General features: G+C 40.7%; 1 protein-coding gene across 3 annotated transcripts; it reads left to right on the top strand.

The window, feature by feature from the left end:
* Positions 1 to 18,253: 18,253 nt before the first annotated feature.
* Positions 18,254 to 43,702, top strand: ATP6V1C1 (ATPase H+ transporting V1 subunit C1). Of its 3 annotated transcripts, none has more exons than XM_086741123.1 (13): positions 18,254 to 18,342; positions 24,376 to 24,558; positions 28,173 to 28,240; positions 29,347 to 29,432; positions 30,429 to 30,523; positions 35,509 to 35,600; positions 36,705 to 36,803; positions 38,124 to 38,192; positions 39,574 to 39,666; positions 39,751 to 39,844; positions 40,387 to 40,484; positions 41,786 to 41,912; positions 43,093 to 43,702. In XM_086741123.1, the coding sequence occupies exons 2-13, from the start codon at positions 24,427 to 24,429 to the stop codon at positions 43,186 to 43,188; spliced, it is 1,149 nt and encodes a 382-aa protein (XP_086597249.1). In that variant the 5' UTR covers positions 18,254 to 18,342; positions 24,376 to 24,426; the 3' UTR covers positions 43,189 to 43,702. The 3 variants fall into 3 exon arrangements, with proteins under 3 accessions (XP_086597249.1, XP_086597251.1, XP_086597250.1); XM_086741125.1 differs by lacking the exon at positions 18,254 to 18,342 and adding an exon at positions 18,611 to 18,631; XM_086741124.1 differs by lacking the exon at positions 18,254 to 18,342 and adding an exon at positions 18,776 to 19,160.
* The last annotated feature ends 15,385 nt before the right edge of the window (positions 43,703 to 59,087 follow it).

Raw genomic sequence — 59,087 nt, forward strand, 5'->3', positions numbered from 1 at the left:
TCAGCAGAGTAATTTCACAGAAGCTTCAAATACATTAATTTTACTATCACCATTATTCAGATAGGATTTGGCCCAAATGGCCACACAGCAGTTAACTTGTCATAACAACTCCAGATATAATAGAAGCCCAAGTTCAAGGTGTACTTCAGATGTGTGGTGCTAATTGCAGATATAATGGTCTTATTTTGCAGCTTCATCTCTTGCAAGCCATCAGGTTACAAACAGATCATGGAGAAATAACTCATTTTGATAAGCCCAATAGCATATTACCTGTTTCCTGAAGTGGTTAATTTAATAAAACCTATTTCAGTGGTATTCACAACCAGTTCCAATGTGATCATGAGGATCATCTCAATCCCCTACGTTCTATGAAAGCATTGCTTTGTTTCACAATGGAGCAATCACAATTTCATACATATATGTGACCAATACTGAGGACTTAGTGGTTACAGATGATGTGCAAAGAATTAATTCAAAGAACCCCAGGACAGAAATCCTTCTTTGAATCATTTCCAGATTCGTACCCTGAATTTTAATTGTGATTAAAATGTAATTTGTAGCAAAGAGCATTTTACCACAACTAGGCTTTTCTTATGCATTGCAAGAAGGGAGATAAAGGAACTTCTGTGATGCTTTTAAGCCCAGATTCTTGCAGCCTGCATTTTTTTTGCTGCTGTTTAGACTGTGTAAATATGGGCAATATATGTGATGCTCTTATTTGTAATGCAGTTACCAAGCTGCTAGGAAGAAACCTAAACCTTGCAGTTGCCTCCCTCCTTAAAACAAATGCTTCCTTTGTCATCACCAGAGGTGCAGAGTAAGTACCCTCTAGTTAGAGCCTGTACTGAAGAAGATCACAGTGTAAAAAGCCCTGCTCTAGGAAAAGCTCTGCAAATGAAAAAATACAACAAGCCACAATTGGTTTTATACGTTTTAATACACATCTCCACAGGAAAAAATAAAGAAAGAAATATCTATATTCACAACATATTACAATAAATGCCCTTTAAAAAACATTGTGTAAGATATTGTAATAGCTCTGGTGTGATTCACTATTCATGCCTTAGGATTTTCTTTACAGAGAGAGGGACACCTCTTCCCACTGCCAGCCCTCGGCCAGCTGCTGCTGCCGGCACTTTGGGGCTCATCTTGGAAACAGTTCGCATCCAGGCTCTGGCAGGTCATTGATCAGTTGCTAAGACAATTGAGTAGAGACTTGAAGGCAGAACAAAGTGACAAAAACAGAGGAGGCAGATTGTAAAAATCTGACCAGCCATTGTGACATGTGCTGGAGGACAGCTTGAGTTTGCATATTACCTTCTTTGTTTGTCCTTCTCTAACAGATGATACTTCTATTGCACAGTAAATGAGCAACATTATTTGGTATTTTGTGTATGATTAAAACATTTAAAAAAAAAAAAAGAAGCCTAAGTCCTCTTCTGTTCTTCTTTCTTGCATCCAGTGACCTTAAAGTTTTCACCAAACTGTTGCACTAATATTCTTGTAGTCACATACTGGGAAGTGAGAAAAGTTGAAAATACTCGAATCATAGAATCACAATATCCTGAGTTGGGAGGGACCCATGAGGATCATTGATCATTGCCCACCGCACAGGGAAATCTAAAACTTAAACCTTCTATCTACGAGTGTTATCCAAACGCTTCTTGACCACCAACAGGCTTGGGGCCATGACCACTTCACTGGGGACCTTGTTCCAGTACAGATCTCTGAGAATATGACCCAAAAGCCATGCAAAAGAGACCTTTTGTTGACAGCGCTGCCATGGAGAGCACAAACCTTTGCTGTGGTTGTGCAAATGTGTTGCAAGGGCATGAGAGGATAATAATTAGTTGTGTAGGAAAAGTAGGTCTGTTGGACGGAGTTGAGGCCCCAGGCTCTGAACATGAGCCAGCACAGTGGAGCTGCTCAGGTAGAAGACTTTGCTTCAACGCTGGTGGAGGCACTGCCATGGTAACACCTGCAGTCATTGGATTTGGTCCAGAAGGTTTGGCTCCAGCACCCGTGGCCCATTAACGTTTAAGCAGTGCAATATATTAAAAATAAGAAGCAGTTCTGTGCGGGTCCTTTGTCCTACTGGTGACGAGGAGATTCTTTCCACAGTTTCATCCACTCTGGCACCTTTTATAGAAAGAGTGGTTTTTACAACATTCATTTCTCACAAGAAATGTTGCAGGAAGAGCCTGTGATCTTCTTTAGGATTCTGAAAAAAGAAGCTGTAACAGAGCAAGAACATCTGCCTTTTCATTAAGAGAATATTTTGCATGCAGATCAGCTTTATTTGCCTCTGGCTTATCGCAGTTACTCATCTAAAGCACCACTGCCCTGAACGTTCTCCATGCGTTTCAGTCCTCTACCCAATTCCACGGGGCATGCACAGTGCTCACCTCATGGGCATAGCCAAACAGAGAAGGGATATTCATAGGACTTCTTTTTAATAAAATTAAATGATGGAGCCACTTCCCTCTGCCTGAAGATATATTTTAAGTAAGCAAATACCCTGATGAAAATATTCTGAAAAAGGTCAGGGCAACAAATGACCCAGCAAAGTCACCATCTCTTTGGGCAGTAATCCTGCTGAGCAAAGAACCGTCTTCTCACTCTATGCATCGTAAATCCTGTCCTCAGTTCTTAAAGTGTTCACAAATAATTTTTCAAAACAGAACATAAAACCAGTTTCTGCACATCCGTGTTCCAGGCTACAAACAACGGCTTCTGCCAGGAGCAAGCCTTGCTTCTCCAGCATCACCATAAATTACCATAAGCTCCTATGCTCCGTGGACCATGCCTGATGCTGAAAAGAAAGTTTTATTACTGAAAATAATTTTCTGAATATTACTGAAATTATTTTTAAATGCCATCCCAAAATGCTTACATGGCATGGTCCTAAAACACGTATGGCTAGTACTTGCTGTATTTGCAAGCACAGAACCATTTTTGTATTCGTGTGCTTTTAGAAGTGAAAAGGACTTAGATCAGCACTTGTAGGGTCATAGCTGATCCTTTAAGGACGATGCAGTCCTTATAGAGCAACTGATCACAAACTGCTATGCATTTTTCCTCTGAAATTCAGGTCCCTTTAATGTTCCTCAAAGTGTCTTTAATGTTCAGTGATATGGAAATCACGGGTAGGCAGGCATGGAAACGTCACTGACGCTGCTCGTCTCACAGAAACCTTGTGATGCCTCTGACTACGGTGTGTTATAACACAAACAGTTTCAGTCTTTGCTTTTATCTCTCCGAGTAAGACACCAGCATGACAGAGGAAATGCTTCCAGGGCATCAGAGGACGTGACATCCGGAGCAGGACTGATGCTGTATAGGCTCCTGCAAGACCCAAATGGCCGGGGAGCTACGGGTCACTGAAGCTTCCTACAGCTTTCCATCTTAACTGGGTTCAAAGAAAGGCCAAACCAAACCCCAAGCCAAACAAACAAGCCCTATGTGCCCCTACAAGCTTATCAGCATGGCTGGAGCTTGTCTTTAATTTCTTGTTTGCTTGTTTGCATGAAGAAATCTGCAGCCACCAAACAGGCTTGGCATTGTGTGTGTGACTCCCTGCATCAACAACTAGGTCAACCGGCAGCATAAAGCACTACACATGCGAGAGGTTCCCGCAGCTCAGCCGGTGCCTGCCGATTATATTTTGGGAATTAGCTAGGTAGAAGAGAATGTCCTCCCAGGCATGTGCTACCCTGAAACCGTAGTCCGTTTGCACGAGTCATTTGAAACCTCTTCTCAGCCTCCGCTGAAAAGGGTGCTAAATCCATGGCAGCTAAAGCAAGATTGAAACAGTAGAGAGTTCAGGGTTTTTTTCTTCTCCTTCCCTCTTTTCAGCACTTATAACTACCCAGTAATTAGTCGCCTTTCCAGCACCCATTCACTATACAGGGCTTGCGCTGCGTTCAGAGTGTCAGCTTTCCAAAGCGATGTGGATAACTCTTGGGTAAGATAAAAGTGAGAGGATAAAGACCTAGGATATTTTTACTAGGCCTATTTTTATTTGCTGTGTGAACATAATTCCTACCACTGCCTTAGGCGAAGACAAATAAAACAGCAAAGATGACAGATACGCTTACGTCTAGGCAGGCAGAGCTCTCCATCCTGCCAAAGCGTGGGTTTGCCTGCTCCGTCTCGAGCAGAGCTGCCTCTGTTGTAGTGCCATCAATGTGGAAACACTGCTGCAAGAACATATTTTTGGCTGTCACTCAGAAACGTCTGCCAGCCCTCCGCAGAGCCTGGGAGACCTTTTACGCTGTGAGCTTGACTTTAAGGGGAAAGTCCTTACAGCGTATACGATTTCAACATCACTTTCCTAGCTCAAATGTTTGGATAATATGTAAATGAAAGAAAAAAACAACCAACAACTAAAACTGAGAGCTCTGCAGAGTCCCACCTGGGACATACTATTGCTCTAAAAGCTAAAGAATTACACCCAGCTTCCTTCCAAACTCGCCCATAAGATCACGTTCTCCTTGGATCAGAAAACCAGAGAGTTTGTGGCTGCGCAGCAAGTGCAGAGGTAACAAACAGAGGGACACTTCTGTCCTATCTTCTCCTTCTTTGATTGCTTAAAACCTTATCCCCCATATTATCCATAATTTGTAAAACTGCAGCCAAGTCGTCTCTCTACATCCCACTCTGCCCCTCCGTTCGCACTGTGCCCAGCCATCCCTACACACCCAACAACAGCACTTAACCCTATTTCAGGAACTATGGAGTCAGAGGGGCTTAAAGGAGGCTTTGGAAAAGGTCATCAACAATGTCCCAGAGAGGCTGCCTGCATGGGGCAAGCAGTGGAGGTTGCCAGGGGATGTGGTTGTCCTGCCCAGGATGGTATGACTGCACAGTTGCACCTCGGCACGTCTGCCCGACTCGTTGCAGGATGATGGGAAAAGATCTGAGCTGTGAGGAGTGAGCTGGGACTTCTGCAACGTGCTCTCTGTGTGGAGTAGAAGTAAGCTGGAACACATTTTAAAAAGCCCTCCGAGTTTGGAGCAGGGGTGGCCACACAAGAAGCTTGTGCGAAATTGAATTCACACTCTCACTTACTTGACAACAGTTTATTTCCAGGGTGGATAAGCCTGAAGATGGAAAAGTCTGCTTACACACAGAAACACGAGTAACAGCAATGTATCAGAGAGTGACGATATAGAAAAGGTGTCGTATGGATGTCCATTCTCTCCCATGATGCAAGGAGAAATGGACAGCTGAAGAAATAAAAATGTGACACGTTCAGAAGTGATGTGAAGGTAGGCTGTTTTTCATGAAGGGTAGTTCAGCTGCGGGACTCCCAGCTACAAGATGCTACTGGTGGCAAAAATGTAGGAGTCAGTACGGGCATGAATGCCAACAGGAGTGTTGAGAGTTGCAACAGTTTGAAATTCTGAAAGCAGTCAGGGTTTACCCCAATCCGCAGCTAATCAGGATTAGGATATTTCTTGCCCCTTCCTTTGCTGACTACTGTCAGGGAAAAGATATAGGGCGATGTGAGCCACGTGGCTAATCCAGCCAAACAGCCCGTGTGACATACACATGGATGTCACACTAGAAAGTGGTGTGACTTTGGAATAGTTATAGCCTTGGTGACAGCGGCATTCCTTTTAAGCAGCTTCTCACCCGCTTTTGTATTTTACTTCTCATATAAATTCATGACTAACTTGAAAGTGGCAATCCAAAAAATGTCAATTCTAGTGAACGAGCTACCCAGTGACTGGATGGAGGTGGAGGCTTCCAGGAGTGTTTGTTCACTGCCCTTTAAAAACAGATGTATGTCTTAGATTACAGGTATGTTACGGCCTTAGATATATGCTAATTCTCAGTCATAATTAGGCCTGCATACTTCCTTTCCACAAAGAGACACTTGTAAGAAATCTACTTAGATATATATGAACTCCACGTAAAAAAATGCCCACTCTGAGTATTAAGAATTCAAATTGAAAAAATAATCACATAAGCAGAAATATCCAGCAGTCTGTGCACATCGTCAACTCGGCAAAGGACATATCAAGCGTTAGATCTCACTCCAATACCCCAGTTTCCCTGCAAGCACCAGCTCTTATCAGATCACAAAGGCTGGATTAATCCATCGGGCCGGCAGCATGACACCAGCGCCAAGGGGATGTGTGAGCCTCCAAGGCAAAAGGTCTCCCTGCAAACGTAGCAAGCTAGCTGCAGTGCCGCAATGCTCGCTAAGGGACTGAGAGAGTCTGTGATATTACATGGGTTTTGTGTCCAACTGCCGCAGTGAAGGGATCTGCATGTTCATTAAAGGGAAAAAATCACGCGCTGTGTAGGAAAACTCAAAGGTGGAGATTGTTAGAGGTAACAGAAAGGAGTAAATATCTCTAAAATGCAATTACAAGATTTATTTTTAACTTACTTATTTTGAAGTTTTCAGAGCTGGCAATGCTGCAGTTTGTGCATTACCATCAGTATTACAGTTCTGAGTGATGAAGCACAGAAATACGCCCTACTCTTTCTGCCTGTCCAGCCCTTGCTCAGCCGTGTGTTCTTCACACAGACATGAGATCCACTTCACCATGGAGATGGAAACAATTTGCTTTTATAGAGTCATAGAATAATTTGGGTTGGAAGGGACCTTTAAAGGTCATCTAGTCCAACCCCCCTGCAAGGAACAGAAACATCTCCAACTAGATCAGGTTGCTCAGAGCCTCATCCAGCTTGGCCTTCAATGTTTCCTGGGATGGGGCATCCACCACCTCTCTGGGCAACCTTTGCCAGTGTTCCACCACCCTCAGTGTAAAAAAGTTTTTCCTTATATCTATTCTGAATCTACCTCCCTCTATTTAAAACCTATTACCCCTTGTCCTATCACAACAGGCCCTGCTTAAGAGTTTCTCCCCATCTTTCCTGTAGGCCCCTTTTAGGTACTGGAAGACCACTATAAGGACTCCCTGGAGCCTCCTCTTCTCCAGGCTGAACAGCCCCAACTCTCTCAGCCTGTCCTCACAGGAGAGGTGCTCCAGCCCTCTTATCATCTTCGTGGCCTCCTTTGGACTTGCTCCAACAGGTCCATGTCCTTCTTATGACAGGCACTCCAGAGCTGGATGCAGTACTCATCAAGGCCAGGCTGGATGAGGCTCTGAGCAACCTGACCTAGTCAGGGATGTCCCTGCTCCTTGCAGGGGGGTTGGACTAGATGACCTTTGAAGGTCCCGTCCAACCCTAACCATTCTATGATTCTATGATTCTATGATTCTACTCCAGGCGGGGTCTGACAATACCAGAGTACAGGGGCAGAATCACCTCCCTCGACCTGCTGGCCACGCTTCTCTTGATGCAGCCCAGGATGCGGTTGGCTTTCTGGGCTGCAAGCGTACATTGCTGGCTCACGTTGAGCTTCTCGTCCACCAGCACTCCCAAGTCCTTCTCCTCAGGGCTGCTCTCAATCCATTCTCCGCCCAGCCTCTATTTTTGCCTAGGATTTTCCTGACCCATGTGCAGGATCTTGCACTTGATCTTGTTGAACTTCACAAGGTTGGCATAGGCCCACCTCTCCAGCCTGTCAAGGTCCCTCTGGATGGCATCCCTCCCTTTCAGCATATCGATGGCACCACACAGCTTGGTGTCATCGGCGAACTTGCTGAGGGTGCACTCTATCCCACTGTCCATGTTGCCGACAAAGATGTTGAACAGGGCCGGGCCCAACACGGATCCCTGAGGGATGCCACTCGTGACCGGTCTCCACTTGGACATTGAGCCGTTGACCACCATGCTCCGAGTTCTGCCATCCAGCCAACTCCTTATCCACCAAGTGGTCCATCCATCAAACCCATGCCTCTCTAGTTCAGAGAGAAGGACGTTGTGTGGGATAGTGTCAAATGCTTTGCACAAGTCCAAGTAGATGATATCCGTTGCTCATCCCTTGTCCACCGATGCTGTCACCCCGTCATAGAAGGCCACCAAGTTAGTCAGGCACAATTTGCCCTTAGTGAAGCCATGTTGGCTGTCACCAATCACCTCCTTATTTACTATGTGCCTTATCATGGTTTCCAGGAGGATCTGCTCCATGACCTTGCCAAGCACAAGAGGTGAAACTGATCGGCCTGTGATTCCCTGAGTCTTCCTTATTTCCCTTTTAAAAAAATGGGTGTTATGTTTCCCCTTTTCTAATCAGTGGGAACCTCAACAGACTGCCATGACTTCTCAAATATGATGGATAGTGGCTTAGCAACTTCATCCACCAGTTCCCTCAGGACCCACAGATGCATGTCATCAGGTCCCATGGACTTGTGCACCTTCAGGTTCCTTCAGGTTTCCTTTATCAGCAACAAGCTAATATGGCAAAGCAAGCTGATATACTACATGTACCCTGGACACTAATCCTGGCTCCCTGGACACCTCCTGATGCTGATGCAGCTCTGAGCAGGGTACTCCAGAGCTAGATCACCCCAGAGAGGTATAGATATACCTATGTATATGACCAGTGGTGGCTGCCTATGGAGAAAAGGGAAGGTAGGAGAGCAGAGCCATCCTACACAGCTGTTTTCCTCAGCCCCTTCCCTGCTGTGAACCCCAAATTTCTGCTCTTATTCCTATCACTGGCTTGCTGCAAAAAATACATGCCTCCTCAGACCCTCCTCAGGCTGAGGGCTAGATTTCTATGGCTGTTAAGCATTCATATTCCCAAATGAAATTAATGGGAGCCACGGATGCTCCAGACATTGGGAAGCATGATGTTAATCCCTGCATGTCCTAGGGCATGCCTATAATGGAGAAACTGCCCTACTTCTTTAACTAGATCAATTTTAAAATCTGCGATTTTAATAGTGAGATTTTTGCAACTTAAGTAGTTCAGACAAAGCCTCATTTTCCCTGTCTCGACCGTATCTATAAAAATTACTGTTTCTATTAAACAGGCTCAATTCTGTGTAAAGCCCCTGGGTGAAAGGGACTGAGCCCCAAGTGTTCTTGCTGCATTTTTTATGACAGCGCTTTCCAACTTATCCATGGTGCTTGCAAAGAGCTGAAGGTCTACGGGGCTTCAGTTCCCTCCCTTGGGTTGCAGAATCTACAGGAGATTAAACCCAGGCTAAACTTTTGCTCCTGGTACCCTGGAAACCTGTGAACCTCTGGGCCAAAAGCTCCCAGGAGCTGCTGTTATTTAAAAGGAGGGGTGAAAGAAACTCAAGGGCCATCCCCAGATCAGGGCTACCACAGCACAGCAACCAGAACAGTCCCTCCCTTGTAGGACAGCATTGCCCTGGAGGGCCCATGGGGGAGAGGAGCAAATTGATGTCCAGTGTGTGAGGAAGAGGTTTGAATCTGCAAATGGAAAAAAAAAAAAACATGCTGAGAAGAAAAATAAATGGGAGGGAAGAAGTCAAGGGCAATTAACTTGCTCAAAGAAGAAATAAAGCACACAAAGATAGGATAAAGAAAGGAAAAAATAGTTATTTTCCTAATAATAGTTTGTTTTATAAGCAGTTGCTGTAGTTAGCGCAGGAACCTTGTCTCATTTGCAGAGGAAAAGAGGTGATCCACCAAACACTTTCATAAGCAATGTGTACTCTGCATCGCCAGAACCACTGTCTGCCAAAAAGTCTCCTGTTTCTAAGTACAAAGAACCAAAGCTTGCCATAGTTACTGTCCAGCTAGATGACATTCCACTCCATCATGGCCAAAGTGGTCACTTCTTTCCCATTTGCAGCTATGCCCTTCCCGAGCCTGTTCTTACTTGTAACACAGCTAGTAAGAGCATTTAGACAGTTGGTCTAAAATAAGACGATTCCACATCAAATGGTGCCATTTCTGTCCTTTTTGAAGCTCTCCTGTGCTCACTTTCTTCCTCTTCTTCACTGGGAAGCACGGCATCCTTTCATCCAGTCTTTGTGTGGTAGGAACCAGCAGTCCTATTAGTAGAGCTGCAATACAAATCCAAACCTAAACTTCTGCTGTTGATGGAAAAGGTGGCCTGGAGGAGGCAGCCATTCCCGCAGCAGCGCCATTCTCTCCCTGGGCTAGGGGCTGAAGGCCTGGGTTCCATCTTTGCACTAACAGTGCTTTAACAGCAGCAAGTCAGGTCTCTTCCCAGTGCTTCACTCTCCTCATCCATAAAACTCTCCTCATCCATCACATACGAGTGACACATACCACTTTGAGATTTATGAGTGAAAGGGGCACTGTTGCCGCTGTTATTTTTTGTTATTATTCACACTCTTACATCTCCTTTCTCACCTGCAATGTGTTAGGCATTACCTCACAAGAAACTCACAACTGCATCTACCAAATTTGGTTGTTTGCCATCTGAGTTGTGCTTTAGGCAAGAAAAGGTGCCTCCTTATCTTACAGCTGCCTCAAATTCACGTAACAAGCGTCAACAGTTCTCCTAGCTATCTCTCTTGTTCTCAGTGCATGCCTTATCTCACGAAGGTCGTGTTTCATATTGTATTTTCCAAATCCAGGGAATTCAGTGCAAGTTCATGTCTACCTTCATTGTTTAATTGAAACACGGTCAATCCAGTTACTATTTCACCAAAGCAGAATAAATGTGATTCAACGGAGTTTGACATGGAAGAATCTAGTACGTTATTTAACCTAAGTCTAGAAGCGCCCAGTAAAAAAGACCTTGAATATTTTCAGCTGCAGAATAAACGAAGTGTAAAATTATGCAAAGGATGGTGATGGAATGAACTGAAAGATGTTTACTATATACATACACACTATATATATGTGTGTGTATATATATATACAATGTATACATACACTATATATATATATTCTGCGTTCCAGCTGTGAGAAAGAATGAAATGTACTCCTTGTCTGAACTTTGGAATAGACTTTTGCAATAGACTCAGAGATAAAATATCAAAAATGCCACTGCTGGGTGATCACTCTTAAATAAGGAGTAAGCGCTACAATAAACTCCAGTGCCTCCTGTGAGGTCATTTCATTCCAGTAAAGGAATGAGCATCTTTCCAACGAGCAATGTTTTACCAGAAACAAACACCCTGTCTGGACTCCAAAACTCTGCTGTGAATACACAGTAGCTCACCTTTAAAACAATCGTTTTTACCTCCCCTTGGCTAATACACAGTGCTAAACAAGTAGTCTGGCTGTGTTTTGGGTCTTCTTTTCGTAGGAAAAATCAATATAGTGCTATACAGCAGTAAAAAAAACAGATCTGAGATGACATGGCTTGCAACCATTAGCAGGTTGGATGGTACGAACATCTGTTTATCCAGATCTTGCTGTTAAAATTCACCTCCTGCACATACACATATGGCAATTTTAATATGCTTAAATTGTATCCCCAGGGTGTAATCATCTTCTAGACATTCAGTGGAAGATTTGCAGATGAGTTAGTCGCAAGATTTAACTTTATATTTCTTCAAACACAGAAAAGCCCACAGCCTTCTCCTAGACTCAACCACCATTTTCAGAACCAGGCTTTGTTTCCATGTCTAAGACCTAACTACTGCCCATTTCAGAGTACATTTGTCACCTTAACCTTGTTCCTAAGTTAGAAGAACCTCAACAGCCATGCGAAAACCCCCAGAATTTGAATGTTATACTGATGAAGACCACACATGTACTTAAGAAAAGCCAGCAGACCAAGCAGCATTTTCATTTGAACATCTGCTTAAAATCCTGGGTTTTTTCAGCACTTTCATTAATGGGCAACATAACAACTGCTGCATTCACCTGCAGCTTCTGTAAGATTGGAAAAATAGAGCTTTCTTTTTCAATTTTTGTGAATAAACCCTCTGAACTCTCCTTCCCAGTGACAGCCAAGGCACAAAAAACATCCTGCGAGAAAGCAAATGTGAGATGGAGGACTCTTAGCTAAATCTTTGGAGACCATAACACTGCTAACAAACCTTTAAAAAGTTTGGATGCTTCCTGCTTTTACCAGGGCTGGAAATATCATTTCCAACACCCATAAAACATTAGACAATAGGAATTTTAATTTTCACTGAAGATCCAACTTGCTCCCTCACATCACCCTGAGATCAGCCTTTACAGAGTCTTTTCCTTCAGGTTGCTTCTTCTACTGAAGAGGACCAAGAAATCCTAAATAATACAAACATGAGCAAAAGAAGCCACAGGTCATCAAGCCAAATGAAGCTTTAGTTGTGCTTTGGACAGGGGCTTGGCTAGTTTTAACTGATTTTACTCATTCTTGCTGTGTTGTCTATTTTGAGCATTTCCAACATACTGCCTGGATTTTAGCACTTTTTTAGTCCATTTGCCCATTAGTTAAAAAACAAACAAACAAACAAAAACTGTGAGAAGAGGAGGAAGACTTTCCACTGTCACTTGGGGAATATACTTAAATATCTAAATTTCTCAGTAGGTAAATCACTGCCCTTTTGGCAAATTAAAAATAAACAGGCGGTGATATGAGGTGTCACACAGTCCCTGTGGTTGCCTTGGAGGTATGTTAGGCAAAATGAGACTTCAGCTCCCGGGATCCTCGAGTGAAATATTAGCTTTGCTGCACGCTGTGAAGAGCCAGACATACCATCTTTTATCAACTGTGAGAAATGCGGGCAGAACTAGGAAGCACAAGATGAGCTGTACTAACATTGCCCTCTATCAGAAATTTTAAGTAAAGATAAAATCTTTGTGATTTGTGAGTTTTGTATTTGGCAGATATTTTTGTTGGAGTTAGCATAAGAAACACATAATACCATATAAACCATAAACACAAACATAATTTTATTTATGCAAGGACATGATTCCGTGGAAGTGCTGCATGAATCAGCTGTACAGCTCAGCGCTCTTCTGAGTCTCTCGCTCTCACAGCAGCTCCCTCCTTCCAAGCACTGGCACATTTACAGCCACTGAGTAGATCAGCTTAAACAACCGATTCAACTGAAAAAAATAAGGGAAGGGGGTGGAAAAAGCTTATTTTCCAGCCACATGAGTCCGCTGTGTGGCCACAGACTGCTTGTGCTGGTGCAGCACCAGGCAGAAGGGGAGGTGATGCGAGGTAGGGACCAGCAGGCAAGGACACAGAAGGGAGACGATGACTTTGTAAGCTGGCTCTGATGTCAAATAGTGTCTTATTAAACTATGCCCTAGAACCTTTTCTAATATCATACTGTAATGGGAAACATTTGGCCAGGATTATAACCAAAGGATTTGAATGAGAAGAAACTGAGAATTTAAGATAATACAGTAAGTTATTCAAATTGGGGGGTTTTAAGAGATTTTTTTTTTGAAGGAAATTCTCTAGGTCAGTTATATAGGAGTGAGACATGGCTTTTGTTTTTCCTGTCAAAACCACTGCTTTATTATCTCTACTCCAGCCAGCAACTTCTGTGTTTAAAGGTACTATCTACAGAGGCACAAGGGATGCCCTGATTAGTTAAATGAGTGCTGGCAGAGCCAGGTGCCAAGTTGTAACTACTTTATTGTCACTCGTATCTTCACAATCTTTCATAAAATGTAAATTACCAATCCATTATTAATATTACTGCTGTGATTACACATTGCTTCCATTTTACAGAATAGACAGACATATAATTAATTTAAATACTATTCTATGATACTGAAACAACCTAAACTAACTTTTAATTCAGTGAAGATTCACAACTCCAGTGGAGCGATATCTGGCATCACTGGTGTCCACCGAGCTTATTCCTGGCTGCTCACACAGCTCCCAAAGCATCCAACCGTTCTGCTGACAGACCCCCTCTAGGCTCCGAGATTTCTGCCGCTGGACAAATTTGTAACTATCTGAAATACTGTGCACTCTGCAAGTTCTGCTGGCATAGCCAGGCCAGGTGAGCTCTGCCGTGGACGCAGGTGTGCTGGCCAAAGAGGACATGGCCTGACTTTGCGTTATTTGAGAGTGGGACTAACACAAAGCCTAATGCAGCAGCATGTGGATGGAAATGCTGTGCAGCTACGGGGCTGAACGTGTCCCCGGGCATTGCTGACCATACAGGGCTACAGCCTTCCCAGCCCCTTCTGATCAATCCAAGCCTGGAGCTAGAGGCCAACAAGAAGCCCATGTCAGCTTATCTCTACAACAGAGCTCTAAATCAGAGGCTCCGAAACACAGGTACATGACAACACCAAGCTTCCTGGTGCTCCCTTCCATAAATCAGGCGCTCTTCCAAATATCTCGTCTCCGAGTCCTGCCTCACTAGGTTACTCCAGGACTCTCTGCCCTGCACTGAGCAGGCGAGGTAGCGGTCACCACTGTCCGGGTGGAGTGAGAGCTCGGGATCGCAAATGCTTTTCATAACTACCCTCTGCTTGATTTGGAACAAGGCTTTGGACACGGATTTCAATTCTGTCAGAGTACAGCCTGCCCCAAAGCTTTTTAGGCACGCTGGTTTAAGTCTTTCTGCACCTGTCCTGATGCTGCCCACATTGTACCGAATAATTAAATGCTAATATGCATAAATACATATAAATGGAGACTTCAACTTCAATTGGAGCAATATAGGAATTTTAAAATTTTCGGAAAACTCAAATTCATTATCTTCCTCAAGTCCTTGATCTGAAGCTGAAAGCTAGGGAGGCAGTTTAAAACAGAGAAGCAGCTAGGGAAGAGACATTCTGTCTCCTTCACAAAGCTTGGCTGAAGAAAATATACCACTTCTGCTCTGGTTTGCAAACATCTTTTTTTCAAAGACTTAAATTGCAATCTTAAGGCTTTTGTCTCCCAGGCAACATCAAGAAAGATTAAAATGCAATGTGCTTTGATAGGTATCTTTTACTAAAATGCTTTCAAAAAGCCATCTCCAGGAAAAATAAAAGTAAATAACAAAGTAATACAAATTTATTTTCTCTCCACTTTCTTTGAATAACTTTGGGAAAACAATATTTTTTCTCTCATCCTCCTGTCAGCCAAACCGATGGAGGCTGGAGGATGCAGTCTTACACAGCAGTTTCCCTGTGTTACACAGAACATCATGACCTTACCCCATTGTATTTCTTATTTTTCAGATATTTCAATCCTATGCAACTTGACAACCAGGTTATATGTATAGCAATATTACTCTTTCTTATCTTTTCATATACAGATATTCTCAAGCTTTAGAAAATACAGCTTTCCATTTTTAGGCATTTACTCCTGCAAATTTTATAGAATCTTTATTTTAGCAACTTTATCACCAGATCAAAATAAATAAATAGAACGAAAATGAGTGGCTAATCTGAATTCAAATAAAAGCTATATTTCGCTCAGAAATGCTCAGAGGTGTTGAGAGTCACTGCACCAGAATGAAAAGCAAAAATCCTTTCACCACGTTTGTTTTGGAAACACTCGTCGCCATGAGGGAACACGGCATGGAAACCTCAGCTCACAAATGAGAGGGCTTTCACAGGACGGAATCCTTGGATGGCTTCTGACAGCAGCCTGCATGGGCTTTTTGGCTGCGGCTCCCGCGCAGCAAGCGTGCATTCCCCAGCTGGGGACTCCCCGTAGCTGCCTTGTGCGGCACACATGCTCTGGGTCATGTAAGCCCTGTGGGACTCTTCTAGCCCTGGGTAGTGTTACTTTCATCACCAGGATTGTCGAGAGTGGCAGCTCCTTTCATAACCCATCTCGTGTGTTCTCATTTTCACTCGCCAAATCTAAAAGAGCAACCACTTTCCACAGCTGATAAAAGGTCAGGCCTAAGGACAGCCCTGCTGCTCTGCAGCCTAGTTATTATCTGCAAATAGCTCCGTGCACCCCAGCGGACGCTCCAGTCAGTCTGTGTTTAGCCTGTGCCTAAGAGTTTTCCTGAACAAAAATGAGTCATCCAGATATTCAAAGCTGAATACAGGCCTACGTCGAGAGCTGATCCAAAGTTGTCTTTGACATAAATTTGGGTTGTAGAATGGGATTTCTATGCAATGATTTAAAGTGAGACTTATTTTTCAAAAAATACAACAGAAAACAACTGAGGTCAAAAAGACTCAAATACAGGTGTCTGTGTGTTCCTCTAAATGAAACTTCAACAAAAAAATTTCTCAAGCCATAAAAAAATGTGTGTAGTATTTCTTTTAGGTTTTTGATTCTTCATAAAAATATCCCTGTCAGGCCAGATGGAGCAATGTTACAAGCAAGTACATTTATAAAAATATTAGTGAACATATCTGTTTAATCTACCATATACCCACTCATATCGTAGCAGCTTGAGTTTTAAATGTTATTCTTTACAGTATTCTCCATGATATCATTTATAATGACTGCACCCTGGCTTGGATTTCTCACTGACAGCTCGCTTAAAGACTGTGTTGCAGCTCATTGTCACTGTGTGTTTATTCTGAGGGCGCTAATATCCCAATTACTTAATTTGTATTAATTCTTTTTTCTTATTTTGTTTTCTAGTGAAGAGTTATAGATTGCCTACAGGCCTGCTTTCTACCTCACTGATCTTAATTAAGTAAATGCTAAATATTATAATAAAACCAACCACATTAGGTAGTGGATTTTAAGCAGCAGATCATAGGTCCTTGTTCTCAGAATCCTCTCCTGCAGTTTTACAAGCATGTTGTCATCATGCAGGTTAGAAATGCTTCCTATTCTTCTGTTAAGTACTTATTTTATAGTATCATTTACTAACTACTCTGTTTATTTATAGAGGTTAATGCCAAGTTTCTGTCTGATAGCTTGGAGCTATGGATCACTCAAAAAAAAAAAATCTTATCCTATTCTTGTTCCAGAAATAACATAGATAATGACTTGCATTTGTTAATGTTGGCATATATTGCCACATTTTGAGGAAACAGCATGCAATAATAATGAGAAAATGTGTCTATTGCAAAGTTTTATAATAATTTTCACTGAAAACTTAATGTTAATAATTCAGCCATTAAAAGATTATTCTTGATGGAATTTGTAATGCGGGTATTTAAAAATAAGTCTGCCTACTTTTCATGTGGGTAACTTTCTGTTTTATTGAGCTATTTTAGATTGTGCTTTTTTATACTGGTATGACAAACGTCTCTCTAACTAAATTGTACCAGTTGGAGCATGTCGAGAGCATTATAAATGGCTGGGGGCAGTTCAGCAGTGGGAACATTTTTATAAGCCTGTGCTGGTTGAAGAACAACATAAATGGCTGAAGGAAGATTGACTTGCCACATTAAGACTTGTTTAACAATGTTCATACTTTGAACTCCACTAAGCAGAGTTTGGAGCTGCAAGATCTATAAATACTTAAGGGGGAGAAGACCACTGGCCTAGAGGAGTTGGTCCCAGAGACACACAGCCACATCCTTTGCTGGGCTGGGACTATGTGAAGTTACCTTTTAGGTATATGCAATTACATTTGTATCTCCTCTGTGCTGCAGTTGTCTGCTACAGCTATAGGATGCCCCCAACTCTTGTCTACTTGAAAAAAAAAAGAAGAAAAAAATAAGAATGAATCATTTGGTTCACCAAAACCAGCAAACCAAGGTAGTTTGCTTTTTATATATGGTTCCTGCTTTCTCCAGATAATATTGCCAATTAAGATGATAAGCAATTTCACACAGTAAAAGGAATTGGCTTCTTTAGTAATACAGCAATTTACAACCTGCTATTTTTCACTTAGCAATTACTGCACAAGGTAAGAAAAATAGAGTTCAGTGCCAAAATAAAACTGGAACAGTGTCTAAGTCCAGCTTTTCCCACTCTTCACCTGCCATGTGTATCATCTTCTTTCTCAAGTCCTTCACCGCAGATCAATAGCATTTAAGTACACATATACTGACAGTTTTGATCACGGAACTACCACTGCATTTTCCAAGACTGTGTGTTTTTATCCAAGAGCCGATCTGGGGACGAGCCGACCGCAGCAAGAACAAGCACACAGTTTTCAACCCTGCCTATCCTTCTCTGCCCGAAGGGCAAAATTGTATAAAGCCTTCCTAACCCCATCTCATTCCTCGTGGTGAACTCTGATGCATATGTGGTTTTCTCACAAATTCCCTAAGCAGGCCCAGATTTATCAGAAGGGGCCAGAGCCCACTGGGCCCCAAGGTGGCCAGTGCTGACCAGGCCTGAGGCAGCTGGTGCCTGCCAGGCTCTGAGGCGTCCGTGGCGGCCGCAGGCAGCTCGGCTGGACGCCCCGAGCACCCAGCGGTGCCCATAACGGCGGCGGTGCCCCGGGCGAGGGCTGGCTCTGGAGTGGGGAGGAGCGAAGTAATGGCCCCTACGGGCCCGGCTGCGCCGGGTCTCGAACCCGCAGGTTCCACCGCAGACCTGTCAATCACCGCGCCGCTGCGCCACACCTCCTCCTACTCCCCGCCCCCGCTCCGCCGTCTCGTGACCGGCGCTGCGGCGGCGTCAGCTGACCCGGCGCCTCACGTGACCCGCTGGCGGGTGTGCGGGCGGCGCGCTGCTGCCGGCGGGGGATGGAGCAGTGACGGGTGAGCGCCGTTGGGGCCCGCCGCCGGCCGGGACGGGGGGCAGCAGGAGGAGAAGGGGGAGGGCGGCCTGGATCGGGCCGCGACGCGCCCCGAGCGGCTGTCGCAACGCTGCGGCCTTCCCCGGCGGCGGGCCGCACAGAGCCGGGCCTGGCTTGACGGGCAGCGCCGGCGGTACCGCGCGGGGCCTGCCCGCCGCTGCGGCCGCGTCTCTCGGGGGCTCTGCCAGGCCTCGGCGCCGCTGCCGGGCGTTGGAGCTGCCCCGCCGCCGCTCTGCCGCGCCCGGAGCGAGGTAGCCGCTGCGGGGGTTTAATCTTGCGGAGGGCGAAGGGAAAGCGCGGCCCCGGGGAGGCTGCGCCGGTGGGTGCCGGGGCAGCTGCTCCCTGCCCGGGTGACGGGAGCTGCCGCCTAATCCCCGTGACCCAGAGCAGCGGCTGCGGGGAGGGCAACGCCGGCTCCCCCCGCCCCGCCTGCCAGCCCCGCGTTGCCTCTCCACGGGGCATGTTTGAACTCCCCGTTGTGAAATCTTCCCGGGCGCATCTCTGGCTTCCTCGTTGTGGTCGCTTCTGTTTATGAAAGGTGGAGGCGAGGAAGGCGAAGTGGCAGAGATGCTTTCCGAGAGTGAGCTTTAAGAAATAAGTTCTCAAGGACTCAGTGCTGGATATTGGGAGACTTCTAAGTCACGTTAGTAAATTGAGCTTTCCTGTTGAGCTAAATAGGAAAGAAGAAACAATTGTTCCCTACCCCTGTTGTTTTTGGGAAACGTTGTGCAAAGGGTCTTGCCTGAGATTCTGTTTTGGTGTCACTCTGTGTTTTTCCAGGTACAGCTGCTTAGCGGTTTTATTGCTTGGTTTATAGTATAGTATACTGCATGAAAGACTTTTATTTGGAAATCCATTTTTCCTAATAATATAGAAATTAGCAGTATAAATTATGGGTAGTAATGCAAAATACATTTTACGTAATATATCAAACTTACTGTAGGCATTAGAGTAGTTAGGTTTCAAAACCAAGTACTCTAAAGGAAACCTTTAAGGGATGAAATATTTCAAGTGTTTTATAGACGAGTTGTGCTTGTTTGACTAGCACAACATCTTGGTGGTGTGTTTATTTTACTTAAATCTCTTTGTAGCAGCACGTGGAGGACTATTACACTTCACAGTTAAGTTGTGGGTGTGCTTATGAGAAAGCGTGAAGGGCAACTCAATGAGATACTGCCCAGTTGTTGAATCTAAAATGAGAAAAGGATGTTCTAATAAATTTCTAGTATGTAGCCCTTACAAATGAGAACTTGTGTTCTTTGTGAGTAATAAACAAGATAAAGATGGGTCGAAGCACTACTGGTCTTGCAAGGTTAAATATTTTTTTTTTTGAGATACAGATGGTTTGGTCAATCAGTGTTAAAACAGTAATGTCATGATCTGTGGAATCGTAAGTATCAAGGTAGCTAGCCCAGTGCTGTATATAAAGTTGGAATTCCAGAATCTGTTCCTGGAAGTCCTAAACTTTGCTTCAGTATGGTCTATAGAAAGATTCTATTATAAACTTTAATTCTCATTTTCCTGACCTAATGTTTTGGGGTTTTTTTTTTTGGTTTTTTTTTTTGTTGTTTTTTTTTTTTCCCAGTTGCATAGCAAACACTTTTTTTTCTGAAGTTGGCTAGAAAATACAATGGCATCTCAGAAGTAGTTTCACTCCTTAACAGATGGCTTTACCCATATTCAGCAGAACTTCTACTCACTCAATATCATAGCGTGGTAGAGTACTGAATGGACAATGTTTAGGAAAAAAAAAATCCCACCACCTTGACAGCGTTAGCTTGATTAACTGTAGTTATGCTATAGCATTGAATGTTTTTAAATTGGTAGACTTATGTGTTGTAGACAATTCCATTTATGTATGGAGATACCCGTTTATGAATAGTTGTTCTCTTGCGAGCATACATCAGAAACGATTGAAACAGCAAAAATAGCTAACAGCGATGAGGCGAAACTATGCTGTGACAAATTCTACTCAATAGTATATTACAAAAGTGCTGATCATAGAGGTACACAGTATAAACAGCAGTTGTCCATTCTTCTTGCTCATTCTGGGTTTTGTACTTTCTGCCTTTTTTTTTGGTTTTCCCCTTGGTTTGTTGTCCAAAAACCTTGAAAGCAAAGCAGGAAAGTCTGAGAAAATTTGACTGGCATGATGCCCCTGATGCTCTTTGGGAGTGAGGAAGGTAGATGATAGCTGACAGGCAGCTTTTTGTTGGGATTATCCTCCCTACTTCTGCTTTACTCAATGCTTTCAGTTGCAGTCATAAGTAAAGTAAAGGAAATAAGTTTAATTGTCACATTGTTAGCCAAGTATTAAAAGCTTGAACTGTGCCTTTGTTGTGTTTGTTTTTCCCCCCGTAACTTAATTTTCAACATACAATGCTTCAAACTGCAGATGTTTAAGTTAAGACTGTGTCCTTATACAGATGGTGCTGAGTACAATGAGATCCCAGTCTTCACTGGACTAGAATTTTTGAGTGATCACATACTTACAGTAGTGTAGTTCTAAAATACTTGTCAAAAGCACAGAAAAGTCTCTTAAAGGCAAGGTGCAGCTAATAAATAGTGGTATCCATGTAACTGACATTCTAATGTTAAGGCCAGAAAGAGACTGATGGTAGATTTTGCAGGCTGCTGAGATGCCAAGGCTTGCCAATTCACAAATACTTGTTGACCTAAAGAATTAATAAATTAACTGCAGAGGTGAACCTTAAGGCAGACTTTCATCATTTGCAGATGAAAGGAATAAAATAATCGTTTACTGAAAAATACCTGTCAATGTACTTAGAAGACTTGAACACTAGGTATTTCCTGCTTTATTCTGTGGTCCTTTTCTTTAAAAATCATGGCTTTCATTTTACAGTGGGTCAGTATGTGGTTTTTTTTTTTTTTTTTTTGCTGAGTAGCCTCTGTTTCTGTTTTTTCTTACCATTCTGTAGCACTTCTCTTTTTCCACTTCTTGTTCATTGTTCCACATTCTTCTGATTTCGGATTCATTTTCTTACATAAAAAACCCATAAAAACAAACGTTAAAACTCTTCTGCCAAGCTTTTTTTCCTTGTATGTATTTGCAAATACATCCATTGAGTAGGTAGCTGAAAGGAGGAATCATCCTGCTTCCCATGGCTATTAGAAATGGAACAGAGCTTCAGGAAAACTAACCACGCACAGAGAAATGGTGAGGAAGGAAGGGAAGTCCGTAAGCTTAATGATTGCTGGGAGCTACAACTGTTCCACCTTTGCCTCTTTGCTTTGAACAGTAGAAAAAGACCTTTGTTATTCAGATGAACAACCCATGTTTGCCTCCGATGTTAAGGAATCATGAAGTCTTGTAGTTCATTGATTTTTAAGCATGAAAAAAGATTTGCTGCAAGTCTGTCAGGTGTTTATAACTTCAGTTTTATTTGTGGTAGACTTGTAGTCATCATATGAAGTCAGAACAGTTTAGTTAAAAGATTGGAAAACTTTACTTGTTCAAAGCAGTTATTCTTTGCAATGGATCTGTTGATTTTATTTATTTATTTATTTATAAAAAGATTTTTACGTTTTTAATGATGAGCTTATTTTCCCAGTCTGTAATGCGGGGAATGAGACTGTGTCACTCTAAACATGTAAGTGTTTCCTTAGATGATATAATCTCTGGAAAGTTTATACTTATTCTTTAAGTCTTCATGTTTTATGTGGAAAACATGAGAATGCAATGTTCCATCTGTCTTACTGTATAGGAGTCTGGATTCCTACGTTATGGCTCTTCTGGCTTTTACTTGCGATGTTTGCACGCTGCTGCTGCCAACACCTGAACTGGTTTATTTATTCCAACGTTTATTCCAAATGCTCTTCTAGTCCTAGTCTAATCAAATCCAAACAAAAACCAATTTAAAGCTTAAACACTTTTGAGTGTGTGTGTCAGCTTGTAGGGGTGTCTCCCTTTGTCGGTGAAGTTTACTGTAAACTTGGCCATGTCTTTTATAGGGCCAGAGTTCAGTGAAGTGTAGGAAAACATCATGTGCAGTGGATTCATTGAGTCTGGCATGTGTTAAGGAAGATAATGCATCGACGTAGTCTGAGTAAGAGGAAATTTTGTCTCATTCCAAATAATTGATAATTAGTAGACCTCCCGTGGAGGCTCGTTATGTGAGATAATACAGTCAGTGCTTCCCTAAACAAAGAAGCCCTGCAATATGGTGATGACTGGTGTTGCTTTAAGTTTTCATGATACCTCCCTCCCAATACCAAAATCATCGGTGTGGTATGACCAAAGATTGTTAGAGTAAGTGCTTTTGAGCGTGAGGAGCCAGTGGTGCCCGAGGGGCCATTGGCATGGGTTTTCCCCTTGTCTTTGATTCTGCTCTTGGAGACTTTCCCCTAACAGTCAAGGCCATGCATGAGGGAGGAAGTAAACCCAGTCTTTTCACCTGTTGTTCTCAGAGATAGGACCCCTTTTCCCACCCATACTATTTCCAAGAGCAAAGAACTCCTTATTCCTTCTACTTCCAGCCTACTTTGGCAACTTACTGAGGAAGAAGAGGGAGTCATGCCAGTGAGGAAGCTGGGTCAGGCTGGAAAAGCTTATGTGGAGTGGGACATGTGTCTGGTTTTGTAAATACTGTAATTTCTCGAATATCTAGCCACCTTGGCATTGTCTATATTTAGAATTATAGCACTGCTGTGATTGAATTAGACATCATGGAGTGTGTGGAATCAAGAGCCTCAATAACTGGGTGTCATCATCTCTTCTTATAAACAAGGCCCCTTAATTGAAGGAGGGTAGCTGTTACGCCAGTGACAAGATGTGCTTCATGATACTAATTTAGCGGTTGGTAAACTTCCTTCGGCCTTAGGGTTCCTGAGTAGCTGAACAAAGTAATTGGCTAACAGACCTTTCTTTAGCTCATCTCTAACTTCAACACCTTCGATAACTTGTTGACCTGGAATGATGACAGATGTGTCATCACCCGTGTGTGCTGTTTTGGGCAGAGTTTGCTGCTGTGTCTTAGTTCTTACAAATACAGTATTTTTCTCTCAAAATTAATTGAGTGCTGTAGTCCATGCTCATTATGAAATGTGGGTTAGTCACTACTCTTTCAAAGCTGCTACAGAAGACATTGCAAATATCAAAGTTTGACATTTTGATTCTGTCAAGGTATGCTTTGATTTTGTTCTTCACTCCGTTATTAAAAAACCCCAGTAACTCTCAACCATCTTGTTCTGTTTCTTAGCGACAGGAGAGTGTATATACTGTTAACTTCTTGAGCTTGTTTGCAAAGTAGCTCAACATATTTTGTATTTAGTACTGATACTGTCTTGACTAATGCTGGTATGTGTAACATTATTGAAGATCTGTGATGACAACATGTATACCAGGACTAGAAAGTGTCCTCTTTTCTGTTGAAATTTTTAGCTGCCAGGAGAATCTTCTTTGCTTGAAAGAATAAACTAAAGTTTATAACATTTAAATCTTTTTTTAGGCATTTACTTACTTTAAAATGCTGTCCTAATCTGAAAAGTGATTGGAAAAGCTGTAACATCAGAGTTTAATTTTTTTTTCCTCTTATGTATTCAGAAAAAGTTACCTGTTGTGCAGATGCTGGATAATGCATATAGCTGTGAAAATATGATTTGGGTCCTGTTTTATTGTATTTATTTTCAGTTAGATTGTTTGCTTGTAAAATCTTCCATGGAACTGGAAGGTTGAAATGGTGCTAATGGTGCTAACCTTCCATGGTTGAAAGGTGCTAATGTTGCAAACTCAGCCCACTTTAACTTGCACGATGGGCAGTTTAAGAAGACTTTCCAACTGTGCAAATGTGATTTGGAAGATAGGAAAAATTTAATTTGGAACCACGTGATGGTCTTGTTAAAATCTCTTACAGTCGTTGGAACTGAACTTTACTAACATGGAATGAGATGTTTTTCTTCAGGCAAAGCTTTGAATCCTGAACTAATGGCAGATATTCTTTCTTCCCCCCCACCCCCTCCGCTTCCCTGCTACTAGCATCTTGCCTCTATCTTCGGAAGCAGAAAGCGTCAAGGTAAAGACACAAAAATGACTGAGTTTTGGCTGATTTCTGCTCCTGGGGAAAAAACCTGTCAACAGACATGGGAGAAACTACATGCAGCAACTACAAAAAATAACAATCTTTCTACTAATTCAAAGTTCAACATTCCAGACTTGAAGGTATGTAAGCCCCATGTCATGTTTTAAGAAGTATGTTTGTTTTACACCATCTTTGTTTCTTTAGGCTAAAACTGTAGATAGGGAATACCTGCAGACCTTTTAGAGAGAACAGCTGACTTCTTTTGATGGTTACATGTGGATATAAAAAGTATTTTAGACAACAACTACATTTTTTTTCTGAAATTCTAAGTTAAAAATTCTTCACTCTGTAAGTTTTAAAGGTTCAGCAAGCTGCATTCTTTCAGCTTGTTTTTCCAGGGATAATAGTCTTCACCTCAAAATGCTAGCAGTTAGCTGGAGAGAAAATTAGAAGGAAAAGGAGACTTGTGATCTGAGTATTCAGATGATACAATTTCCTTTGATTTTTTTTTTTTGTTTGTTTATTTTGATTTTTACTTCTGAATTGTTTGCTTCTCCTTTTCTGGATGAGATGTGGTGAAAAGGCTCAATTTAAAATATAGGCATTCATCAAACAACTGCTGCCTTTTCTCTGTTCAGAAGTAAGATTCTTCTCTTAGAGTAATGGTTGTCTCCAGCTGAGCAGCTGGTTGTCTCTAGTGTGACATGCTGATGTGTGTTATAGAAAGTGGGAAGAAACATGTTTGAACTATTACTGTGATAAGTGAAGAGAGAGATTCTGAAAGCAATTTCTCTTGGTTTAATACAATTATCAAGGTATGAAAAAGTTATGAGCCAGTGTATTCTTTAAGAAAAGGCCTATCCTGACACCTGAATGTTTCTTGAACAAGAATTGTGAGCTCAGTTCAGCTGAGTGAAAGCTCGTCAAAGCTTATCAAAATGAAGAGGGTAAAAAGGCCACCAGTCTTTGTCTAGAGAATGGATCAAGTTCAGGTGGCATGACGCCTTGTTCCTGTCCCTGCTGAGGAATGGGCCCAGGGCACAGAGTGCTTCAGTGTGTCTTTTAAGAGGATCTTCCAACTGCCGTAACTTACATTGACATTTAGACTGTCTTGAGTTATTTCAAGAAATATACTAGTAGAAGTAAAAAGAGACACTACAACAAGTGTCTGCTCTCGGGAGAGCCTTGGACGTGAGTCAGGATGGTTTTCAAACTGTAGGATGCCTACAGCATTTAGAAGGTTATCACTGTGTCGTAGTTCAGCCCTGATCAGGACCAGACTACGCAGTCTCTCTCCCGCTCCCCCCACCCTCCGAGAGAACAGGGGGAGATGATATAAGAAAAACGGCTCAAGGTTTGAGATAAGGACGGGGAGAAACCCTTAAAGTTACCGTCACGGGCAAAACAGACTCGACTTGGGGAAAACTATTCATTTATTTTCTAAAATTAGCAGGAGAATGAGACAGGGAACAAGATAACCTCCCCCCACCCCTCCCTCTTCCTGGGCTTAACATTATCTCTACTACCTTCCCCCCCCCGAGCGGCACGGGGGGGGAAAAGGGAATGGGGGTCGCGGTCAGTTCATCACGCGTTGTTTTACGCCGCTGTATGATCGTCGGGGGAAGAACTCCTCGCATTCCTCCTCTGCTCCAGCGTGGGGTCCCTCCCACGGGCCACAGTCCTCCGTGAAACTGCTCCGGCGTGGGTCATCTCTTCCACGGGGTGCAGTCCCTCTAGAACAGCTGTCCCAGCGGGCCCTCCACGGGCCACAGCCTCCTTCAGGCCTCCACCTGCTCTGGCGTGGGGTCCTCCACGGGCTGCAGGTGGATCTCTGCCCCTCCGTGGACCTCCATGGGCTGCAGGGGGACAACCCGCTCCACCATGGTCTTCACCACGAGCTGCAGAGGAATCTTGGCCAGGAGCCATATTACTCCTCCCCCTCCTTCACTGACCTTGGCGTCTGCAGCCGTTCCTCACAACAGGCTGGCAGACACCTCTCAGGATCCTTTTTACATCTTGTTCACTTCTCATCTCCTCTCCACTTCTTGCAGCCAGGCCGGGCCGAGTTGGGCCCAGTCGGCTGCCCGGCGGGAGGCCAGAGGGTGAGGCCTGCAAGGCCCATGAGGCTCGCGCCTCCCCCTCTCTGCTCCCCGCTCAGCTGCTTCACATCTTCTCCCCCTTTTCCTGTTTTCCCCTACTTAAATACGTTATCGCAGAGGCGTTATCACGGGACATTCTGCTACCAATTGGCTCGGCCTTGGCCAGCAGCAGGTCCGCCCTAGGCCCGGCCGAGTCCACTGAACAAAGGGGAGCGACTTCTAGCAGTTTCCTACAGAAGCTACCACCTTAGGCCCCCCCTCACTAACAAAACCAGAACTGAATTGTTTATAACCATGAGGGTTATACATGATTGGTTTTGTTTCTGCCCTACTTCCTAAAAGGGTTGAAAGCTGAATGTACTTTATATACAATGGGAAATAGTCTGGCTTCTATGGACCTGGTAAACCTGTTTAAGGAGTGAAATCCTTTAGTTGAAACTCATTGAAACATTGATTTAGCCTCCATGAAACAGCGGCTTTATTGCTTAAAGACTTTTTCTACGGCTTGTAAGTGACTAGTCAAAACATTGGCTTCCTTTTTTGCATGTAGCTCAGAAGGAGGTGGGGCATGGATAGCAATTTGATTATGATGTTACTTAAGTAATTGTGCTCCTTTCTCCTTCAAGGCTAAAGAGAACAGGAATAATGCAAAATGACTGGTGGTCAAATATATAGAACAAAGACGCTAGACTGAAAATAATGTTAATAGCATCCTGACTACACAGAAGACTCATTTATGCCTAATAATATTTCAACAAGAAATATAAGCTAGGAGCTAAAATATTAGAGATAAGAAGAGTTGTCTTTTTGGCAGTATCTCCTACATTCACTGAACAGAATGACCAAATGTGTAAGCACTTCTAGAGAGACCCAAGGAAATGCTGATGACCCATTTAAAAATAATCACCCTTTGGCTGTTTAACTTGGGCATAGCTATACTGTTTTTGCGCTTTGATGTCTTAAACCCATTTGAGACTTGTTTATGAAATAGCTAAACAGAATATTTTACTGTGCTGTAATTTTCATACCTGAATTATACAGAGTCTAAACTGGTTTGTTATCCTTGGCCCCAGAAAGGTATACATATTGCTCTAGATTATTACATGAAATTAGAGAAGAAAGTATTTTCTGCAGGAGAGAGGAAGAAAGAGTAAAAGCTTGTAGACAAGATAGGTATTCCATTACTCCAGATGCAAAAAGTCCAGACTCTTGTTGGTCTGACTGCTGCAGTACTCTTGTATATTCAAAGTTTTGGGTGTTCTGGTTGCCTCCAGCACTGAGATACCTGATTATAAAAATTTCAGATTTGATCTAAAGTAGTAAATCAAATGCTGAAGCAAGTGACTTCTGGGAAATCCAGCCAATTCATAATGTGAAAGTTGTTTTAACATGTTTTGGATGGCTGGAGTGCAGGACTGAAACTGTGCAGCAAACTAGAGTGAGTTAGATCCTGATACAGTGGTGTTTTTGGGGTATCTTGAGCAAATGAAACCCTGTGTGACTTTGTTAAAGCAACAAGTCTGAAATCTTAGAGTACAGTGTTTTATGGTGTTGTTAAAAGCTACCTGTTTAGGAGATTTAGCTTGTATTGTAATTTGGTTTTATCTGTCTATGTTTATATACAATTGCTAATGCATTTTGATGTTTCTTTCTAGGTTGGCACACTGGATGTTTTGGTTGGTCTGTCAGATGAGCTGGCCAAACTGGATGCGTTTGTGGAGAGGTAACAGTTTATTTTTACTAGCATGCAAAATATTAGAATAATTACGTGATGGTTTGCTGAGCCCTAACAATCCATGGATTATTTTCGACTTTTTTTTTGTTTCATAGTGATCGTCTGTAGGCTGTCGGCACGCTAAGATTTCAATAAGCTAAGCTGCTGTTTTTCATAGTATTTGTACTTGAGGGGGAAAAAATACTATCTGAACTTCTTGTGAAATAGTGGGACATTATGCATTGATGAAGGACAGTTCTCCCTATAGTAGTGCTGTCTGGTGCCACGTCCTGGAGAACTTAGAAGAATTGAGCCTGACAGCTGCAGGAAGTGATGATGAAATGGAGCAAAAACTGTTTAGCAAGTTAGAGTACTATTTACCGACTTTGGGAAGGTAACCATGTTTGCTAATCCACAGAGAAGATGAAACAGCGTTAACATTAAAATGCGAAAGCTGTTAATTTTGGAGAAACTAGTGATTCTTTGAAATGTAACAAGATTTCACGTAACCAGAACTTGTGGAGCCATCTTCTGTTTCAAGGAGAGAAATGTTAAGTAGTTGTTTTTATTTTAAAAAGGAAACTGTTTGGTATGGCATATCTGAGTAATATTAAACATAGGTTTTCCAGTGAGGAAGTCAGGTGTTGTGTGTCAGATCTCATGATGGCTTAGGGCTCTCCATAGCTCTTCAGTTATCTTTGGTGTTTCATTGTCACAGTTGCCTTGTGTTTAATTTGGATTATTGATGATTTATACCTCGCTATTTATTTTTAGAAAGGGGTTAGGATTTTGAAAGTACCAGAGACTTTAAAAAAAAAAAAAGGTTCGAGTGTAGTGAGATTACACTGGAAGTCAACTGTTATTATCTGGAGACAAGGGAAGTAGCTTTACCTTGTTGAGAACTGATGAGTAGCAACACTAGAGAAGGGTTTAAATAAAGTTCTGGCATGTATCTGAGCCCAGTTTGTGCTCTTGGAAAGCTTATGTGTGAAGCAATCAACTCTTCCTATTTGATCCCATCTCTTAATTCTTTTCCCAGGCAATTTGGATCAGTTTCATGAATGGTATTTCTCAAAATGGCAGTTTTAATTTTTTTTAAATCTTTTGTTTTTCAGTGTTGTAAAGAAAGTGGCCCAGTATATGGCTGATGTCCTAGAAGACAGTAAAGATAAAGTTCAGGAGAATCTTCTGGCTAATGGAGGTAAAGTATTAACCACAATATGTGCATCCTAAAAGTGACAGGAGCGAAGGCAATGATCTCGAAACATACTGAATGCTGCTTCTCTGTATGACATTCTGAAAGCCTAATTTAGACATGGAAGTACTTTTTTTCCATGAATCATTTGCCCTGAAACAAGTTATAAGATCCAGAATGGCAAGAAATTAGATCTGTGTGTTAAATACTCACTTACAGAAGCCTTTTGATCCTTTTGGGTTGTATTTTGTTATCACTGGTCTCTGGTGGAACATAAAACTGATCACTATAAACATTCTTTATATTAGTCTGTTATCTGAATAGATATGATTTTATGTAAGCTATGCTGGAATACTCAGTTGTTCCCAAATTATGATAGAATGTCTTTGTAAAACAGTTGCCTTGTGGAAATATTTATCCTTTTTATCACAGTAAAGAGCTGCACTGATCTCTAAATCAGTATTTTGTTTTCAATAGCAATTTTAGAAAATTTAACACAACTTGTATTGATGCAAGAGAGGCTGATAGGAGTGGCTTAACATAAAGAGAAGTGCAGCAATCCCAGTTAACACAGTTATTCTTAGATAGGAGCTTGGAGTAGTCTCTCCTAGACAGCTTTACAGAACTGTTGATTCAGGTGAGCTACGTAATCTTTGCTGCTTCCCCCCCACCCTGCCCCCCATTATAACTCTTCCTTCTCCCACTTCTCCCATGTATTTTTCACAGGAAGGAAAAAATAGTCTTCTCTGTGCTTCTTCAGCCATCACTGACTTAATAGTAAATACCACTTAAAGTCTACAGAGGTGGAGAAACCAGTATCTGAAAGCAGAGGCCATGGATAAGTTACAGCTTGACTGTTTATTTTCAAATTTCTTAAGCAACAGGTTCCACACGTGTGAAGGTCCACGAACAGTGGAATCCTACATGGAATATAATACACACCAGTCTTTTTATTGTCTATCTTAACAAAGTTGTTGACAAAGTTGTTCTTTAAAATTTTAGTTGACTTGGTCACCTATATAACGAGATTCCAGTGGGATATGGCCAAATATCCAATCAAGCAGTCCTTGAAGAATATTTCAGAAATTATTGCAAAGGTAAGGTAATTTGTTTTATGAAACTTTCCTGCTTGAACTTGAGATACTTATGCACAAAACTTGGTACTCAAAGGCATTTGTCTATTTTTGTTAGTTTTATGTAACTTTGGTAACAATAGTAGTAAACGTGGTAGCGGTGTCTGTGTTTGAGTAACCAAAGTAGTATATTACATGGGGATAGGATTTGGAGAATGCTCCCTGAAGGCCATCATGTTGTCTCTGCTGATTTTTGTTTCCAAAGATCACTGAGTTAACAAATAAATAGCTAGCAAATTATGTCGCTTACATTTAAATTTTGCTGTACTGGCATGCCATTTGTCTCATGTTCTCAAATTTTGTGGGCTATTAGCAGTGAACCAGGGAGCTTATTTACCTTCTGAAAGCTATGGCACTCAGTTGTAAGGGGGGGAAAAAAAGCCTTCAGTGTTAGATGTAAGGAAAGCTCATTTGAGTGTTGTCATCTTGACCTTGGTAAAATTTTTTGCACTTTGGGAACTTCGCTTGGTTTATACTTGCTGTGAGCATAGATAGGGTCCTCAGCAGTGACTTCCTGTATTCAATCAGTGCAAGAGTTCTCTGTAAGCTACACTTGCTTTAGTATCTTTCCAGCTTTTTCAGTTTGGCTTTTTTTTTTCTTTTCTATTTTTTTATAATCTGCAAACTGGCTTTGAATTAGCTGTGTCAATAAAGCACATAACTTGGAGAAAAGAAGCAGCTGCTCCAGGTTCCTATATCCATCTTTGGTGATGGATATGTGTAAACTATACTCAGGGTGATGATAGGAGTTAGTGCTGGCAGACCAATGCTTTGCTATAACTGCAGATTCTCTAGATGTTAGTTTCTTTCTTGAAATGATTAGTTTGAAATTTTTGCTGAGATTAGAGTCTTTATATATTGTACATAGTTGACTGAGAAAGCAACTACGGCTTTCATTTTGATATTTTCTTTTGGGCTGTCTTGAATTTACTCCACAAATTACGTTTAGTAACTGTTCCTGGAAAACATCTGCAGTGTGGAGTTTGGTTGGAGGAAGACTGACTGATTTACAGCTCTTAAGATTTCCACATTAAAAATATGCCACAGATTCAAAATAATCTCAATATCTGACCCTACTTCAGTACATAAGCTTTTGCTTCTTCAGAAGGTATCAGAATGAAGCATTTGGCTGTTTATAGCAGCTATTTGGCAGGTGTAAGCATGAAGTTTAAGTTGGGAAAAGAGGAAATTGGTGGGGAAAGTGGGATAGAGAGAACTTAAGACAGGGTGAAGTGTTTTCTACAAGCCTTGCCAAGGAAGTGGTTCTTGAAAAAGTTCCTTTCCTTTGGCTTGGCCTTAGAATAGGAGGGAAAGTTACTGAATTTAAAAAAAAAGAAAAAAAAAAAAAGGCTTCAACTGTGTTTTATCTCATTTTTGGAACTTACCTGTTGCCATAGTATAGAACTTGTTTTTGTAGCAATTAATTTTGTGGCAACTAAGAACATGAAGGGATATGCCCTTTATTGAAATATTATCAAGGATTCAGTGCATGTTATCCTGTGTCCTGGAGTTTGATAAATAATTCATCTGCTTGCAGCAAAGTTGTATTCCAGAATCTGAACTTTAAATTAAATAACTGGCTTACATTCTTCTCCCTCTAGTTTAGGGACCTTATTGAGTTATTAGACTGAATACTGAATGCAGAGAAATAAGTCTGCTGGAGTTCGGCATGAATCGTCCTATTGAGGGTTTCTATTTTTCTGCATGTTTAGCTGTACCTGTCTTCTATAAGGACAGCTTCAAGGACGCCTGTGTATTAAATCTAATTTCACATAGTTTAAAAATGCTTTCAGTTGTGAGCCACAGATGTGTCCGTAAAGTGGAAAAGAGAAGAAGGGTGGCTGCAATTGCCTTATGTTCTTGTAGAAGTGACACCGAGGAGATAATGTCACAGGACTGGAAGCAGTTTTGTCCATAACATAGATAGTTAAAAATCTTTACTTTTAACATGTGATTAACATGAAGATATAGGAAAATTGATAGAGCTACATTAATTAAAATCTGTGGAGCCTCTTGACGTGTTGATGTTAAAATAACTTGAAAAGCTTGTCAAATAGTGAGGTACTACTTTTCGTATATGGTTTTATATCCTCATCCCTCACTATAGCAGCAGATTCTGATGCCTGCCAAAATGAGAGTAATGGCAACTGCAGTGGGGAGTTTGTCGGTTGAGGCAAAATTATAACAGTGTTGGAAACATTTAAAATGAAAGGAAATCTACTGAAACTATCCATCAAGTTTTTTCAGCTTTTAACTTTCAGAAGCATTGTGAACCCCCTTGTCAATACTGAAGACTTTGAAGACTGTATCTGTGCCATGTGAGAGCTGTCACTTGATCTAGTCATTCTTTGTATTTGATATCATGGTCATAAGACTGTTACGCAAGGAGACAACCTCGATAGCCTTAGTGCCCTAGTCCATAATTTTCAGCAACCCAAGTTTCTACAGAAATACAACAGCTCAGTTGTATAGTTACAAGAAGACATTCATGTACTGCCAGTGACTATGTAAATGATTTAAATATCTGGGTTTTGCCCACTGTGTTGGGCTGATACTTTCTTTAACAATATCATGAGTCTGCCTCATTCTGCAGTGACCTTTGAGTTATCCACCAATTCTGCCAAAAGGAATTCCAAAAGGAAAATTCTTCATTTGGCAGTTTCACACAAATATGTTTTCAGGAGCTCTAATGTGACATTGAGGTTTGTGGTTCTGCGTTCCCTAACATTCTAATAGGAAGTGAAGCTGATTCTTCTTTACAGTAAACTCTAGATAGTGGAGCAGTAACAGGCTTTTGTCTGAGCAGTCATCTTTTAAAAGGCTACTGACTTAACAAATGAGAGCAATTTGAGTATTGACAATTAGGAAATGATGAATGGGACCAGTTTGTAAAGGCGGTGTTTGGTAGCAATGGTTTTTGTGTTTTGTCATGAAACAATGCATAGTTAGACTGTTGTTGAAAGTTTTGATCCTTGGAAAAGGTGCAGGGGAAGGTTGTCAGTCTGGGAAGTCCAGATGCATCAAAGTACCAGCTTAATAGCTTCCAATTAATTTTTCCCTTAATGTTGTCTTCTAGCATTTAAAAAAAAAAAAAAGTTAGTGCCATTTCTTGTTGTATAACAAAGTTTTTGTGAAGATGCTTGCTTTGTGACATCTACTGAAATGTTTCACATGCTTTGCAAAAGGCTGCATCAGTCAAAGAATTTAAATAACCTTAAATACTTATCTATTTAAAATTTTCAGAGTATTTTGCCTAAAGCATTGCTGTATCTGCAAAGGTGCAAGCTGTTAACATGCTGCCAGATGAAACTGCCAGAATGTTCAGGCTTTTAATGACTTCTTCCTGCTACAGACAAGTGAACTTGTGTTACTATAAACAAGGTCACTATGTAACTAAGTGATGTAGTTTTTGAGAGGTTTATTTTGTGGAAATAAAATCATATCTAGATCCCCATCCTGAAGTGTTGTGTGCAAACAAAATGTTTTGCCAATGGCCTAAGTCCAAATAAAAGGAGAGTCCCTTGACTGTGTTCACATGCTTCCCTGGGAATTTTTATATGCTCGTACCTACCCACCATAGTGAGGAAGCAGTGAAGGAGGGGGCAGGCAGCATTACAATACCAGACCAATACTGTACTATGTTCTTTCAGTTATTCAGCTATTACTAAGTATATTGATTTTAAAAATACTTCCTTGTATAGGGTACACACTGATAGGAGTATGATTGGATTTTTAAGACCTAGTAATTGCTTAATTTGTTTTGTATTCTTCCACTTATTACCAAGTTACCTAGCTGGAAATGAATCATTTTTGGTAATCCTTCTAATTAATTCTGGAGGATGAATTTGAGAAGGATGGATTACTTGAGCAGCAATGGCAAGCCAAATGGAGAGTTTGAGTCTAAACAGTAAAATAGTTGGAACTTTGGTATCACAAAGTTTGAAAGATGATTGAAGGCTGTCAGCGACATTATATTCAGAATGCTGCCTCTACTGGATTAGACAGATTTATTGTCTGAAATAAATTGGATTCAAGTCTGAAATACTGTTTATCTGTCTACTCTGGAACTGGCCCTGTGCAGCTTCAGACATTCCAAAACACGTAAGTTTTTACTAAATGAAGAAAGTCTCTATAAATCAGATTTTTCTTTTTAGTTGTAAGCCACTGCCAATGTAAAAGAGCAACATAAAAGAAGATTTTGTGAAGGGAGGTGGTGATATAATTTATTGTGTTTTCCTTTGCAAACATACAAAATGAGAAATAGCTCTGTTTGGGGGGGAGACGTAAAATAACTGTGATAATATTTAGAACTGTAAATAGTAGCAGGTACTTGGAATTTGGCAGATGATGCATTTATTGATATCCTACCTTTGAATGACCAAGTTCTCAAGGAGAACTGCAAATTGCAGTAGGCAAATACAGTGCAACAGAGTCTCCTCTTAAGTTGAAGATGATACAAAGCAATAATTCTTTGGGCTGCTTCGTTCTTGATTTGCTACTTGTAAAACTTGCCATCATTCTTGTCACTGAAACTCTAATGAGGGAGAAGTGTAATAAGTATAAAAGTAACAGCTGGAGAAAATGATACCCAGTGTTTACAAGTGAACTTGTATCACAGTAGGAAGGTAAACTTCAAATGATCTCCTTGTCAGCTGAGATGGAGGGTGGTAGCTCAAGATGCTGGAGTAATGATCACCTATGTGCAGTAGCATGTCCAGCTGATGCCAGAAGAGGATGTGTGACTTTTATTATTGGCTGATTTACCTTTAAAGGAACTATAGCTTAGAGTTTTCTGAGTTTTGAGTGGAGTTTGTCAAGCACTAGAGAAATAAACATTTTAACTTGTGTATTTTTTTAATTAAGTTCTTGTTGGCAGATCTAAGCTTTGAAATGAAGAAATAATTTGAAAACTATTCTAGTTCTTTAGACAGTTCCTTTTTATCTTTAAGGGAGTAAACCAGATTGACAACGATCTCAAAGCAAGAGCCTCAGCATACAATAATCTTAAAGGGAATCTTCAGAATTTGGAAAGAAAGAATGCGTAAGTCACATTGGTTTTTGCTAATATAGCACAGGAAAGTTATCCAACCGTGAAAACTTAGCAACATGTGAAGAGGTTCAGGGTCTAAGCTTAATGTGTTTTTTGAGGTGTTTATCAGTCCTGAATAGCAGTTGTCATAAAAGAACATTTATTACCAGCTGTCTTGCTGGTAATAGCTCACTTGTGATTGATAAGCAATTATGAAATGCACAAAAGCATATACAAATAGCATCAATTGCTGCAGCTTTTGAGACAAACCTGCTGTTAGTGGCTCAGGTGTTACTTAGGTGTTTGTCTAAACAAGGAGGTCTTTCCCTTCACTTCAGTTTATGCTTTAAGCATATCAATATTACTGGGTTTTTCCCCTCAGAATTAACCAGCAGAGAGACAGCTGTTGCATATGTGCAGATAATAAATTAAGCAAGGACTGCATGCTGTCTTGTCATGTACATGTGATGATTATCTGAAATACAGTTGAGGTACAGTAATTCTTCTGTGCAAGTATGGTTGATTAGTTTGACCCAACCCTGCCATTACAGTTAATGGTACAAGCCTGCTGGCCGATTCAGCACCATGGGTCATACTAATAATAGCCATTTTATGAGTGAGCCATAAATTCTGTGTTAAGCCATGGTTATTAGTCAGCTAAGCCCCATTAAATCTGCGTATGTTTTTCATCTTTTGTGAATATGAGGCAATATGCTGCTTTAAATTTTTATTGAGGTTCTGTATGTGGGTCTGTACTAGGTTAGTTGTAACTCTGAGGCTCCATATACTAGACTTCCCATTAATGGTTTTAATGGTTCTTGTGGTTTTAAATCACTTTTAAAAAGAGAACTTGGCTTCTTAAGTGTGTGAGGCATTTGGAATATGGAAATAACACACAGCAGTGGAGCTACTGATAAAAACTTTCAGGGACTTTAGACAGCAAGATGTAAAATGTATTTAAGGACATTTTGTTTGCTCTGGTAATAGCGAATGCTTAGGTAAAATATAGTTTTTGAGAATCTTGCACTATCAAGCACTGAAAACTGTTGTCCAGACAAATTAAATTCTTAAACGTATGTTTGCTCTTTATTTACTCTGGCTTTCTTTTTTCTGCAGGGGAAGCTTGCTAACCAGAAGTCTTGCTGATATTGTAAAGAAAGAAGATTTTGTACTCGATTCAGAATATTTGGTCACGTTATTAGTGATTGTACCGAAGTAAGTTTGTTGTTTGCTCTAAAAGCAGAATAAAATAAGAAATATAAATCGAATAATAGATTCCACAACCCTATAATAGTGTAAGAAAGGACATCTGAATTTGTTTGGGATTTTCCTGAGTGAACGAACACAAAAGTTTGGATGGTTAATAGAGGCAAATGAGCTTGTGGGCCTGTATTCCGTTGTTCACAAGAACTCGTTGTAAGGAATGCAGAGTGCTCATGAATTTCTTTAAGAAACTGGAGATTAGACTTATGTCTCTTATCTAATACTAGCCACGACTAGTCATGTTGCACGAAGTATCTTTATGAAAATAGTACTGAGTAAAAATGGGACTTGTTTTACATCGGAAGGCTTAATGATTGAATTATCCTGGATAGGACTCTGCTGGCTTTCGGCACTTAGTTAGCAAAGTGCACTCTTCACTTCTTTGCTGTGTACTTTTTCGGATTACCAGAACACAGCTTTTCTCTGATATAAATCTACTAATGGAACACTGCTTATGTCATGTCAAAGGTTCGCTGGGGAGAACAGCTTGTTCCTGTCTGAAATGTTTAAGCAACAAAAAACCCACCTTTTCTCATGGTCAAGGAAAGTGGTAATACAGGTGTCCGTAAGACTTTTGTAAAATGAGGAAATGGCACTAAACAGTATTTGTGTAGCTGGGAACAAAGAGACCTTCAAACTTGTAAAGATAGCCAGTAGTTTCTGTCAGGTGTTAAACTGGTGAAGGCGAAACAGTTTTGCAGTGGCTTTAGCAGAAAACAGGTGGTTAGTATATCTTGACTGTTACTTTCCTTTTACCTTTGACTTGGTTTTGGTTTTGAGAGGGTAGAACTTCTTCACCACCAACCACAGAAAGTCAGGGCTTCCAAAATTCTCAGTGGTCCTTCAGGCAAGTGCAGGACTCTCGGGAACCCGTTTGAATTGTGGAAAAAGTATTCCTGTTAGTAACTTGGAAAAGCAGAGTTACATGAGGACTTTCTGATAAGCCTTGACAGTTAAGTCCATTTGATCCTCTGAGATCTGTACTTAATGATGACTAATTTAATTTCATAGTTCTTTGATTTCAGAAATTTTTACACTTGTAAACTTATGTGAAGACTGAAGATAAATTATGTTACTTTTGCTATAATTATAGTTTATTTAGCAATAAACTTAAAAACAGCATGAGGAAGACTGTCCCTGGTGTCTTGTGTATTTCTGAAGACCTACACCTGGATTAAATGTTCTTAACATTTATTTGGAAAAATAAATCCATTAATCTAAGAATTCTTACTACAGTACTAAAAGTCTAACCATAACCTGTATATTCTCTAGGTTAAATTATAATGACTGGGTTAAGCAATATGAAACACTAGCAGAGATGGTTGTACCACGTTCCAGCAAGTAAGTTGTTAAATACATGTCGTATTTGCATGTACTATATTTTATAAGTGTTCTTTATCTGTAGTGACTTTGAGTTTTAATAATTTGTCTGAAACTTTTCAAAATGTCTAGTTTTATAACTTTATCTGGTCAAGCTTCATTATGTTCTAGTTGAGGAAAATTCAAAAGATCTCTAACTCTAGAGTTAACAAAGTTATCAAACTAATTTATGTGAGAGGAGTGAAAACATTGAAAAGTTAATTTAGTTCAGGTCAGGCATATTCAGCTTCAAGCTAGTGCACGATGGGGTTTAGCAACAAATACTAGCTGCTAGCCTGTAAGCTTTATGCCTGTATTCAGAAGACTTGAAAGAAGTTATATATACTCTTTGAAAGCAGCTAAAGAATAAAGAGCTGGAAGTGTAGATGGTTTTCTTCTGTGCAAAGTAACTTGTCTCTTAGGGGCTAGCAAAGGTCCTTGGTACCAAGCTGGTGCTTGATGTCTGTGATTGGCAAGGCTGAGGCCAGAATTTCATAACGCTGTTAAGCCACTTCAGTCATCTTGTAACCTCACTGGAAATAAAGCCAGCATGTAGCACAAAGCATTGATGTGTTGTTAATTTTAACCGACAGAGTGAGATTTTCAGGCAGATCTGATATTAGCAGCTCTGTGCCAGTTATAAAATCTAAACTTGCTCTGGCTAACTTCACATTTTAGTTGGATCAACTTAGCGGGAAATCTACTAATGATTCTTACTGAATTACTGGGAAACCGTGACCTAGGGATAGTCTAAGAAGAGGTGACTTTTTAAACTGTTGGATAATGCTTGTATGGAAGAAGGTATGACACTGAAGAACAATCTAAGTCTCTTAAAGCATTTTTCCTAAGGTGAAGTCTCAAAATAAGCCAGTACTGTCTTGAACTATAAAATATTAAATGTAGGGGTTGTCTTATAGCCTAAGAAACACTTTTTTTCTTACCAACCTGGGTCTTTTTAATTTGTGGCTGTTTCTAGTTTAAATCAATTTCCTTTTTCTTTAAAACACGCATTTCTAAGAATTCTGCAGTCCCAGCTTTTCAGTATTAAACCAACTTTAGTTCTTTTTTTCTGTAAAATAATTTTAACTTGAACAACTATTCAGACATGTATGAAGTGTTTGAGTGGTGAAGTCTCTGAATGTGAAATGGAAACTGCCATCGTCTATGATGGGAGTAATTAAGAGCAGTTGCAAAAGTTTCAGTTACTTTCTGTATAAGGTGTTTAATTTGGGAACTAATTTTGTGTGATTAGCTACGTTTATATTCTTGCCTAGTAGTGATAAAGTACAACAAAAGCTACTGTAGATCAGATCTGTGGTGACTTGAACCTTTTTAATTCTGACACTTTTTTTTTTCTATGTAGTGTACTCTTTGAGGATCAAGATAGTTACCTTTGTAACGTCACCTTGTTCAGGAAGGCAGTGGATGACTTCAAACATAAAGCCAGAGAATATAAGTAAGGCTTAGTGTGTGTTCTGTCTCTCATGCTTTAAAGTACCTCTAGATACCCACTTTTGTTTTTGTTCACTTCCAAATGCAGATTTATGGTCCGTGACTTCCAGTATAATGAAGAAGAGATGAAAGCAGATAAAGAAGAAATGAATAGACTGTCAACTGACAAGAAGAAACAGTTTGTAAGTCTGTATAAATTAGTCATTATAAAAAACATGAGGCATCAAAGACTTGTTATTGCTACATAGCAATTTCATGAACTTGTGATTCTGAGAAAACATTGCAAGGACGATGTGACATAGTCAGCCTGCCACCCAGCTAATCTGCACAGGGATAGCGGAGTTTCCTGTAGCACTAATGCTCCTCCCTGTGTAGAACCAAGTGCTCATATTGCAGCTGGTAATATATGAAGCTCGAAAAGAGACAAGAATTTGAATGAAATAATCAGATATTACGAAAACAATCCTTAATATACTTAGCCCATGGCAGCTGAGATGGTGTACTGAAGAGACAATGGAAGTCTCTTCAGTAATTCAGAAATGAAATTTCTATTTACTTCATATTGAACCACACTTGAGCCATTATGTCCATAGTGAACTCTGCCTTTAAGCTGTCTTTATTATCATGCTGCAGACACTGAGTATCTGCTCAAGCATGCTTAATGAGCTGAATCTTTTTCTGAAATTTGAATAACATAATTGTTTTTTCCTCTTCCCTTTCACAGGGGCCTCTGGTTCGGTGGCTGAAAGTTAATTTCAGTGAAGCTTTCATTGCGTGGATTCATGTGAAAGCACTACGAGTTTTTGTTGAATCTGTTTTAAGGTAATGAGGCAAACCTGAATGATGGGGTTTAGCTACAAATACTAGCTGCTAGCCTGTAAGCTTTATGCCTGTATTCAGAGGACTTGAAACAAGTAACATATACCCTTTGAAACCATACAAAAGGTTACTTATACCTTTTGAAATCTTCCTATACTTTGTAAGAATTTATGTCTAACTTGGGTTTACCAAACTGTGGTGTGTCAATGCTGCTCTTCCCGTAAGAGGAAACAAGAAGTAGGACGGTAAGAATAGCTGATGGGAATAGCTTTTGTTGCCAGTTGTGGAATATTTGAGATAGATAATTGTGTATCTTGCCCCTTAGATAGTCTTTCCACCAGTGCTTTAGGAATTACAGGTACTCTTTTAAGTTGCAGCAAGGCATTTCTGCTGATTCTTAGCTTTATGAGCTACTTGTAAAAGTGTACTATATCTTCTATTTAAGTGGGAAATATGAATAGTTCGGAAGAAAAAGTATGCAGGCTTTGAGTAATACAGGTTGAGATCTTGAAATGTATGTTTTTTCTTTAAAACGTGCCTTTCTAAGAATTTTGTAGTCTAAACTTTTCAGTATTAAACCATTCTAACTGTAAAATTTCCCTGCTTTTTTCTTCATACCTTTCCAGAAATATAGTTACTAAGTTGACTTAAGAACCACTGTAGTTGTTCTGCAGAAGAAGGACCTGGATTTTTTTTTTTTAGAGTTGAAAGGATTTCTGCCTTTGTCAGTCAGAAAACGGAAAGGGTTTTTTTTAGCCTTTTTGATAAGTTATCATAAAGGAGACAACCAAAGGAGAAAAATTAAAAAACCAACCACATTAATTTGCATTCTACTCTGTTTCATACCTGCTACAGGCTTATTTTGAAGACAAACTTGAGTAAGGAAGAAAGCTGAACTTGATTTAAATATAGGCAAATGTTTCCACACATCTAGAAAGAAGGATTGAGCAGAGACTAGATTCTCCACCTAGTGGCATAAGCAAAGTCTTGCAAGTAAACTAATTGGAATGTTCAAAACTTAGTCTGAGACTTCAGGTAACTTTGAGAATTGCGCTAAGTACTCAAGGATTTTAAATTATTTTAAAATCATTTAGACTTCTGTTTCGTAGTTTGAAACTTACATCAAAAAAGTAGAACTTCTTTGTTCCTTATGAATTGTAGAAAAAGAATGGTCTTACAAAAATGAAAATGAGCAGAAAGAATCCTAACGCTGAAGAGGAAATTCTCAAAATAAAATTCTGCTTTAAAAGGATAAAAGAAGGCTTATTTCAGCACTTTCATAGTTTTGTGCTTGATTTCCTCAGGTATGGTTTGCCAGTTAACTTCCAGGCAATGCTGCTTCAGCCTAATAAGAAAACAATGAAGAAACTGAGGGAGGTTTTGTATGACTTATACAAACACCTTGACAGCAGTGCAGCAGCTATCATTGATGTAAGTATTTTTGTAACTGCTACTCCCCTTCATTGTTAGGTTTAGTCTGTTTTAACAACAACAAAAAAGCCAATTTGCTTTATTAAAAACACTACACCTCTCCATATTCTCCATTGTTTTCTCACAGTACAGAAAACTGTCATCTTATAAAAATGACACTTCTGTTTTACATTTTTGCAAAGCAGATGGTATTTAAAGTTGTAACCAATGCATTTGACAAGCTATCTGGTATAAAAGTCTCATGTAATTTCTTCTTACTGCATTCTTTCTTACTGCCGATGGAAGGATATCTTACAGACTGCATACATATTCATATCCTCAAAGAATTCAAAGTCAACTTTGGTCTGAAACTAGCCTTAGGGAACTTTAACACATTTCATATCTTTTTTGAGCCCAGAAGGAGTACATAAATTGTCCACAGTCTACAGTAACAGTGGCCTTAATACTGAAACAACTTTTTTTTTTGGTTACGTTACTGTGTTTGTTTTTAAGTTAACATAGCTGTCCTGTGCTGAAGGAGGCTGAACTGATGTCGAGATGGAGACACCCTTTCCATCTGTAGAGGTCTCATTTTCATGTTTAAAATGAGTTTGCTGGGAGGCTTACTCTACTAATTTGTTTTGTATTGAAAAAAAGGTTTTCACAGTTAAAGATTAACTAAAGATAGACCACAAAATGAGTTTAGCTAAATTTAAAAGGATTAAAAATAATCTTTCTTAATATTGTATTTAATGTAATGTTTTTTCCAAGTATTTCCAGGCCTTTTTGGGGAAAGGAGATGTAAGACAATTAAGGTGAAAATTTAAAGATGCTGAACTTCGTGTAACTTCCTGGATTATTCAGTACCCTATAACATTCTTTTCATAAGACATCTGTGTTTAGAAGTGGTAAAACACAATTGCAGTACTTTTCCTTCGATTTAGTGGTGGTGTCTTTACTGTAGCCACAGATGTGAATTATTGATACAGAACTACTTAGATTTTGAGAAAGCACTTGTGTTTTATTTTGAGAAACACTGTTATTAATTTGTCAAAGTTCTAACTTTGTTGCTTAAACAATCACTTGACCATGAAAATTTAAGCTTGAAGTCTGGCCTGGCCTATTTGCTTCTAAAACATGTGAATGCTTCATCTGCTTCTGAATTGTAAGAGTATAATTGGTTTCAAAACTTTATTTGCAGGCAACTATGGATATTCCAGGCTTAAACCTCAGTCAGCAGGAGTACTACCCATATGTGTACTACAAGATCGATTGTAATTTGCTGGAATTCAAGTAAATGCTCCCTAACATGACAATCTTCTCAGTGTTGGTGTAAACAAACAGAAGTGAGATTGAAGTACAGTAATACACTCTACTAATCATATGCTTGCTTCTTATGTTAGGTGAATTTAACACACAGTGGTCCATCTCTAGACATTTTCTTTTTAAAGAACAGTGTAGGTAATCTGCTTTTAACCAGTAACATCTGTAAATGTATATTGAGAGAATTGAAGTATTTATAAACAGAGTGATTTATTTAAGGAAAAGCTCATTCCTATTTCATATGGTGGTCTGTGTTAATTCCATTTACCATTGTTTATAAAAAACACCCTTGTTTACAGAAGAATAGTGTAAATGTTCATGGCCATTTTGTTCATTTGATTTAGTCGATACAATTGTGTTAACATTGTTGAACTGTGATGTAAAGTATGTAAAATTGGTATAAAATTGTGCTTTCTGAATGGTTTAAAATTACAATTGAAGCACTGTAAACACAGGAAAAAATAAACATACCTGTGCAGATGTGTCAATTTCTTGTATCACCTGTAACTGTAGATTCCTGTGTCTAAACTGAGGCAATGTATTAAGTCTTAAAGCCCATGACGCATCCTGCATGCAGTGGTACAGAAGTGCAATTGGCTTCAGCACAAATACTGTTAAGAGATGCAGGGAGTTACTTTGCTGTGTGCAGAAATGCTCAAGTATGTTGTTTGGCCACCAAGCCTATGTATTAATGTTTTTCACGTTTATATCTTCGTGACTCTGAAGAAAAGATAGGACACAATTATTGGGAAGGTGGGAGTAACCTGGGATGCTAACAAGCTAGGCTGATCTGGGATATTTTTGATAATTCTTTGTTCTTTTCAGTTGGTTGAAGCTTGGGACTACTTCAAGACTTTGACTATCGTAGCAATTATCACAACTGTTACAAGTGTTCAACATAATCCAGTTCCTAAATATGCAGTAAAAAATGCAGCACCTTTTAAAACTGACTTGTATTAAGACTGAGACTGGAGGAGCACTGATTTGTCAAAATTAGTATTTGAAGTACTGTAACTACTGGATTTTTTTCTAATTTGATCCCCAATTGAAAATACCAGTACTCTAAAACTAAGCGGTGTAGAACTTTCAGCTATAGAACTTCTAATTGTGAACCAGAAGCGCTTTTGAGGAATTTGCTATCTTTGATAAGCTGACATTGAGATCTCTAGTTAATAAAAGAGAAGGCTAGCTTTTGACGGCAAGAGTTGCATCTAGCTACTGATAATGAAATGGGGTTTGAAATACGTATGAAAAATATTTACTATGTAAGGAAAGCAAATATAATTTTACTAGTCTTTATAGGGGAAAGGGTAAAGAGTGAGATCAAGTGTTGAGTTGTGCTTGCACTCACATGCTCTCTCATTGCCTTACAGAAGATAACAGCTGCTTACCTACTGTGTTGACTGGGTTGAAAGTGTGTGAGCAAGTGGAAGGGATTTTCCCCTTTATCACCCAGCTCTGCCCCTTCCACTGGCTTTTGTTACTACTCTGTGTAAAGGTAGTTGCCTTGGTTCTGAGCCCACTGCAACTAAGATAAACTACTTAGGGGTAAAGAGGTTTTTGTTTTTTTTTTTTTTGGTCCACTGGAAGCATTTAATTCTGCTTCCCTGATCACAGAAGGAATCAGGCTAAACTGTTGTCTCTGTTCTTCATTTTAGCTCTCTTGTGATTTTGTTTTCAAAGCCTTCCTATAGACAAGTGCAGCATAAATGCTTAGGATTCCAGTAATTAATGTGCAAACTGCTTTGCTGCATACTTTGCCCCGTTCAGGGTACCTACTGCCTGCTAAATCAGCACTAGATTCTTCCCAAATGAATGGAAGCAAGAGGCAGCTGCACAATACAATGACACTACCACTCGGGGTGAGGAAGGCAGTCAATATGCTGAAAGACAGGATTGCTGCTCAGAGGGATGTGGATATGCTGGAGAAATGGGCTGACAGGCCCTGTGTGAACTTCAGCAAAGAGAGTCGCGAAGTCCAGCGCCTGGGGAGGAATAACCCTTACATACAGGTACAGGCTGGGGGCTGACTAGCCAGGAAGCAGCTCTGCAGAAGAGGACCCAGGACTGCTTGTGGAAAACAATTTGCACTTGTGGCAAAGGCCAGCCAGCTCCTGAGGGGGTGTTAGTAAGAGGGTAGCCATCCTTCCCCAGTATTTGGCACTTGTGAGGTCACGTCTGGGCCCTGTAGTACCAGAAATGGAGTACCACACTGAAGGAACTCCGGTGGAGGCTACACAAGCTTCTCAGGGGGCTGGGGAACGTTCCACTGTGACATGCTGGGAGAAGTGTGTCTTGTCATACTGGGGAAGAGGTGGAGAGAAAGCAAAGGACAGATGTTGCTGATATTTACCACTGCCTGAGGAGAGGATACAGAGACAATGGAGCCTTTTGATGTGCATGAGCACTTCAGAGGTACATATGTGGTAATGAGAGGCAGACAACAGAAGTTTGAGTAGGGGGAATTCATTAGAGGCTGTGGTGGCTTGACCTTGTCTGGCTGTCGGGTGCCGACCCAGCTGTTCTGTCAAGTTGCCCTGTTCAATGGGATGGTGGAGAAAACAAGGTGAAAAAACTCATGGGTCGAGATAGAGACAGGAAGATTGCTTACCAGTTACTTTGACAAGCAAACCAAACTTGACTTGAGGGAAGATTTATTTTATTTCCAATTAAAATAGGTTTGCATGGTGAGAAGCAAACAAAAAATAAAACACCTTATCCCCCTTGTTTTTTTCCAGGGCTCAACTTCACTCCTTTATTCCCAACCTCCTTCCTTCTGCCTGGTGGCACAGAGGGATGGGGAGTGAGGGGGTTACAGTCTATTCATAACAGTTCCTCTGCCTCACCTTCCTCCTCACGCTTTTTCCCTGCTGCAGTCCTTCAGGATAAACATAGTCTAGCATGGGTCCTCTGTGGGCTGCATTTCTTTCAGGGCATGTCCACCTGGTCTGATGCGGAGTCCTCCAGAGATTACAGTGTGGATATCTGCTCCAGCACGGACCTCTCCGTGGGCTACAGGACAATACCTGCTCTGCTGTGGTCCTCTCTATGGGCTGCAGTGCATTTCCTTTCAGTGATGCATCTAGACTGGAGTTCTCTGTGACTGAACAGACTCAGAATTGCTGTCTATAAGGAAGGGAAGATTACAGAATGTTAAATGTTAGTGACCAGACGTGGAATAGCTGATGTCTGATCCCCTTGGGCTTTCCTAGTGCTGAAAAGGGATACTTTGGAGATAGGGGGTGGGAGTTAGTCTGTGTTAGATTTGATTTATAGGGAAAGGTTAGTACCAAAACCTTCTCTGTACAGTTTATTTTATTTCTGTGGTTCTTAAAATGTTTCTGGCAAATGGAACAGGGTTTGAACTGCGTAGAAATGGAAATTTTTCATTCCATTTCAGAGAAGCATGCCAGGTGATTAAGATAGAAAGTAATTTGTGGAAGAAATGAAGAACGTAGTCTACTCTGGAATGTGAGGAGTATGGGAACTTTATTTTTATTACAGTAAGTAAGACCAGATGATTTATGTCCTAATAGGAAAAGCATGCATTGTCACGATTTACATATCTGTAGTCAAAAGCTGAGAAGTGGAGTCAGCTGCCACACAGCAGAAGTATCTAAAATAGCAAGGTACTATAGTACATTTAACATCAGTTTTGAAATACTGGTGGATACCATTTGAAAACTGACAAATAAAACTTAGTCATGAAATTGTGTGAGAAAACAATACCTGCAGTGAGTTCCAGGATCACCAGGACTGGGGAGAAGAAGGAACAGAGAACTGGGCAGAAGAGGAGGAAATGTGGTAGCTAGGAGCTCGTAGAAGATGCAGAAAAAAAGAGCCAGTAACTCATTCATGAGCAGGCAGTGGAATGGGGGAGCATTGCTATAGCTGAGGACACAGGGGGAGAGAATTTCAGTGAACTTAAGGAAAATGAACCACAAAGGAACTTGTTGGAAGAACACAAACATTGCTCTATCTTGAAGGGCAAAAATTAGCATCTTGTGAACTACTGTCTGGTCAGCCTCACCTTAATCCCCTGGAAGATAATGGAATGTTATCCTAAGGACAGGAAGGTGAAGGGTAGTCAGTGTGGATTTGTGCCTTGCTAACCTAATACCCTTCTACAATGAGATGACTAGCTCGGTGGAGGAGCGGAGAGCGGTGGATGTTTATCTTGACTTCAGCCAGGCTCTTGACATTGTCTCCTATAGCATCTTCATCAACAAACTGATGAAGTACATACTAGATAAGTGGACAGAGAGGTGGACTGAAAACCAGGTAAACTGATGGGCTCAAAGGCTTGTAATTAGTGGCATGAAGTCCACCCAGAGGCCAGTCACTAGTGGTGTACCCCAGGGGTCAATAGCGTGACCAATATTGTTTCACATTTTTATTGATGACCTGGATGATGAGACAGAGTGCATCCTCACCAAGTTTGCTGGTGATACAAAACTGGGCCGAGTGGCTGATACACCAGATGGTCCCCATTCAGAGGGCCCTCAACAAACTGGAGAAATGGGCAGATAGGAACCTCAAGAAGTTCAACAGAGGGAAATGTGAAGTTCTGCATCTGGGGAAGAATAACCACATGTACTAGTACAGACTGGTGGCCAGCTGGCTGGGAAGCAGTAAAAGGACCTGGGGCTCCTTTTGGAAAAGAAGATAAGCATGAGGCAGCAATGTGCCCTTGCAGCGGAGAAGGCCAACGGCATGCCTTGGGACGAGCATCGCCAATGGGTTGAGGAGCATGATTATGCCTCAATTCAGCACTGATGAGACCACATCACTGAATGACAGTAGTGGAGGTTGGCAGGCACCACTGAAGATTATCTAGTCATCCCCTCCATCCCTCAAGCAAGGTCTGCTAGAACAGATTGCTCAGAGCTGTGTTGAAAATCTCCAAGACTGGAGACTCCACAGCCTCTCTGGGCAAACTGCTCCGGTGTTCAAACACCCATGCAGTAAAACTATTTTCTTAAAGAAATGAATTCTTCAGACAGAATATGCCGTGTCTCGGTTTGTGCCCACTGCCTCTTGCCCTCATACTGGGCACCACTAAGAAGGGGCTGGCTCCCCCTTCTTTACACCCTCCCATCAGCTTTTCAGAAATATTGATAAGATGTTCCTGAGATGACAACTTATTTTCTTGGGCAGAGGGTGGTGAGCACTCTGCAGTATTCAAACACTTGCTTCTGAGGCTGCTTTTGTTTCAAGGAATATAGCTCTTAAACGTGGCAATCCACAGTGACTGGTGGATGTGAGATCTTTGGTTTACTTCTTTTTTTTACTATAATAGTTTTGAAACACTCAGCTTTTAAACCTCTATTAGTTTAATTTTCATAAAGATATTAATGATTTTGAAAGCTTTCTGGAAGACAAATGCATCTATGTTCTGCTGAACTATTACATAGAGAAAAACATTGCGTGCAGTGACTGATTTCTGAGCAGAAGTGTTTAGAAGGTAACTTCTTCCTAGATAACCTTTACACGTGACTTTGGGGGGTTTTGGCAGAATTCCCACTGCAGAGGTGGTGTTTGAATTCTGCTCCATCAATTATGTTGAGAAACACAGTGTTTGTCTTCTATTTACCTGGAACTGGATTCTTAGAGTGAAAGGCTTTAACATTTGCCAGCAGCTTAGTATTTGTCTCCAGGCAGGCAGTGTATAGTTTATCTTATATTGACTTAAATATCTTTAAGGGTACAATAAGTGAGATGAGTCATAAGCAAACGGTATCACTCTTCACTTTGTAGTGGATGAGATCGCTGTCTGAGAACTTTTAGTGTTGCTTTGGTATAAACAAATGAACTCTGTCACTTTCTGTACTATGACATAAACTGCAAGAATCACGGAGGGGATAAATCACGAACATTTAGTCTTGCAAAGGTCTGGGTTTTATGTACAAAATGATAGAATCATTAGGATTGGAAGGGATCTTTAGAGGCCATCTAGTCCAACCCCCCTGGAAGGAGCAGGGACATCTCCAACCAGATCAGGTTGCTCAGAGCCCTGTCCAACCTGGCCTTGGATGTTTCCAGGGATGGGGCATCAACCACCTCTCTGGGCAACCAAAAAGCTCACATTTTGATGGGTCAGAGGAAATACAATTGTAATATTTGAATCCCTGCAACTTCACTGGATGGAATGTAGTTTTTCTGGGATTCATTTGCGCCCATAAGCAGATTATTGCAACGCTCTATTTCTCTGAGGCTTTGGGGCTGGATGGTGGTGCTGGTGGGACCTGAGCAGCTGCGGCTGTGTGGATGGTTTTGGAGAGGCCTGCATTGGACAGAGCAAACAGGAAAACTACAGGAGAAGCTAAACTAAGCAAAAATAGATGCTGGAGAGCCAGCTTTGAATAGGTAGCACTATTTGGCAATGCTGTAGTTTTACTTTAAGCAGTATCAACAGCAAGAGCGAGCTTGCAGTGTTGTCAGACTGTTCGCTGTTTGTTGGCTCCAGTAGCACTCTTAAAAAATCGGTGGTTTTAGCTTTTGTCCTACGAAGACTTATTAAGAGCCTCTACTGTCTTGCAATATGTCTGTGTGTATGCTCTCTAACGAATTCTCTTGACCATTTTGATGGAAGTCTTAAATGAAATTTTTATTTTTCACCTCTAGAGAGCGATCTCGAGCTACTTTCAAAAAGCTGCCCGGGTACAACCTCATTAAGTCGCTGCTGAATGATTTGGATTTGAACGGAAGTGTCTCATCTTTTAATGAGTTCATCTCATGGTCTTGTAAGACCAAGGAAATTTTTACTGTTGTCGATAGTTATTATATTTTGCTTCCCCGTGCTCCCTTGAGGTTCATATGGTGCCACGCACATATTCAACCTGTCACTGGAAAGCCCGAAAAGAAGAGACATACACGTCCTGAAGCAGAATTCTGGTGGACCCAGAATTGCTGCCTAAAAATTTACATGCCTAATTTCTTCCCAAATACCAAAATAGTGTAATAAAAATTCGCTTAAACTGTCCAAAATGGTTAGTTTCTACAGATGATCCCTGTGTAGTGACAAACTTTTCACAAGAATTTAGAAAAGTGCTTGCAAGTGCATATCATCTATAGCATCTTCATTACCAGGTGGAGGTGCTTTTGATCGAATTTTCACTTACCAGCTTGTGAAAATGCTGTGATTTAGAACAAGTGTCTTCCCTCAGCCTTGGTAGAGAAAGCTCTAATTGACTCTTTTTGCCAAGTGGATACACCAACAAACCTTCTCTGAAGACATGAGGTGGTCCAAAGGCAATATAAATGATGCTGTATTTTTTCAGATAAATGGAAGAAGAACCAATCCTTTCAGAATGGTGTCTCCTAGACCACAGTGCTAAAGCTGTCTTGAAAGCCCTGGACGGGCTGCATGCTGCAACATTTGTTTTAGGTGCTGCGTAGACAGTTACTGCCACCATGTTCAACAGTATGGCTGCTGGAGTAGTCACTGTTAATGTAAACAGCAATTTCAAACCCACTACTCTGAATGTTTCGAAGTGGGACCAAACCCTGTAGAAAATTTATAATTAAACCCTTGCTGATATCAGAATGGATTGTGGTATATGCATCTCGGCATTTTTCTAATAATTAATGTGATTGGTACTGTAAAGTAGCTATTTCTAGTAATTTTTTTTTTCTAATGGAAAAATATATTAAGATAATTATTTAGGTAGAGTCTAAAAATAACTTTAAATTATTTTTTTAAAAAAGGTTTAAATTCTTAAAAAACAGCTTTAGGTTCATTAAATACTTTAGCTGACCTTCTGAAAAGTATTACTTAGGAAAGGAAAAAAAAGGTTCTTTTATGCTTAGGTGAAAAAAGTTGTTGTAATAATAAAAATACTTTTCTTATTTAAATGTACAAGCACTTCAAACCTTAGAGTTTCAAAACTAGAAAAGCTAAACTGAACCATCACCACTTCAGTTAATGATGGTCTCGCCACTTGTTTCAGTCAGGCTAGGATTACACTCAACATGACAAATCAAACCACTAATTTTCCTGTTGCTCTGATTTACTGGAAGGTTCTTTATTCAGTCCTTTGTATCTCTTGTTGGCTCTCATGCAACCAGCCCCACGGAACTGAATAGTCCAACCTGAACAATAACACAAAATCCATTTGTGTTTAAAATAACATGTGTGCGAACCCAGCTGAACATTGAACACACTGGTATCATACCAGTGATACAGCTGTGGTCAGCGACAGCAGATTTGGGCTCGTGACTTTGTGTCGACCACAAAGAACGCAAAGAGCAAACAACAACCCGTGCCCCCATAACCATCGGTCTACCGTCCATCTGACTCAGGCTGCTCTGCTTGCACAGATGTGGAACAATAAACCCGTGGTGCGCAGGGAGGGCTCCCAGGCGCAGAGTGAAACTGCTAATAAATGATCTGTGCGCTGAAGTGATGTGATGGGTAGACTCGATGGCCAAGGGAGGCAATGCCCTCCCACGGTGTTTTCGTCTGTAGCACAGCTCCTTCTGAAAACAGCAGCTGAGTAAATCCAAAATCTGGGGAATGTTCTTAGCGGGAATGACTGATCTTTGCCTGTGTTAGGTGACATCTGAAGAAGACTGACTTTTCACTAAAATAACTTTAATCTCTGTCTCCTCGCTGCACTCAATGTAACCTCACAATTATGACTGAGATACATTGCCTGTAAGCATACTGGGATGTTAGCTCTTGTTCTCTGGTCGCTCTTCTTTACCTCCATCTGTCTCTTTCAGTGCAGGTGAAGAAACATTCTAGTTTTATCCAAAATTAGGCTTCTCCCATTCTCTGATTTGCATTGGCATCGGCAATAACAACGTTGTAGCCAGGCTGCAGTTACAGAAGTCTGTATGGCTGACCGGGAAGTGCTCGTACCGTTGTGTACAGACATAGGCCTGAAAACATCTACAGTTGTGACTAGCACCGTTGTCACACATTAATTCCTAATCCTTTTCCCAGATCATTTCTCACAGGCAATCGCTATTTGCAGGATGCAACCTCGCACAAACCTCTGACTCTTCTCTTCCTGAAGGATGGGAAAATAAAAATGTTCCCGTAGCAGGGACAAAATTGACTTCACTAACCTCCTCTCACAGCTGTATTGATTTATTTTGAGCAGGGCTCCTCATGTTTTTGCATGCGGGTCTTCACTGTCAGGAATCACCAGAGCTTCATTTCTCCTCTCCCTCGCCTGGAGGTTTGGGTCTGAACAGACTCTACGAATCTGTTACATTTCTCCTCACGCACTAGGCTAGCATCAAAGAAGATCAGAAAGAAGATCATAATTATTTTGTCTTAATCTGCAGTGCTTGATGCCATCTCAAGGGAAGACCTCTAGTGTGGTGAGTTCATCTCGTGAATCAAGAGAGAGGGGACTAGCAGGAGACCCAAAGTAGAGGACAGCTAACGAAACACTCGTGTCGTGGTGAGATATTTTCTTCCCAGGCAACTCTCTGATGGTTTTGTACATAGAAAATACGAACTGCTTCCCTTTCTAAACTGACAGAAGATAGGGATGATTCTTAGGAGAAGGTGATTTTCAAAGCTGTCAAGCTTTTATATAACATTTATGTTGTATTCAATTATGGCTATACATTTCTTTTGATGAAGACTGGAGAGCCCAGAGCAGGACAGTTATGTGTAGCAAAACTCACAGAATTTCAACAAGTTAACTTATGCAGCTGGCTTGAAATGGCTCACTAAGCTACTGCTTATTTACTGATAAAAAATGCAATCCTAAACAGCTAAATAGATTAACACCATAGTTATATTTAAATGATTGCAGGGCCACCCTCTCTTTTTAAAAATGAAGATAACAGTTTGCATCATTTTTGGCTTTTCTGTGTTAGCATGAGCCATTTTAGATCAGCTCTATCCTAGTGAACCAACTTCTTCCCATGTTGTTATCAGATGGGATTTACCAGGTTAAAATGCCAAAAAAAGTACATAGGAAGAAAATCTAAAAGGAAAACCATAGTGTTTAAAAAAATAACATATTTTATTCAGTGTATGGCTCCTCTGCTTTGTCATTTTGCAGGAGAACAGCTGTATCACAGTAGTCTAAGCAGCACTTACTAAAAATGTCTTACAGTGAAATCTGGTAACTGTTTTAAGTTGAAATTTTGGTGCTGTCTGTAAAAGAGCAGAAAGTTTAGCTCATCATTCAACCATACTACAGCAAGAAAGTTGTAAATCATTGTTTTCAAACTCAGGACAATTCATCACTCTAATAAATGAAGTTAGTTACATTGAAATCAGTTTTCATAACCTAACCAATACCTAATGATGAAGCTATTGAAATAATAACAATAAAATGGAAGAATTATTATTATTATTATCATCATCATCATCAGATCTTTGTTCAAAATATCTATGATGACTAGTCAAAAAGAAAATGGTCTATTGAAAGGAATTCAGCTAGGGCTGGGACAAAACATTCCAGCTGATGAGAAGCTCCTGCACAGTCTTATTTTTTTCGTTAGCTGTAATTACAAACAAGTGTTTAAAGAGGAAATAAAGTAAAGTATGGAGTCAGAGCAGGAACACTTATCTTTCACCTGCAAACAATTCCTAGAGAAAGGTAAATTATTGAGATTTTAAAAAAGATATATTGTTTTAGGTGGAACTGAAGGCCTGAAAAGTTACTAAAGAAGATAAAGAAAAACTTTCTGACAGCTAAAAACTGGCATGAGCTTAGGTACACGCAAAGGAAAGTGATGCATGGAGACTGTCTAATAAAGAATTGTGGAAAATGTTGGAAGAGCCAGATATCTATCAACGATCACATTTCAGTACACATGGTCCAGATTACAACGTGGGTGAGTGAAGCTTCTTCCAGAGGGTTTTTCTTTAAGTCTGGGCCTTCAGACTGAGCCAGACCCAAGAGCTCCATCAGCAATGGAGAAAACTGATGAAGGGAGCCCTGGGGTCCCTGGAGCAGGACAGACAGCTCCAGCTCAGCAACCGCTGTGGAGGGCAACGCTCCCTTGGGCCTGCCTGCCCATGCCTCCTCAAGAGCAGCCAGGCTCCTTCACACAGTGGATCTTTCTCTTGATAGAACTTTTTGGTTTTGTACACTATGTCTTAGTTTGTGTACCAGCATGGCATCCCATACAATGTTACAATGTCTGTGTATTTGCTTCAGCAGCAACCCAAAGGCTGGAATATTCCCTTTTTGCAGGTTTGAGAAATGAGGCACAGAGCTAAACCTTCAAATTTCCAGACGTGTTCAGATTTGTAAATGCATTCAATCTCAATTCAATTTAAGCCCAAATACACTTAACCATAATCTACTCACATTTAGACACGAAGTGTGGCAGAGCAGAAAACCAAAACAAAATTCATAATTTAATAGAATTCCTCAAAGAAATCAGAATGCAATTAATTATTTAATATCATTTACAGGTCAAAATCAGTTGTAGTGCTTCCACAATACTGAGATAGCACATTACCACTGGATAATAACTAGCTATTCTAAACCAGATTATTTCCATTTTCCTTTCCAGAACGGACTGACTTCCCACTGCGGTTTGTTTGACTAAGGTGTTAAAAGCAGTAGCAAATTTAAATTGAGGCAAATCAGTCTGTCTGAAGTTAAGCAGCCCTTGAGCCGTCATTGTTTACAGACTGGCACATCACGGCAAGCAGCGATCAGCACTACCCTACATTAATTCACAGATGAGTCAACTCTTTTCAAGACACAGAGGAATGGATCTGCTCTTAATACCAGCAAAAAAACTCAGCTGAAGAAGAAAACCTCCATCATAGGAAAAGAGCTCGGTCTTTCCATGGAGAGGGAAGGTGCAGCCCTTGCAACACGGCATTTCTGCTCCGTCCGTACACAAGAGACTACTGCTTCTGGCAAACTGAGCTGAACCCGCCAGGCACAGCCGCCAGCTGTGCTCCGCTTCCGAGGAACACGCATAGCCGTGTTGTCGTCATTCGGATACAGACTGGAAGGAAGAAATAAATAATCTGCTGAGATGGGAATGGATAATGGAGTCATATTTTAAAATTGATGTAAGTCCTGTTCAGTGATGTGCCGGTGAGTCACTAGGGTGGGTGGAAGTGATTTTGCATAATAACGGTATCATCTGCTTTCTCCTCTTGCACTGACACACAACAGAAAACACAGGCACTGTGCAGCAGCCGGTGAGTCAGATGCTGTGTACCAACCTAAAAGGGCTAAAACCTCAAAATATTTACAGCTGCATTTCACATATCTGTGTAAAAAAACACTGGGAGTGGGCAGTGGTGTTGTACCACTATTTTGGTTTCCCCTGGGACTGACCACCTCGTACCAAGGAGTCAAAACTCTGGAGGAGTCTTAGGAAGAAGCTGCTCTAGACTCCACGTTGTTTAGACAGAATAAAAGAGGGCATGAACAAGAGGACAGGCTCCTTCAGAATTAACATTTCTAAAGAATGAGGTTGAATTCAGAATAATTGTACCAAGGGAAGTTTTCGATTTCATTTGTAAAAAAACTCAGTGCAAGCACTGGAGCTCAAAGGAAGACTCGTACATCAGGAAAAGGTTGTGCTGAAGCTCAGAAATATTCAAAAGTGCTTACTGAATGGGGATGATCTTTTTCTCTCATTTTAAAACATTTTAATTATTAAACAACAAAATGTGATTTAAAAATTTAACATGATTGCTCCTAATTGGAATCTTACCTACACACTGGTAACACAAGTGTACACAAACCCTGCCAGTTTTCCCTCTCCTTATTTTCCATCCTCTTGGCACTGCAGGGAATGGAAACGAAGAGAAGCGAAGCAACAGCGAGCAAAAGAGAGAGAACAAAATATTGTATTTTGTCAGGTTATTGTTGACTGAATGGACCCTCTATGTATAGAATTAGCAATTCCTCAACTTATAGAGCTTTCCTATAGAGTACACAAGTAATGGAGTGTCTGCCTACTTCTTTTTAACTGCATTTAGACTTCCCTGTGCTGTTGCTTTAGGCTGTTAGAGCATCTAGTCTACAACAAAATGAATTAATTACCTATAAACAATTAAAACATAGCAGTGCCTGCTCAGTCTTGTAATACCCGCAGAGAGAAGAATGCATCTGAAGGAAAAAGTCAAAGCTATTTTAATTAAGATTTAGGTATTAGGGCCATAAAATTTCAGACTTGCTCTGCCAGGAACATCTTAAGTGATGAATGTTTACCCTGTATGATACGTAGTTACATGAAATACCGATTTCATAACGAGGTTTTATGATTTACCTTCTTAATCAGGGACAAAGTGGAGTCTTGGAACGGAGCATAGAGTAAACAGATTTTATGTGGAGAAGCTCTGCAGAGACTTGGGTAAATGAGAACAAATCCATCGCTGTGTAGTGCTACTACTCCGTTTGCGGTCTGAGCTTTTCAGCAACTACACAGTCAGTGCCAATGCCAGCTTCGGCAAGGTGGCAGTGGTTGACTGGTACCCTTTCAGTGATAAACTCAACAGCTCTTTCCTCTGAGGACTGCCACCCACAAATTCCCTGTGTGAACAATTTTGAGCCTCACTCTATATTATCCTTGCTGCAATTACACTCAATGTCCTTGCTGGTATTACACTTGATCTGCTCTACTGGGGCTCCTTAGCCAGTAGATATTTAAACACTCTAAAATTAAGCCCGGCACACAGCTGACACGTTTTTCCAATAAAATAATTTTATTTTATTAGCTGACATTATTTGGACAGGTCTGGGACACCCAAAGGGACTGGAGGAAGACCTTCTACCTTCGTTAAGAAGGAGGAGATCTCAGCTTGGCTGTCATGCCTAGTAATACTTTGTAGGACATGTCTCAACAGGTGGTTATCATGCCCTTCAAACACTCCGGTGAAGGAAATTGCTATTTAGAACAAGCACCAAGTCATGTCATAAAGTAATATGGTCAAACCTTCTTTATTGTGCCCATTTTTATACCTCCTTCTCTCTCGATCCCTTCAAACTATTTGAATTCATAGGAAAGTATTTGAGAAGATATTTTCCCCAAGGGCAAAATGTCTAGCCATTAGCATGCATGCTATCCCTATATCTAGCATCTCACATTCCTGAAAACCCAGTTTCCATCATCATCCAACACCACAACTCTGCCTCTGTTGAGGGGTTGCAATCCACTTTCCATTCTTGACTGCAAACAGGGTGACACTGTATTCCAGCTGCAGCAGAAGATACTGACCCTCAGTTCTGAAATAATGCAAATATTCTGGTGTAACTTTAAAATGTTTGAACTCTCAAGATTTTAGAAGTTAGAGGGAGGTAAGCCTAAGATTGTGTCTTTCCACATACTGATATTGAAGATTTCTTGGCACACAGCACACTGAAAAGCACAATGGACACTGTGCAAACACGCACATCTGGCCCAATTTTCAGTCATGAAATATCAGTAAGATGCCACGTAGGGAGGACACTTTGATGCCCCCTACATAACAGTTTTCCACTACTTGCCGGGAAAGTGAATATTCTTGTACTGATCCTAAACCTCCTGCTTATGCAAAACCTGTGGTAGGATCACCAGGAAATACTTGCTTGAGACGTGGGGAAGGAAACTGGACCATTGAGAAGGCCAGGTCAACATTAAAGTCCTGAGAAACCTGGGAGTCTTAAATGACCAGGAAATTTTCATGACAGCACATCATCTTGGGAAATTTTTGTGCTGTTGACGCACAATTATTCACAATTAGGAACCTGGATGATTATTCTTTTGGGAGTTTTACTCCAATTTAAAACTAAATTGTCAGGCTCAGATGTGGGAATTCAACACCTTGCTCTCTGACTATGTGGGTGTTGGGATTTGGGGTTCTGTTTTGGAGTCATCTTCCAACGTGAAAAACATGCAGTGGAAGAGTGAGTTCATTAACTCCTTCCTATTTATGAGCTCTTTGGAGACATCTTACCAAATCTTCAGCTGTAGCTAATATTGAATATTACCTATACATTTTCAGGAAGCTGTGAATACTAAATTGAAAACTTTCTAGGTTTGAATGGCCGTATGAGATCAATGAATGCCATAATTTCCTTGTTGAAAGAAATGCATAATTAATGCAGAGCAATGTGGAAATTGTATGGTAGACATTTGAAAATGGTTTAAGAGAAACATTTGAGCAATCAAGCCAAGAAAATGATATTTTCCAAGTACTCACACAGCAAAGATGAATGCTTTATAATTTCCTTGAAGTAAGTATCTGCTGTCAGGAGGGAAGCTGACTCAAATACACAGTGTGAAAGCTTCAGAGGCAATCTTGCTTCCAGGCATATTGCAAGCTCGGAGTGATGATGTCAAATGGATATAACACAGCTAATTAATTGTATTTCTCCTCAGATACATGAAATACATGACTAGAAAAAAATAACTTTTAAACACAAACTCCTCCCTCCCCGCTGATGATGCCCCTGAACCACAGGGGTCCCTAGGTAAGTCAGTAAACTGACCTCCTATCTGCTTTCTGGCATCAAGTGAATAGGTTTATGAGAAAAGCTGGAGCCTAAAGCCAGATTTAACTGGTGTACTTGCTAAACCCCATCTAATAGAACAAGCGGAGACACCACCTAGAAAGCCAAAGACAGACAGGACATCTTTTGCCTAAACCTCCCATTGCTTCTTCTGCACTTAACACTGAAAGCAAATACAAAAGCTAACGTACACCTAGTAATTGTCATCGGGCCACAAAAAAAAATTAATTTGAACCAGTGATTTGGAGGGGAAAATTAATAATGGGTCCTGCCACAATTCTGTATGGATTTTATAAGGAAAAGTGTAACAGCAAATTATTTAAAACCCATTTTAGAAACTTTATTAATGTAAAATCCCTGAGAGTGCTCATCCCCTGCCTGTCCTGTCCCTTTGCTTCCTACTCCTGTTTTTGGAGTAGGGAACAGCCATAGA

The sequence above is a fragment of the Chlamydotis macqueenii genome, chromosome 2 (genome assembly GCF_036417535.1).
Source record: "Chlamydotis macqueenii isolate bChlMac1 chromosome 2, bChlMac1.mat, whole genome shotgun sequence".
NCBI lineage: Eukaryota > Metazoa > Chordata > Aves > Otidiformes > Otididae > Chlamydotis > Chlamydotis macqueenii.

Excerpts from the sequence above, each read along its gene's own strand:
- ATP6V1C1 (XM_086741123.1), top strand. The coding sequence starts at position 24,427 with ATGACTGAGTTTTGGCTGATTTCTGCTCCTGGGGAAAAAACCTGTCAA. Across the intron at positions 24,559-28,172 it reads TCAACATTCCAGACTTGAAG|GTTGGCACACTGGATGTTTT; the intron begins GTATGTAAGCCC and ends GTTTCTTTCTAG. Across the intron at positions 36,804-38,123 it reads TTATTAGTGATTGTACCGAA|GTTAAATTATAATGACTGGG; the intron begins GTAAGTTTGTTG and ends TATATTCTCTAG.